Source organism: Leptodactylus fuscus, chromosome 8 (genome assembly GCF_031893055.1).
Source record: "Leptodactylus fuscus isolate aLepFus1 chromosome 8, aLepFus1.hap2, whole genome shotgun sequence".
NCBI classification, from domain to species: domain Eukaryota; kingdom Metazoa; phylum Chordata; class Amphibia; order Anura; family Leptodactylidae; genus Leptodactylus; species Leptodactylus fuscus.
Genome location: NC_134272.1, coordinates 4773217 through 4844303, shown reverse-complemented (window position 1 = coordinate 4844303; position 71087 = coordinate 4773217). Strand labels below are relative to the sequence as shown.

At 44.5% G+C, this 71087-nt stretch overlaps 1 protein-coding gene across 4 annotated transcripts; it reads left to right on the top strand.

Moving 5' to 3' along the window:
• Positions 1 to 20069: 20069 nt before the first annotated feature.
• PDGFA (platelet derived growth factor subunit A) lies at positions 20070 to 48072 on the top strand. Of its 4 annotated transcripts, XR_012717391.1 has the most exons (8): positions 20070 to 20746; positions 23084 to 23180; positions 30349 to 30459; positions 31762 to 31949; positions 42464 to 42587; positions 44040 to 44125; positions 44875 to 44943; positions 47236 to 48072. XR_012717391.1 is itself a non-coding variant. In XM_075285930.1 (7 exons), the coding sequence occupies exons 1-6, from the start codon at positions 20684 to 20686 to the stop codon at positions 44892 to 44894; spliced, it is 603 nt and encodes a 200-aa protein (XP_075142031.1). In that variant the 5' UTR covers positions 20070 to 20683; the 3' UTR covers positions 44895 to 44943; positions 47236 to 48072. The 4 variants fall into 4 exon arrangements, 3 of the variants coding, with proteins under 3 accessions (XP_075142031.1, XP_075142030.1, XP_075142032.1); XM_075285930.1 differs by lacking the exon at positions 44040 to 44125; XM_075285929.1 differs by lacking the exon at positions 44875 to 44943.
• Positions 48073 to 71087: the final 23015 nt, after the last annotated feature.

Genomic DNA, 71087 nt, shown 5'->3' with positions numbered 1-71087 from the left:
ATCTAAAATACAATTGTATCACATCCTGTAATAAAGAGGATTAGATGTGGACCCCAGGGTGTGGAATGAGCCCAAAACGTCCAGCTCTATTCTTACCCATTACATTTACCTTCTACATTCCTAAATTCTAGGCTTCCGCTAATGGTGAGGAAACGGGACATCCTGAAGAGGACAGGTACACTTAGCTAGTTTTTGGATTCTTGCCTTAAGGCCTGTGGATAAGGAGCTAATCTCCCTTATGGTGGTCTACGTCATGAGCAGAAGGACACGAAGGGCACGGGGCATGTACCGACAGGCTTGACACCTCTTTAAGTCATCTTGAGGAGCTCTGCACAGCCTGCACCTGTCACGCGGTGCCTTAGAGAGTGTCTATCATTGTGCTCGGTGATTTGGATGAGACCTGACACTTCGGTACTCTATGGTCTCAGAGAGACGACATAAGTGCTAGCAGAAGTGAAGGTGACATGAAAGATCTGAATCACAGGAATCTCCAACAACCACAGTCCTGACATTCCCTGCTCTCGGCATCTCTCCACCACAATGCTGTATGCTACCAGAAGACTTAAGATTGGAGTTTTCCTTTGGATTTTGTCACCCGATATTTACAAGATTTTTTAGGACTACAGGGCGACATGTTGCATGACACATAGATTGCAGTTTTGCATTGAGAAATCGCATCTAATGATGTCAATGAGGCCATTTTGCACCTTCAAGGGCTGCACCCTGCAGTTTAAGGTCTCATGTCATAGACTGCAATGAAGATAAGTAAAAGGGGCTATGATTGAAAATCCCTTTAAGGGCACGTTTACATCGGTGTCCTTGTGTCTATTCATTGCAGGACCAGAAGAACAACATAAAATGATGGATCAACGGATCTTGACTACAATGCGGTCTGCAGGGTTATTGTCCGGGCATCATTGGATCATAAAGCCAAGTTTGCAGGATTTTTTGCAGACTCTGATGTGAGCATAAGACCGTTTTTATGTTTTTCTATATAAGACCCAATATTGCACCCATTGCAGTCCCTAATTTGTAATATTTTGCAACACTATGAGATCAGATCTGCCATATAACACGCCCACAGTATTCTACATGGCACATGGTCGGTGCAGAGCCCTGTTACGTATTTGGTGTTCAGGAGCTTCTGACGCAGGGGGTGCAAACCCTTTGGGCGCTTCCATCCGGTAATTCTGCCACCCAGCTTTCCAGCACACAGATATCAGTAAGAATCCCCTGGATGTTGTATTTACTGACTCGAGAGGACGATTCTGTATTTACTGATGATTTGCGACCTGTAATTATTTGTTACTATTGAACTCCAAGGTCACAAATGAAAGATGTCTCTGAACTGAAGACTCCTTGAATCCCTTTCTAAGAATTCATATAATAATAATGGAGCTTTCTCTAATTGCCGGTGGATTAGAAGTGCCCCGGGGTCATGTGTTTTGGTTTGGGGAGCAAGCTTCGGCACGCTCGCATGATTCCATTTATTTATTTTTGTAGCTATGTCTGGAGGCGGCTTGTGAAAGTGTTTGAAGTTATGATCTGGCTTAAATCCCCCTTCCCGTTCCTGTATATCGAGCGACCGTCCCAGCGACACGTTACTGAATAAGGGGGAGGGTTTCATGGAATTACCTGTGGAAGATACACCCCGAAATACAATGAGCACAAAAACCTGTAACTATAACTCTCTCTATATATGTATATACATGAGTTACCAGGGGTATGTCCTGATGTATCCAGGCCGTGAGCCCCGCAGTAGCAGAGTTGAGGTCTTCGCCCGTTGGGGCAGATTTACCCAATTATTCATTTACACATTGACAGATTTCGGTTACAGTCACATCATGTTTTCAGCAGATCCATTGATGGTTTTAGTGAAGTTGATCCGGGGTTTATACAGATTTGTAGATGGGAAGGAATATTTTTCCCCTGATATGGTGCAATTGGGATCAGTCTCCTGGATCCGCACTGTAGGGTTATCGGTAGGACTTGATGGACCGGGGTCTACTATGTAACTACGGTATGTAAAAATGGGAGTGAAAATTGGACACAGATTATTTTGTTGTGGACTGTGTGAATGGCCAAAAGATGTGTCCAAGGCACAAAAAGTCACAAATTTTGCACAAATTGTGTTTTCCTAGAAGGGGCTGTGGCCACATTTATGATCACTTAGACCTGTTATTTGGCGTGAATAATCCCTGAAATCTACGTCGGCTACAAATTTGCACAAATGAGTTCAGTGACTGTGAGGCTGGTGCTGAAAACTCCAATCTTTATAACTCTGTCTCAAAGACTCAAGTCTACCAGGAATCTGGAAAAAACGGGGACCCCTGGATAAAAATCTGATGGGGAAAATGGCCTGTGTCATGGCGGATTTTATACAAAGATCACGCTATATTATAATTATACCGTAGGTGCATAGTGACTTATATATATATATACACACATGTGTGGTGGCTGCTATAGTGAAGTTTACTTTGCTTTCTTCTGCAGTGAAGAAACATTGGAAACCTTTCCTGACATATAGGATGAATGTAGGGCTCAGTCGTAATGTGTTAGTTTAGGTTGTGGCGGATTTCCTGTAGGTTTGCAGTAGAAGTCAATGGATTAGAGTGAAGCTCCATGTATTATTAGTCAGGTAATGTAACAGATCTTCATTCCATATACACTATGTGATCAAATGTATCCGGACACCGGGCTGACAATGACTTACAAGTTGGTGGCGCCCTCCATGGGTAATGCTGGATACAATATGGTGTTGGCCCACCCTTAGCCTTGATGACGGCTTCCACTCTCTCACGTTCAATCAGGTGCTGGAAGGTTTCTTGGGGAATGGCGGCCCATTCTTCACGGAGTGCTGCACTGAGGAGAGGTATCCATGTAGGTCGGTGAGGCCGTGCACCAAGTCGGCGTTCCAAAACATCCCAAAGGTGTTGTATAGGATACAAGTCAGGACTGTGTGCAGGCCAGTCCATTCCAGAGATGTTATTGTGGTGTAACCACTCCGCCACAGGCCGCGCAGTATGTACAGGCGCTCCATCGTGTTGTAAGGTGCAATCGCCATCCCCGAATTGCTCTTCAACAGTGGGAAGCAAGAAGGTGTTTAATACATCAATGTAGCCTGTGCTGTCATAGTGCCACGCAAAACAACAAGGGGTGCAAGCCCCCTCCATGAAAAACACCGCCACAGCATAACACCACCGCCTCCGAATTTTACTGTGGGCACTACACATGCTGGCAGATGACGTTCACCGGGCATTCGCCATACCCACACCCTGCCATCGCATCGCCACATTGTGTCCCGTGATTCGTCACTCCACACAACGTTTCTCCACTGTTCAATCATCCAATGTTTTCGCTCCTTACACCAAGCGAGGCGTCGTTTGGCATTGACCTGTGTGATGTGTGGCACCCAATCACCTGACCACGTTCCAAGTCCGTGAGTTCCACGGAGCGCCCCATTCTGCTCTCTCACGATGTCGCTGATATGGAGGACCTGGCAGTAGGGGGCAGCACAATGCACCTAATATGTATGTTTTTGGGGGGTGTCTGGATACTTTTGATGACATAGTGTATCTACATTCCATGTCTTACCATTGGGCTGCCCTCCAGATATTATGCCCTATGCTCCTGCCTATACGCCCCATCCACAACTACATGTCAGGGATGATAACCTTGAGCTGTTAATGGGCAGATATTTGGAGTCTTTGGTAATAGGATACAAGAGATGAGAAGTGAAAGGATTAATGTGCAATGTTGTGAGTTCGGTGCTTGGTAGAAGACGAGACGTTAATGTCATAGGGAAGTGGATAGATAAGAATCTCAGATAGCTCAGAGAGAGACGACTATGGCCATTGTGGCGTCCTCACAACATAACTAATATCTCTTCTTAGTTTCACACTTTACATTATTGCCTTAAAGTTCAGACTTCTGGGAAATGGGACCGGACAAGAAGTAAAGCCCATTGTTTGCCCATTGTTTGCCATTAGGAGTGTAGAATTCTTCGGTTGGGTTCTTGTGAGTCCGGTGTATTCATGAGCTGAGCCGTCTCCTCACTGTCATAGACTGCTATGTATGTAGATACCCCCAAGACAGCTGTCAGTCCCGGCTGAGGTCCACTTATTATTGGGCTGCAGAGGATCCTCCGGTGGGCCCAGGCTCTAATACAATAATGGTCCAGCAGACGACACCCAAATATGACGGGTTCTACGGTCTGCTCTTGTACAGGGGCCTCACATATGAGCCAGGATACAGAGGCCATGCCTTGCTCTGGGGGAGGGGGCCTGGCATCTCAATGCATTATATAGACATTCTGTCAATCTTAATGGAAATGTGTAATACTCCAGTTCCCCTGTGGTGGCGCTGCAGGGAACTGAACACTTACACACAGTATTTGCACCATCCCTGATCCCTGATATCCATTGTAGGTCAGTAATAAGCCGAGCTGTAAGTATTGGGCCTAGTCCAGACCCTTACGATGAAGGTGATCATGATAATGCAATCTGCATCAATTATTTAACTCCTTCACTCCTTCACTGCAGGATTGGGAAAGTGAATATATTTCCTGAGCTGTCGTGCTGGGTGACCAGATAATAACATGATCATTCTGTATTATGGTGCGGAGCAGAGGACAATGGGGGGAATAGAAGATGGACGAATGCATGGACTGGAGAACAACAAATCCCAGCAGATCAGAGCAACATATACCGGACCCTGAGTCTGCTCTATAGGGACAGAAGCTGAGAGATAATGTCTACACAGAGGGAAGGCGCAGTGCGGGGAATGTGGGGTCAGGACTCCCTGTCTATCCTCCACCGATAACAAGTCCATGCCCATGGGCACTAATGCAAAACCTGTAATAGTGCCCACACCTGCCATATACCTGACACAGGGGCACGATGGGAAACTTTTTCAAACCTATAGATAGGTTACTATAACCAGACCCAGCATATCACCCCGGCCCTGCAGATAGATAGGTTACTGTCACCAGAACTAGCATATCACCCCAGCCCTGCAGATAGATAGGTTACTGTCACCAGACCCAGCATATCACCTCATCCCTGCAGGTAGATAGGTTACTGTCACCAGAACTAGCATATCACCCCAGCCCTGCAGATAGATAGGTTACTGTCACCAGAACCAGCATATCACCCCAGCCCTGCAGATAGATAGGTTACTGTCACCAGACCCAGCATATCACCCCAGCCCTGCAGATAGATAGGTTACTGTCACCAGAACCAGCATATCACCCCAGCCCTGCAGATAGATAGGTTACTGTCACCAGAGCCAGCATATCACCCCAGCCCTGCAGATAGATAGGTTACTGTCACCAGACCCAGCATATCACCCCAGCCCTGCAGATAGATAGGTTACTGTCACCAGAACCAGCATATCACCCCAGCCCTGCAGATAGATAGGTTACTGTCACCAGACCCAGCATATCACCCCAGCCCTGCAGATAAATAGGTTACTGTCACCAGTACCAGCATATCACCCCAGCCCTGCAGATAGATAGGTTACTGTCACCAGAGCCAGCATATCACCCCAGCCCTGCAGATAGATAGGTTACTGTCACCAGAACTAGCATATCACCCCAGCCCTGCAGATAGATAGGTTACTGTCACCAGAGCCAGCATATCACCCCAGCCCTGCAGATAGATAGGTTACTGTCACCAGAACCAGCATATCACCCCAGCCCTGCAGATAGATAGGTTACTGTCACCAGACCCAGCATATCACCCCAGCCCTGCAGATAGATAGGTTACTGTCACCAGGACCAGCATATCACCCCAGTCCTGCAGATAGATAGGTTACTGTCACCAGACCCAGCATATCACACCAGCCCTGCAGATAGATAGGTTACTGTCACCAGAACCAGCATATCACCCCAGCCCTGCAGATAGATAGGTTACTGTCACCAGAACCAGCATATCACCCCAGCCCTGCAGATAGATAGGTTACTGTCACCAGAACCAGCATATCACCCCAGCCCTGCAGATAGATAGGTTACTGTCACCAGAACCAGCATATCACCCCAGCCCTGCAGATAGATAGGTTACTGTCACCAGAACCAGCATATCACCCCGGCCCTGCAGATAGATAGGTTACTGTCACCAGACCCAGCATATCACCCCAGCCCTGCAGATAGATAGGTTACTGTCACCAGACTCAGCATATCACCCCAGCCCTGCAGATAGATAGGTTACTGTCACCAGACCCAGCATATCACCCCAGCCCTGCAGATAGATAGGTTACTGTCACCAGAACTAGCATATCACCCCAGCCCTGCAGATAGATAGGTTACTGTCACCAGAGCCAGCATATCACCCCAGCCCTGCAGATAGATAGGTTACTGTCACCAGAACCAGCATATCACCCCAGCCCTGCAGATAGATAGGTTACTGTCACCAGACCCAGCATATCACCCCAGCCCTGCAGATAGATAGGTTACTGTCACCAGGACCAGCATATCACCCCAGTCCTGCAGATAGATAGGTTACTGTCACCAGACCCAGCATATCACCCCAGCCCTGCAGATAGATAGGTTACTGTCACCAGAACCAGCATATCACCCCAGCCCTGCAGATAGATAGGTTACTGTCACCAGAACCAGCATATCACCCCAGCCCTGCAGATAGATAGGTTACTGTCACCAGAACCAGCATATCACCCCAGCCCTGCAGATAGATAGGTTACTGTCACCAGAACCAGCATATCACCCCGGCCCTGCAGATAGATAGGTTACTGTCACCAGACCCAGCATATCACCCCAGCCCTGCAGATAGATAGGTTACTGTCACCAGAACCAGCATATCACCACAGCCCTGCAGATAGATAGGTTACTGTCACCAGAACCAGCATATCACCCCAGCCCTGCAGATAGATAGGTTACTGTCACCAGTACCAGCATATCACCCCAGCCCTGCAGATAGATAGGTTACTGTTACCAGAACCAGTATATCACCCCAGCCCTGCAGATAGATAGGTTACTGTCACCAGAACCAGCATATCACCCCAGCCCTGCAGATAGATAGGTTACTGTCACCAGAACCAGCATATCACCCCAGCCCTGCAGATAGATAGGTTACTGTCACCAGACCCAGCATATCACCCCAGCCCTGCAGATAGATAGGTTACTGTCACCAGAACCAGCATATCACTCCAGTGCAATGTATGGGCTCATCTGTATACCCAGGTAGTGTTAAACCACTACTGATCTGATATTGATTCGGTATACTAAGGATATAATATATTATAAAAATATTTTTCTTATTATCAGGACTTTTATGAGGATTACTATTATTATTATTATTATTATTATTCTCCTCTATAAATGATAAGAATATTAGAGATCATTGAGGAGTTCTCTGACCATGTAAATGCAGCTAGTGACAGTATATAGTATATACCATACATTACACAGAGGACACTACCTGTGACATGTATATTTTTGTATTAGCACACACATTATGATGTGACATTTCCTGTAGGGCCGGGCTCGCACTCACATGAATGGACTTTGATAAATGAGTACAGCTGCTTTTATTTGTTTTCATGGCGCAGACCTGTGAGATATTATTCCCATCTGTTACACTCAGTGTAGGGTTTCTCATTGGATGACAGCGATGTATGTACTGTCACCAGTCTGTATGTAGTACTGGAGAGACTGGTGAGACTGGTGAGGAGGATGAGCAATGCCATAATACTGTATATACTATATGTACGTTACCTGCTAGTAATGCTCTATTTATACCTATACCCATACTTGTTCCCGAATCTGGCATATCTAGAACGTTCTAGGCCCTGGCATCCTTTTTTGAATGACCAAGCATGAGCACTTCAGATCCCGGACCAGATCGCTAAATCAGACCCCAGATAGGACAGGACATATGACCTATTCTTAAGCCATCAAGTAAAGATTTGCAGGGTCCAGTCCGTATTATGAGCTTGTGTGCCAAGCCCTGAAGGGCCCTATGTGGCCACATCACCTATGGGCCCCCGGGGTCTATTGGGCCTGGTTGCAACGGAAAGCAATGAGACCCTTCTAGATATACCACTGCCTAATCCGATTGTTATCAGTGACATTTGTACACCATAAGGGGGCACCCATAGAAGGTCCTGCATAGGACACCATCCAAACCATGGCTCTTGGTGACCCTCGTGCTCCTCCATGTGTCTAACCAGATGTTGCCTAATATTGAGCACCATTACTGAACCTTCGCACCAGGGTAAGTCACTGTTCCCAGTTGTGTTATGGTTTCCGTTTCTAGTAGATCCAATGAAGGACTAGCATGGTCAATGGTCCTGAAGGTGAATATCTCTCCATGGTGGGCAGTGAGGTGTCCCCAGGGACTAAAGCCCTTAGATAATGTCCTTGGTGCCATTACACTCTCATTACCTCTCTCTACAACTTTAACAAACCCTTCAGCTCACTTGGTGTCTGCAGAAAGAATTGTCACCAGATTGGAGTAAATTGCTTTGCTATTTACATTATGCAAATCTACTAATCATTGCACTAATCAGTCTCAGTAAATTACCACTTACATTTACTTACAAGTAATTGCATGCAGCTCAGTAGCAAGAAGCTGAGAAGAAAATGACACTTAACACAGTTGACTGCTCTTAACCCCTTTCCAAAACAGCAACACCCTCAATGGCACAACTGCCCCCCCCCCCCCCAATGACTCCGCAACTGCATAATGGGACTGGTCTGTATCTGCCCCAAATCAATGGTGGACTCAAAATAATCTATCTATCATCTATCTATCTATCTATCTATCTATCTCCTATCTATCTATCTATCTATCTATCTATCTATCTCCTATCTATCTATCTATCTATCTATCTATCTATCTATCTATCTATCTATCTATCTCCTATCTATCTATCTATCTATCTCCTATCTATCTATCTTCTATCTATCTATCTATCTATCTATCTATCTATCTATCTATCTCCTATCTATCTATCTATCTATCTATCTTTCTATCTATCTATCTATCTCCTATCTATCTATCTCCTATCTATCTATCTATCTATCTATCTATCTATCTCCTATCTATCTATCTATCTATCTATCTATCTATCTCCTATCTATCTATCTATCTATCTATCTATCTATCTATCTCCTATCTATCTATCTATCTATCTATCTATCTATCTATCTATCTCCTATCTATCTATCTATCTATCTATCTATCTATCTATCTATCTATCTTCTATCTATCTATCTATCTTCTATCTATCTATCTCCTATCTATCTATCTATCTATCTATCTATCTCCTATCTATCTATCTATCTATCTATCTCCTATCTATCTATCTATCTATCTATCTATCTATCTATCTTTCTATCTCCTATCTATCTATCTATCTATCTATCTATCTATCTCCTATCTATCTATCTATCTATCTATCTATCTATCTCCTATCTATCTATCTATCTATCTATCTATCTATCATCTATCTATCTATCTATCTATCTATCTATCTATCTATCTTCTATCTATCTCCTATCTATCTATCTATCTATCTATCTATCTATCTATCTATCTATCTTCTATCTATCTATCTATCATCTATCTATCTATCTATCTATCTATCTATCTATCTTTCTATCTCCTATCTATCTATCTATCTATCTATCTATCTATCTATCTATCTATCTTCTATCTATCTATCTATCTATCTATCTCCTATCTATCTATCTATCTATCTATCTATCTCCTATCTATCTATCTATCTATCTATCTATCTATCTATCTATCTATCTTCTATCTATCTATCTATCTATCTTCTATCTATCTATCTATCTATCTATCTATCTATCTATCTATCATCTATCTATCTATCTATCTATCTATCTATCTATCTCCTATCTATCTATCTATCTATCTATCTCCTATCTATCTATCTATCTATCTATCTATCTATCTATCTCCTATCTATCTATCTATCTATCTATCTATCTATCTCCTATCTATCTATCTATCTATCTATCTATCTATCTATCTATCTATCTATCTTCTATCTATCTCCTATCTATCTATCTATCTATCTATCTATCTATCTATCTCCTATCTATCTATCTATCTATCTATCTATCTATCTATCTATCTCCTATCTATCTATCTATCTATCTATCTATCTATCTATCTATCTCCTATCTATCTATCTATCTATCTATCTATCTATCTATCTCCTATCTATCTATCTATCTATCTATCTATCTATCTATCTATCTATCTATCTATGGCTTATTGCCTTTTTACCAAGTGTTATAATGTTGCTTTTTCTCTGATGACCTAATTATTATTATTATTATTACTTATTTTTATATATATACAGTCCTATGAAAAAGTTTGGGCACCCCTATTAATCTTAATCATTTTTAGTTCTAAATATTTTGGTGTTTGCAGCAGCCATTTCAGTTTGATATATCTAATAACTGATGGACACAGTAATATTTCAGGATTGAAATGAGGTTTATTGTACTAACAGAAAATTTGCAATATGCATTAAACCAAAATTTGACCGGTGCAAAAGTATGGGCACCTCAACAGAAAAGTGACATTAATATTTAGTAGATCCTCCTTTTGCAAAGATAACAGCCTCTAGTCGCTTCCTGTAGCTTTTAATCAGTTCCTGGATCCTGGATAAAGGTATTTTGGACAAACAATTCAAGTTCAGTTAAGTTAGATGGTCGCCGAGCATGGACAGCCCGCTTCAAATCATCCCACAGATGTTCAATGATATTCAGGTCTGGGGACTGGGATGGCCATTCCAGAACATTGTAATTGTTCCTCTGCATGAATGCCTGAGGATTTGGAGCGGTGTTTTGGATCATTGTCTTGCTGAAATATCCATCCCCGGCGTAACATCAACTTCATCACTGATTCTTGAACATTATTCTCAAGAATCTGCTGATACTGAGTGGAATCCATGCGACTCTCAACTTTAACAAGATTCCCGATGCCGGCATTGGCCACACAGCCCCAAAGCATGATGGAACCTCCACCAAATTTTACAGTGGGTAGCATGTGTTTTTCTTGGAATGCTGTTTCTTTTTGGACGCCATGCATAACGCCTTTTTTTTATAACCAAACAACTCAATTTTTGTTTCCAAAATGAAGCTGCCTTGTCCAAATGTGCTTTTTCATACCTCAGGCAACTCTATTTGTGGCGTACGTGCAGAAACGGCTTCTTTCTCATCACTCTCCCATACAGCTTCTATTTGTGCAAAGTGCGCTGTATAGTTGACCGATGCACAGTGACACCATCTGCAGCAAGATGATGCTGCAGCTCTTTGGAGGTGTCTGTGGATTGTCCTTGACTGTTCTCACCATTCTTCTTCTCTGCCTTTCTGATATTTTTCTTGGCCTGCCACTTCTGGGCTTAACAAGAACTGTCCCTGTGGTCTTCCATTTCCTTACTATGTTCCTCACAGTGGAAACTGACAGGTTAAATCTCTGAGACAACGTTTTGTATCTTTCCCCTGAACAACTATGTTGAACAATCTTTGTTTTCAGATCATTTGAGAGCGGGCTGTCCATGTTCGGCCACCATCAAACTTAACTGAACTTGAATTGTTTTGTAGAAAGAAATGGTCCAAAATACCTTTATCCAGGATCCAGGAACTGATTAAAAGCTACAGGAAGCGACTAGAGGCTGTTATCTTTGCAAAAGGAGGATCTACTAAATATTAATGTCACTTTTCTGTTGAGGTGCCCATATTTTTGCACCGGTCAAATTTTGGTTTAATGCATATTGCGCATTTTCTGTTAGTACAATAAACCTCATTTCAATCCTGAAATATTACTGTGTCCATCAGTTATTAGATATATCAAACTGAAATGGCTGTTGCAAACACCAAAATATTTAGAACTAAAAATGATTAAGATTAATAGGGGTGCCCAAACTTTGTCATAGGACTGTATATATATATATATATATATATATATATATATATAGCACCATTAATTCCATGGTGCTTTACATTTGGGGGTTACAATCTTTACGTCCATTCATTGTGCTGACTGTTTCCAGTCCACCATTGTTCACCTCTTTCAAATCCAAAATGACAGACACCCAACAGACCCTCTTATATACAATGGGATCCACCAGGCTCCATGTATAACCTGTGTTTAAGCGGTCCGCCTCTCCATTATTCAGGTGCTAAGGGGTAAGGAGCAAGTACTAGTGTGAGTCCCACCTTATATATTAAACCACATTGGAATTATTTCACCTTCACTACAAATCCTTACGAACGAGCATTTTCCTTATACAAATCCTTACTTCTAAGTGCAGCGTATAGCGCCATCATCTCTGAATACCTTCTATACAGAAGCCGCTACCTGAGAACAAGCCTTCTGATAAAACATTTTGCTTCCAAGTCTCCTCCACCCGCTCCCACCCTGACCGGCCTTTTATTCCTTTCCAAAATCTTCAGATTCCCCCCCCCCTCCAAGACCACCCTGCAAGTTGCAGTGACATCATGCACAGTTGAAAGGCTATGCCTGTGTTTGTGAGGACTTGTATGCATTAGAGGAGCGCACATTAAAAGCACAGGTTCCTTGGCGAGCATGCCCCAGCCAGCTAGATCTCAGCCCTCCAGGGCTCCCATTCTCTTTTGAAATGCTCCTTCAGAATGAAGGTGGAAGCTTTAGATGAAAGGCCGCTGCGTCTTGGCAATGCATTTATGGCCCATTGTCTACCTGGGTGATAGTTTTGTGTTTAATCCACTTAAATGTTATTGGATTTTGCATGTGAGTTACATTGGTGGATGGGGTGATGGCCGCTCATTGTCCAAGTCTTCACCTTTATAATGGACGACTTTATTTTAAATCACAATGTGGTCAATGACTTGTCAGGTAGCTTGGTCTATAGCCTGGGGTAATCTAAAATCATCAGCCCCCTCCCCTGGGGGAGAATCACTTTGTTTGGGAATGAATACGCCCCTTGTTACAAGTGAATTTGTAGGAGCGTTACCCTGTAATGGGGCCATTGGAGCCCTTGGAGTGATTCCATAGATAAGGGGCTAAAATTCCGGCTGCGGGTTTTGTCTACTGGCTGAGACGGGTTACTGTATAACTGGAGGTGAACTAAAATGGCTGAACGCAGACGGTATAGGATCATATTATAGGGTGCACGGCGCAGACATCACAGAACAACCGACACCGCTGACCAGACCAATATTAGATGTTTGGTCTGCTCTCACCCCATAGTCATGATACTTATAACTGGCAGACCAGGTCCCAAAATCTGCCATTAGGAATACTTGCTATACCATTTTATTGATTGAAGTAAGGAGCGCCAAAGGTGGCCGGCAGCCGCTTATCCTAAATAATTAGGTCTTATGGAAGCAAAGCAGGATGGCTGCTCAACAGGCCACATATTGAAGAAATGCAGCGTATTTGGTCATTGCAGAAATGCAGCGGAAAAAACACGACCCCAGCAAAGTGCACAAGGTTTTATTTCATCTCATTCCCACATTGCAGAAAAATAAATGCAACAATATAAATAATGCATGCTTCATAAAAAACACAGCATGTTAAATCTACCTGCTGCAAATTCTGCATAGTCTAGGTGGGGGCAAAAATGCAAAACATAGTAGAAAAACAGTGAATTTTCTGCTGCGTCTTTGATAACGTATTTCTTTATTTTGCTTACGTATTTAGCGTCGTCATATTCTGCAGCGACTTACAGATATTGTCGTCACAATACCATGCAGGGCTCACAATCTACATTCCCTATCATTATGTCTTCGGAGTGTGGTAGGAAACCCACAGCAACATGGGGAGAACATACCAACTCCTTGCAGGGCTATGTCATACCGTCATATAGAGCCAAGACAATGCCGCCATATTCAGCTCATGTAATACCATTGTAGCGTCCTATTCATACTACAGTTCCCCAATAAGGCTCTGTGCACATGAACATAGTTTTTCTGATATGTTTTCCCCTCCATTCATTTCTATGGCGCCACATACACTACCATATTCTGTACGGATCAGTGTCTGTAAGACAGTGCTGCAAAGTATGGGACAAGTCTTATTTCTGACCATTTTTGTGGCTTGGCTCCATCTATTCTATGGATAGGGTCTGTGAAATCATGGAAAACGCACGGACCCTATTATAGGCTATGGGGTCCGTGTGCTTTCATTGCTCACTGCATTCGGTATTCCTTTGGGGGTGTCCCCAAGCAGACTCCCGAACAGAATACCGAACGTAGATGTGTCACGCAGTCTCAGAAAGGAATGCATAGTATTTTCATTTCATTAAGTATTTAATAAAAGGTGTCAGATCATCCTGGATGTCAGATCTAGCTGACTAAGCAAGAGTGCGAGGAGCAGGGCTGTGTTACTGTAACAAGCCAACATAATATTCAAGAGTTTGGGAAAGTTGGGTGACAGCCTCAGGCTTATGCAATGTGGACTCCCATGGTCCCTGTGAAAAGTCACATCAAGGATTTAGTTCTATTGGGGTGACTGTAATACTTCTCTATAGGTTAATAGTGTCCATGAAAATAGATCTTTAAAAAAATAGAGCATATTGTAATTCTTCATGGATCATGGGAAACAGGGTGGTGTGAACGGGCTCTAATAATTAGAATAAAATGTAACATCTATTTATAAACAGAAAACATAAATATAAAATACAGAAAATCGCATGCGCTTCTAAATCCTCCCAGTAGAGGGCGATCAAGTACATCAAACATCCAGAAATCCGGAGAATTGAATTTTTAGCAAATTTCATTTGTGAAGTTTTTTTTCCCCTATTTAATGCCATAAAAGTTCTGTAAAATCCATGAAGCAGACACTATGAAGTTATAAAATCTTGTCAATGACGGGTTATTGGGAGCTGCAAAGTTATACAACTATGGAGAAGTTTGGGTGAGTTTTGTAGCCTCTCCGTTCCCTTCTTTGAAGGTCTTATTTGACATGGCCCCAGGTACCGATCACATGGAGAGATTATAATCTACCACCGTCTATATAGAGCTTCATAAAGTGACAATTGGGTGTTATATTGCTGCACCAATGCTTGGCCATGACATACCATTACATGGGGCACAAGCATTATACATGACCCCTGATATCTGGGGCCCTGAAGGGGTCTAGGAATTTTAGGTTACCCTTTGACTTCTAGAAGCTCAGTGTATGTCACCGCCATTGCACATTCCGTCATAGGATCAGATGAATGGATTAAACAAGAGCACGGATTTGTCTAATGCTAACAATTGACTATAAAGGGTATCAGGGTCTGCCCCCCATAGCTGCCCCCTGCGGGTCTTGGCTATCACTATATATGCCTGCAGACAGTGTTGGACTGGCTGTAACACAATACTTTCCACCCAAATGTGTTGGGTACCATGGAGTCATTGCAGGCCAGACCCCCCGAATCATCATATGTGATGGGCCCAGGGATCCTCGGTCTGACTCTGCACGCAGGTGAGCGCTGGCGGTCGGCTGTCTCGTTTCTTGCAGCCTGTCTCGGCCTCTGGGCTCTGTAGCGGGTATATGTTTACATGTGTCTAGCTGGAAATAGAATCCCATTCAAAAAATCTGGACTTTAATATCATTTGGAATGAGGCCCATACAGATAAGCGCCGGCTCCCGTTAGCTCTGCTATGTATGACCTAATGGCCTTTCCTGAGACAGGGGGATTGATTTCCCGTGCTATTACCACAATACAATTTTATTTCTCTGTAGACAATACATAGTGCCAGGCTCCGGGCGGCATAGGTTACACTAAGTGGAATGTCTTCTACTGCGACAGAACCGCCTATCGACTGTGGTCATGGAGAGAAATACATACATGACACATGCAAGGCCTGGCCACCATTCCTTGTGCTATATCACCTTGGTATGGTCCATGGGTTGGTGCCACCTCCCTTGTGTGACATCTGTTGGTCCAGGCGAGAGCGGTCACGCTGGGCAACTCTATGCACCACAAGGGGTTAAACAGAGTTTAGTGCGACCCTATAGAAGGTACAGGGGCTGCCTCTATGGTCAATTTAGACTAGTATAAAGGCAGCGACATTAAGGGTCATCCTAAATCAGAAATAAGGACCTGTCCCACCATCGTCTGCGGATGAGGCTCAACTGCACCCAAATGAATGAGACTAAACAAGCTGCAATACCAGGTACAGACCATGGACAAGGGTGGCGCTGACACTGCTGGAAGAGCAGAACCTATGGAGCCCAGGGTTTAGGGGTAGGTATAGGTTTAAGGTTGGAGGACAATTCCCTATCACTTACAGATAGAACTTGATAAATATATAACCTCGCAGTCTTCACATGATCGCCTATACGGTCACAAAGATGGCACCCATGGCTCAAGATAGATCCGCCATCCAATAAATACACATCATGTAACACAGCTGTCTGGAGAGAAGCAACTGCTTATCCTGAAATACCTGGTTCATGAATAAAATGCCAGAGATACAGTGAAGACTGACACAGGCAAGATGATTGAGGAGAGGGATATTTATTGATGACCTAACCTGGGGGCCTGCTATCAATAAGAGAGAAGTGGTGATCCGACACCTGCGACCCTTCCCGATCAGCTGTTGTAAGAGCCGCGACCTCTTCACTATCCTCATTTCTGTTTTATAGCACCCGTGTAATGTAATTACATTCTCACCCCATTCACTTCTGTGGGATAACACTGTGATGACATGGCATGTGATGCAAACAGTGAAGGGGTCACAGCGCTGCAGACAGGTGAGCGGTGGGACTCCCGGGTGTCACACCCACCCTCATCTTGAGGATAAGAACTGGACAACCCCTTTAAGTCTGCACAGCAATGCCTGTTTATGTGTCATTCAGGATCTGTAGAAAGTTTGGTGACAACTCCTAGGGACACTGTAGTAGGATACGCCATCATTGTCTGAGTGCTGTGACCCCTTCCTAGAATTAACGACTACAGAGCCGTGCCGCTTGGTCTTCTGCTTGGTCACTGCTTTCCAGCTATCCTCGGGGTCACAGCGGTCGGATCTGTCACCCGGACATTGGTGGCTTTCCCTAGCAATGCGCCACCGGTTCTATCCTGAGAAAACCCTCTTAGGTAAACACAGGTCTGGCATGGCCGTCCGTCTGCGCCTTCACTAAGTGCTAGACTTTGGAACCGAGTAAAGATTGTTCAGATAGAAATGACATAAATTCATATTAAACATGAAAGAGCTCGTCCAAGATTAGAAAAACATGTCTGCCTTCTCCTAAAACCGCCCTGGGGCCACGGCTTGTGTCTGATAATACAGCTCAGCTCCATTGAATAGAATACAACTAAGCTGCAATACCTGACTCCTCCTGTGGACGGCTGAGGCGCTGTTCTTAGAAGGAATCACATATGGTTTTCTAAGGCTATAGTCACACAAACCTGATCGTTTACATCCAGTTATCGCATATTCTGCCTTCATGGATGAATTTCTTTGTTTTTTTCCTTCCTCCCCCCCCCTGATACGATTATAAGAGGCGTCACCGGGTGCAAATCTGTGGAGCAGCCACTAAAACCAGGCCCACGGGGCACAGCTATGACACCGTCTCCATTGCCTGTAGCAACCAATCACAGAGCAGCTTTCATTTTGTATTCTGCTGTTATAAAATGCAAGCTGTGCTGTGATTGGTTGATAGACAAGATAATAAATCTGCCCCCTGGGGTGTAAAAACAGCCATCGTGTGAATAAGGCCTAAAATCCAGGCACCCCTCCAGTATTAGTGACTGACGGCCACGATTCCCCTAAAAAGTATAAGAGGTGTAAGGGATATAGCAGGCCGAGTGTGCAGGCCGAGAGTGCAGGCCGAGTGTGCAGGCCGAGTGTGCAGGCCGAGAGTGCAGGCCGAGTGTGCAGGCCGAGTGTGCAGGCCGAGAGTGCAGGCCGAGAGTGCAGGCCGAGTGTGCAGGCCGAGAGTGCAGGCCGAGTGTGCAGGCCGAGTGTGCAGGCCGAGTGTGCAGGCCGAGAGTGCAGGCCGAGAGTGCAGGCCGAGAGTGCAGGCCGAGTGTGCAGGCCGAGAGTGCAGGCCGAGTGTGCAGGCCGAGAGAGGACCAATGTCCTAGCGGATGACAACCCAATGGCTTCCGTCCCCTCCTGACTTGCTCTATTATCATCACAATGTAATGGAGCTTCGGACCCCCCATCAGAAGAGCCTCGGCCTGCGTCGGGTTATGAGGCCTTACCTAGAGTTCCAGTGGTGTCACCTGTTGCTGGGGATGTCTGCTGCTAGGCAACCATGTTAGGAAAACAAAGTAGTTTCAGTAAGGACACTTATATACCGGAGAATTGCTGGCGTAGCCATTCCCTAATATATGGCACACACAGAGCCCTCTGGTAAGGGAATATTCACATATGGCCGCCCGCTCCGTTCATCTCAATGACCTTGTTGTAGAAAGTGCATTCAGCTCTTGTGACAGTCGCACAAATTCTGCAGAGTGTGAATTCACACTGAAGGATGTCATCACATGCTGGGGGTTTTAGAGCAGGATCCGTGCAGACTGAGCAGCGGCGATCCCTCACTATTACCGCCATCTTATTGGTGGTCTCTACTTACATGGCTTCTATTACAACGCCCTGAATTCCTCCCGGGCTGCTCCATTGCTGGTCCCATATACTACAGCGAGAATCCCTTGTTATCTGCTCAGGGGCAGTAATAAATACCCCACTGATATAATGCCCTGCAGGACATCCAGCATAGACAAGCCACTTCAGTCTGCTCAGCGGTGTCCAGATACACCTCTGACCCCTCCATTACACTGCACCCCAATCTTCCAATATACCAGTAACATATACTTACACCCACAATATCTTAAGAATTCAGTGATCTGCAATAAATGAACGAGTCCCCCTACAGATCAGTGACAAGCAATGGATAAATGTATTCCTTATCACCCCATAACTGACAGACATGGAAGGTGTAGCTGCACCCCTAATCTCCTATACATCAGTCAGTGACTAGTAATGTATAGCTGCACCCCTAATCTGTCATACATCAGTCAGTGACTAGTAATAGCTGCACCCCTAATCTCCTATAGATCAGTCAGTGACTAGTAATAGCTGCACCCCCTAATCTCCCATACATCAGTCAGTGACTAGTAATAGCTGCACCCCTAATCTCCCATACATCAGTCAGTGACTAGTAATAGCTGCACCCCTAATCTCCTATAGATCAGTCAGTGACTAGTAATAGCTGCACCCCTAATCTCCTATAGATCAGTCAGTGACTAGTAATAGCTGCACCCCTAATCTCCTATAGATCAGTCAGTGACTAGTAATAGCTGCACCCCTAATCTCCCATACATCAGTCAGGCACTAGTAATAGCTGCACCCCTAATCTCCCATACATCAATCAGGCACTAGTAATAGCTGCACCCCTAATCTCCCATACATCAGTCAGGCACTAGTAATAGCTGCACCCCTAATCTCCCATACATCAGTCAGTGACTAGTAATAGCTGCACCCCTAATCTCCCATACATCAGTCAGTGACTAGTAATAGCTGCACCCCTAATCTCCCATACATCAGTCAGGCACTAGTAATAGCTGCACCCCTAATCTCCCATGCATCAGTCAGTGACTAGTAATAGCTGCACCCCTAATCTCCCATGCATCAGTCAGTGACTAGTAATAGCTGCACCCCTAATCTCCCATGCATCAGTCAGTGACTAGTAATAGCTGCACCCCTAATCTCCCATACATCAGTCAGGCACTAGTAATAGCTGCACCCCTAATCTCCCATGCATCAGTCAGTGACTAGTAATAGCTGCACCCCTAATCTCCCATGCATCAGTCAGTGACTAGTAATAGCTGCACCCCTAATCTCCCATGCATCAGTCAGTGACTAGTAATAGCTGCACCCCTAATCTCCCATACATCAGTCAGGCACTAGTAATAGCTGCACCCCTAATCTCCCAGGCATCAGTCAGTGACTAGCAGGCAGGCAGCATTGGCTCAGTGAACCAGCCCACTACTTGGCTGTTTGTGGTTGTGTTGCTTAGTACAGGCAGAGGGGGCGGTGCATGGGAGGTTGGCAATGCTATAATCTCTTGCTCCAGATTATTTCACTCTCCCAACAGCAGAGAGCTGTGAGCAGCTGACATCCCCCAGGAGTTACTCGTTCACACTGCTGCTGCTTCCTCGCCCTGGGATTTAAACCATTTTCCATCCAGGTGGAACTCCAGGGATCTGCTGCCTCATTGACCACTGTGCAGAAGACCTGACAAGATCCCAGTCTTTGGAAACTTGGTTTCTTTTGCTTCTTTCTCTGAGCCAGAGCCAGTGCTTGCTGCCTTTGTGCATTTAATGATTGGGAAGGGAGGGGGTACATAGGAGCTCCATGCAGACAGGTGATGGGCGTTTCAGTGGAAATCTAGAGCTGCCTCCTTGGGCTTTTATGTTGGTCTGATCAGTGCACAACATGCAGACCCTGAGCTTCATTGCCTGGTAAAGATCAACCCATCTGCAAAAAAAAAAAAAAAAAAAAAAAAAAAAAATTAAAGGGAAGGGAGAAAGATCAGGTTGGTCCTGGAGAACCCACCCAACCCCTCAAAACGTCCAGCAGATCCAACACATTTGGTGGGGTGTTGATCCCCCTCTAAGGGATGGTACTGACTCCCCCAGACACAGGAGCAGTTCTGCAGCTCCTACATCAAGACATTGCATTGTCATTCAGTAATAAGTGCAGCAGAACGCAATGACGAGCTGGGCTTGGATTTTGCTTCTAGGCGTCTGCTACCTGTCTTCTTCATTCTGCGAGGTAGGTCTTGGCTTGTCTTCATATTGTCTATATGTTCTGTGTGCATTGAACCTTGTCTAAATGGCATATGTATTCAAATCCTACAATGCCTCCTATACACCAGCAGCCTTCACACTTGCACTAAGGGCAGGGCTGGAAAGACATACAGTGCTAATCCATTTACTCACAGCAGCCTCAGATCCTGAAGAGCTTCTTCATATGACCATGCTGCAAGTCACCTGCACTTGAGCAAGTTGCAGACATACACATTAAAGTGTCGGAAAGTCTATGCAAAGACTGATCGTTCCAAAACCTATTGAATGTGCCCAATGTCGCCATAGGTGCATGAGTGTACGGGTTATACTTTGGACAAATATTCTGCCCCCACCCAAAATGTCCACGTTTTGTCCAGTCTTCTGTCCTTAATGTGCATTGCATTTGGTGCATATTTCAGAATATAGTCTAATTTGTATGGACATCTTCTAAGATGGTGATTGACAGCTCTGTCACCCAGGAGGTTCTGCAGTAGATGCGGATGCTCTGACAATATATGACAGCTGCCTCCCAAGAGGTTCTGCTGCAGGCTTGTCTGCATTGGCCTCCCATGGTGGCTTTAATAATGAAATAGCAGAAGTGCTATATTGATATGTATATTACACACCATTGACTAGTGCAGTGAACCACATTCTGTGTCCATGCCTAGACAAGACTAGGGCATGTTCAAGCACATTGGACTCCTAAATGCTATTTTACTCCCTTCCTTTCTATACGCTACTATGTGGAAGGCCCTACACATGTGCTCTGATGTTATAGATTCTGCTGAGCACATCTGTCTTGGGTATTCTGCCTCCCAGTACAAAAGTTCCTAAGCTATAATTAATGGGATTTGTAGGATTCTTGTGGAAAATCTGAAGCTGCACATAATGGCATTGCAGTTTATTTGTGAAGGGGGAGATGTGGAAATGTTTGCCCTTGCCATGCGTTGGCATTAAGAAGCCCATAGACCTGTGAAGATCAAGTTCAGAGCTGTTACATTTCTGTTTGTTGTTTGTTGTTACATTTGTATCAATGTGTTTTGTGCAGTTGTGATTAGGTGTAACTTCTATGGCATGACGGGTGTCTTCCAGCACAGACGGAGCTGACTGTGAGCTGTGCCCTATAGCATGTGTGAGAACTGGGGCATAGCTGGTAAAGTTTCAGGGCTCTATTGTACCCAGTGTAAGATATATCCTTGGCCTTGTAAAGGGGAAAAGAGCAATCCGGGTGCTTCTTGGTGGCCTGGATTTGTGCCCTTCTTGCTTCCCACCTTGCTACCTTTAAGGGGAGAGCATTTAGATCAGTCTGCAGACAAAGTGCAGGTTGTGGTTACTTGCCTGTGAATGCCCCCCTTCCCCCCCAGTACTTAAAAGGAGAAAAATCTCCTGTTGTTGGCTTTGTGGGTAGATGGAAGCAGTTACCTGCCTGTGGGCTTTTCTGAAAGAGTTTTGTTTTCCGTCCCCGATGCATGTGGTGATCTTCAAAGCCATTAGTAGTTTCTTTCATATAATGCTACTACAGGTTGAAATAACTAAACCATGCAACCACTTCAGAACTGCGGTTAAGGGGGGTAGGGCATGCATGCAAAAGACAGGCTAACCATATAAAGGAATCATCAGAACGTGTCCTTAATAGGGTTAGTAATACTAATATTGCTGGTCTTGACCAAAGAGCTTACAATCCTGTCTGTCTATTCCACCCGAGCGTTAGATCCCAGTTGTCAGTGGTGCGTGACTAGGCCGTGGACTGGAGGCTTGTCTTTTCTGCATGCCCTTTAGCTATAGGGCAGCACACAATGAGCTGATTTTCCATTTCTTGCCTTTATGTCTTGCTTTCCAGACTGCTGACATGCTCCCTTAGAGAAAACACAGACACCTTTTGCAAGTCTAGTTTGCTCCTGTTACATGACTGGCTGAATGACTCCAGTCTCCGGCTAGTAAATTGGGCAGGGAAATGACATTCAGTGACAACTTTGAGAAAGCAAGGTGGGTGCAAAGGTAACTCAGGTCACCGATAAGAAGCAAATAAGGAGTAAGACGCAATTGTGTCAGTGTGACGTTTGTTTTTCATTGCGACTGTGCAGCACTTTCCCCCTTTGACATTGAGACTGGGTAGGCCTGCTCCAGGTACCTGAAATTGGGACAAGCCCTTGGGTACTTTAGTCTCTCTGTGCTGGAGGTTCTCCGTCTTTAGCTCCAGCATGCTCAGTACTAAGGGAGGATCCAGCATGTGAGCAGCACATTATATAGTGGGAGTGGATTATCATTGGGAAGTGTCTATGAACTGTATTTTTAAATGTGTTTCTTCCCTGGCTGCATTAAGGAAGCCGAGTTCCCTCAGGAGCTGATCGAGAGACTGGCTCACAGTGAAATCCGCAGCATCAGTGACCTACAGCGCCTCCTGGAGATTGATTCCGTAGGTAAATTCAATTTCCTTTTTACCTTCTCCTGTTCATCTCTGCTTTATGGATGTTGTTACCCTATGTCCCCATAACCTGGTCCGCAAATGGTTAAACAAGAAGAGAGGTCAGATTCCAGGCCAATAAATAGCAGGCGAGCTATTGATAAACTAACAGGGCTTATAATGAGTGGGTGTGCCCGAACTCTCATGGGGAACGGAGGCCTATGGGGTGGGAGATGCTAGCAGAATAGCTGACCTGTGTTCATGTTCATGGCCTGGTCCCAGAGGAGAAGACCTTGGTGGAAGAGGGGGCGCTGATAATGATTTTGGTGGTAGCTTTGTCGCGGTGTATTTACAGCCCATCTGTTGTTATGGAAGGGAAATGTCAACGTGTAACGGCACAATTGTTGTGTCCACGGAGGTTCCTGAAATATTCTCCGGCTTGGTGGAACGATTGGAAGGGCCACGTGGATCCATGTGTCACAAATGACTAAAATGTCATTAGAGAAATCGCTGCCGGTTGTGCCATATTTATGAATGGATGACTCCATTTTCTGGGATGTTTATCAACAGCTTTGGCATTTTACTACTCGCTTGTCTCGAGTTGGTTACATAGTTACAAACGACACAAGACTTTCATTAAAGAAACTAATCGCTGTCCTTAGGTTGTGTTCATACAGCGCAGTTTTTGTTTTCTATTATGCCTATTAGTTTTAAAAGAAAAAATTGCACCAAAACACATTTATGGTGTGGACCTGTGTCTGTGGTGTAGCTTCAGGTACTCGGCCTTGTCTGGAGGCAGCACGTGTAAAAACTGTGTCACTCCTTCAAGACCCTCTAAGATGCCTGTGATAGCTGACGCGGTTTGGGAAGTCATATCTTTTTCAATGACTGTAGTCGGGGAGCAGGGGGTACCTCTGGTTTGGATGGGATTCTTAGTGGGTCGGACCTTGTTTTACAAGGTAGCCTCCTATAGGTGGCACTAGAGACAGATTTTGTTCTTCTGGTGGAGTTAAAATTTGCATATTTCTCAATGACATTCGCCTTGCTCCAGAATAAGGTTTCCCTACGCCGGGCCAGACTCCATAGTCACTACATACAATGCAGGCAATGACGCTGCCCATTCCTGAATTCCATGTGCACGATGGATAGGTTTCCCCTGGAGTTTATCTCACTTCTTTCTTTCACATTCTGTAACGGAGCGTAGTTGTACGGCAGACGTATATTTGGCCACTTTGTAGAAGTTCTTGACTCCAATGTTCTGAAGTATTGATAGCTTATAGATAACGGCATGTAACCATGTATGTGGTAGGGGGCGCTCTTGCATTCCAGTGTGCCTTGAGTGATTATGTTGCCATATTTTGGATACAGCGCTGAGTCTGTGGTATACGCTCAACCTTGGTGTGTTATACTACATGTTTTCAGACCGCCTTCCATTGGTGCGCATAGAGTAGACGGGAGGCAATGGTGACATTCACAATGGTCCACGTGGTTTAGGGACTGTAAACAATATTTGTTGCCCATTTCAATCCCCTTCGGTGACCCATTAGTTCGTAACTCCTATTAAGAAGAGATGTCAACCAGAATCGTTACTAACTATCCCGGTAGACATTACCCTGCTCCATGCATGGCCTGGAATAACCGTAGTTCTGCTTTTCAGTAACTTTCAAGCACCTGATGTGTTGCAAAATTCTGTTTAGAATGATGAGCTACATTGTGAAGAACATCCAATGCTTTTGTAACATAATTACCAAATATCCCTTATAAAGCCTAAGGGAAGAGATGCCATAATTATTCCAATTATCCGGGATTATGTGGCACCAGATATTTTTGTAGCCTTCTACCTGTTGACAGGAATGGGATCCCCCCCCCCTTGAGAGCTATAAACCAGAGAAGAAGCTTATGCCTGGTGGTGAAAAGATATTTGACAATAGCGGTGTTATGATGGTGTCTCTAATGAATAGGGAAGACTCTTTGATAACGTCGGGGTGGTAGCTTCTGTTGAGTGCATGCCTTTAGCGATTAAGTCTGCGTTGCTTTTGAAGTCGTGTTGGGACCTCCTAACTTTGGCCGTGGTCATAAATAATAAAGAGCAATTATTTGTCGGGTATTAAACAAATGAGTGGTGGCGGATCAGAGAGCCTGTTGTAACAAGACTGCAAGGCTAATTTCCCTTGGATCCAACCCATTGTGTATCGGGGTTGTAGGACACGGCGCTCCTCGCCTCATTCACACATCCTTTACTCGGGGCATAATTGCAGGTCTATTTATATAGGCCAGGTTTTCTGCTTCACAACCTCCCTTTTGCCACTGAGCTTTGAGCAGGTAATGAAGCACCGCGGTCGCAGACAGCTGATTGTGCATCTTTAAGATAAAAGGAGCTTTTATCTTGAAAGGAGGAAAATAACGCTGAACTTCCAATTGAAGATGGCGACGTTTCTCAGTCCATATGGTGAAAGCGTGCGGAGCTGCGTGACCCGCCGTGTGAACGGATGTATGGTCTGAACGCTGGAAGGAGAGGCTACATTCCCTAGGCCTCCTGTACTGTCTGGGGCTTAGGATGGGAGTTAAGTGTTTGGGCCCATAAGCTGCACACTCGGTGGATTCGCACGTGGTGCGTTTATCTGGCCACAGTAAATCCATCAATTCTGCATGTGTTTGCAGTGCAAGCTTTGCTGTGACTAAATGTTTGACAGAAAAATGCGCCATGTGTGAATTGACCCGGACCGCCTATATTAAAGGGAGTCTGTCACCACAACACAGCCCTGCAGATAGAGAAGTTGTCCCCATGTGAGTCGCTGCCTCTGCAAAGGTGTTGCCGGTTTTGACAATAAGCGATGGGTGTTGTCGTTGCAAAATCCTCAAATGTTTTTGAAAATTGCACTGTGCGAACAAGGCCTACGTGAGTTTTGGAGCTGTTTTATTTTTTTTCAGCATTACTAAGCAGGGCCCTGGACTAGACCTCCTAGGATGCTTGGGGTCCCCATCTCCTTGCAGGACCACTGACCCATACTATAATCATGATCTGGGTACAGGACAGCTCTGCGGGGAGGCAGGGACTACGACCATCATAGAGGACTGATGCTTGGAGTTCTGGTCTGTGCTCCATGTAGCGTGCGGGAAATGTGCCTGACCTATAAGCTACTGACTGTGCACGGCTGTCTGGATACTTTGTCTCATTGGGAATCCCCGAGAGTTGGCAGCAACTATAAGTATTGTCCAATGGTGTATTCTGGTATTTTTGGGCATTGGGTCATGATCTGTCGCCTCTTCAAGGAAGTATTAAATGGATATTGCATATTAGTTGAGTGGTTTCCATCATTTAATGCCAAAATGGAGTGTCTAGGCGTGAGATGGATAAAATTAGTCAAGTTTCCTATAGTATATAATTCCCTTCACTTTGCAATCTACTCTTTTACATTGGCATTACAAACTGCATACCAATTTTATCCTGGCACTGTATGGCGGTATTATTTAGGCTAAATCCTAATTATTATTTTTTTTAAATTGAGGTTGTTATTGGAGGAGAGCTGCATTTTCTTTCTCAAATAGTCATTTTCTAGAACCAGGGCCTACAGGAAGGAAGGTTGCACTCGCATGAGGAGTAACAAAGTATCCTAAACTGGTGCAGAAAGGTTCCTCTATATCAGGGGTAGGGAACCTTCGGCTCTCCAGCTGCTGTGAAACTACAACTCCCATCATGCTCCATTCACTTCCATGGGGGTTCCAAGAACAGCAGAGACAGTTTGCATGCTGGGAGTTGTATTTTTGCAACATCTGGAGAGCCGAGGATTCCCTACTCCTGCCCTATATGGCACCCGTTGGTCAGAGCTGTAGCTTGGTTTTCTAATGTTGTATCTAAATACATAAAGGCTTGTTTGGGTCCCCTCCTGACAACCAGCACTGGGGCACACACCCTAGTCGCCCCTTTTCCCCAACAGCTACGCCCCTGCCTTGCCATCTAATATTGCACAAACACTGGCGACAGAGTTACATAGACTTATTTATAAGTGAAGGCGCAGGGAACCTCTGCCATCTTCTTGGGTGCCGTTACTATCTGCAACCTCATGGACTGATTTATTCATAGAGCTGGATCCTGCCGTCAGATAACCTTAATATGTGGGATGGTAATAATGGCGATATAGTCAATAATTCATGCCAACTGCAACCGCCAAAGCTTGTTTGCAGAGTTTAATAAAAATCTGACACTATTGGGGTCACTGAGGCGATCGATTACCACAAGTATACATGATGGATATATATATTTACTGCATTGTTGTGGAGGCCGCCATTTGGCTTGGGCCCTTACAATCAACATTTCCGAATTTTTCTCTCTTCTATTACAAATAGATTGAGCTCTGTGTAATGCAAAATACACCTGGCAGGTGTCGCCCCCTAGTGGAGAAGGTTAGAATGTCATGACTCGCTAATCCTGCAGGGGACTGAATTAGACATGACTGACTCCCTGCATTGCCCAGCCCTGTATACAAACACTCAACCCCACATGGAATAGAAATGAGAATTTTGGTAATGGTTCTGTTTCGGGGCCTGTAGTGTGACCTGGAGTCGCTGTTGTGAGGTTCGACCTTCCAAAGTTTATGTCATATCTTGCAATGTGGTATTAAAACCTTATGCAGCAACTTGAGCCCGAGCCGAGGAAGCGAGTGACATTTTTATCCGCTGCTAAAATAAAAATGACAGCGGGGCAGGAAGAGATTTGGTTGGGACGGGCTATATACAGAACATAATTGCAAAGAGAAGTGAGGACTGCCGAAAATAACTCAGAACTCTGGCAGATACGCAAGTCAATCGACCATTGAAGGTGGCTCTGATGACAAAAATGCAAAAGTACAGCCGGTCCGGGCATCTAGGCAGGTGTTACTGGAGTCAGCCCGGGACACATTGCAGGCCCAGACGGAGGATTCTCTAATCTACATGTAAACCGTCTCCAGTCCTAGCACTTTGTCCCACATTAAGTCGAGTATATATCCAGATCTTTGATTCTTGAATAGAATGCCAGATTTCATTGAAGACTGGCACACAAAAAGGCTTAAAGGGGCGGGGCATGACTCTTCTGCTGGTGTCAGGCACCGCCCCCTCGGGGCCCATGAGCGGTACAATCCTGTACCATTGCTTTTAATATTACCTTATAGTTAAGGTTGCGATGCTGACGGTAATAGTCTTACAAGTTTTGGTTTGTCCCTCGCAATTAGATTAACATGCAAAGTAACCTGTGTAATATTTTTTTCTTCGCTGTTGGTCTCCGTGAGTTCTTGTGAATTCAATCCTGTTTTGTCTACCTAGTCTCATAGATCAACGCGCGGCGACTCCATTCCGGGCTCCTGAAAACGTAATTGCCTTTTTTGGCAGATGTTAAAACGAATGGCGATCCCGAGTCATTCCACGTAGGAGCACCTTCATTTTTTTTCTTCTCGTACGTTTACTTGGCGCGCCTCCATTTTGCCATTTTGTTGGTAATGATCAAGTTGCATTTTCAGATACATTACGGAACAAGACAGAACTAATTGTCGTCTATTGTATCCATTCTCTAAACATTGTCAGGACATCAGGGCATAAAAAATTTAAGTGAAACTATTTGGGTCCTTGCCACGAAACCATTCTAAATTAACTGCTGGCGATGTCTCCCGCCCCATCCCCCGCCCGCACCTCCCAGAAAGTCTCGGATAGAATAAGATATGTAGGATATGGAAACAATGAACGCACGATCAAAGCCTTTCATGTCAGGGGAATGGCTGAGACTTACGTTGCCTGCGGTAATGGCAGGTTAGAAGCGGCAAAGAATGCAAAATGGCGAACTAGAATGTTACTACTGAAAGGGTCATAAACCAGTCAAAATACTGAAATGAAAATATCTGTTTACGCATTTCGGGATCTGACTCGTGTTACATATATGAGACTCTCCAGTCATTGCAAAAACCAAACCTTACGCTGGGAGCTGCTGGGAGTTGTAGTGTTGCAATGGCTGGAGAGTCTGCTGTTTAGGATATATGGTGTCATGGATGTTTAGGATGACGGCCGTTCTTGGATCTGTATCCGTTATTAAAGTCTCAACGTGTGTGTGAGCAGGTTTTATATAGAAGTTGTCCAACATCCGTCTTCGGATCTCCTGTGCTGGTGGAGCATGTCCCCTTATAGACAAGGCGCACCCTGCACAGGGCTCTGTTCCTGCACTGCAGTCTCCACCATCTTGTAGCTTGGCATAGACTTCATGCGTTACACACTCCAGTAAAGTGGTAGAAGTGATCATCATTCTAGTGGGACTGGTGGAAAGTGGTGAGGATGGCAAAAGGAAAGGAATTGTGCAAAAACCTAACTTGCGCCAAAAAATTTGCAACTTTGTCACGCTTTGTAGACCAGAAAATCTAGTGCAAACCCCAGAATTCCTCCCATGGAAGTGCAATTGTTGAAAAATTTGCAACCATGCCCTCATCCACGTGGGGCCTTGGCCTGCTCCAGCGCCCACCAGTCTTGTCTAGGGTCTGTATCTGCTATTGTAGTTGTGGAAGAGTCGGAGACTGAGATGAAAACTTTAGGGAAAAGGACAGATCTAACTTGTTTTAGTGAAAGGTGTCTTGTATATAATGGTTATATATTTATTTTTTTTATTTTTTTGTTATATAGAGGTTGCAGGGTCCACTACTTTTTGCTTTTTCATTGTTCTCCTATCAGTATGTCTTTGAAGTATGGGAGGAAATACAGACTCCTTGCAGAATTTGTTTCTGGCAGGATTTGCACCCAGGACTCCAGCGCTGCAGTGCTAACCACTGAGCCAGCGTGGTGTTATTTGTGTCTGATTCTAGTGACTATCAGGCCAGTTATTGGAAATAATCCCCCTAGGAATACTAGTTGTGCTCCAGTCCAGCTGATCGTTCCTCCCCGTGTGCAATAGACTGAAGCAGTATAATGGGACCTTTAATTGTTTCCCTTAATCATTACTTGTGGGGTTAGAATAACATGGCTGCCTGTATCCCGCTCCTGACACATATCTGCTGCTCCGTCCTTCAGCATGTGGGTGCGTTGCCCAAACATTACAAACGTTTTACAGTCCTTTTACTAACTTTCATGTGGGAATATGAGACCCGCCATCATACTGTAAACTGTCTGATTTGTCTTCATTATTATTTCTTAATGTTTTTTTTTTTCTTTTCTTTTCCTCTCCTTTATAGGGCCTGATGATTTATCAGGAGGAAACCTAAAATCGCAGACGCACAACTTCCATCGCAATAAACATGTTCAAGAGAAGAGGTCTGTGCCTATTCGCAGGAAGCGAAGCATTGGTGAGATTTTATTTTTTCTCGTTTTCCCCCTACGGCAGGGGTAGGGAACGTACGGCTCTCCAGCTGTTGCAAAACTACAACTCCCAGCATGCATACTTGCTCTTCTGTACTTGGAACTCCCATGGAAGTGAATGGAGCATGCTGGGAGTTGTAGTGTCACAGCAGCTGGAGAGCCCAAGGTTCCCTACCCCTGTCCTTTGGTATTCAGGATAGCCAGCCATTGTAACACAACTATAGAAGTACGATAGTGCGCTCAGTGCTCACACCTGCGCCATTGTTCTGTCAGACTTGCAAAATTGTAATTTTCATTGGTCACTACGTGGTGGAAGACCCTGAGTATTGTATCTGGGGCAGCGCCATATTCTGCTGCAGAGTTTAGATGTTGTGTTATTGCTGTCGTAGGTAGGGATGGCTCTTCTGGTCCGTGCAGGTGCGGCTTTATAATACATTTATTACGACCCTTTAGCTCCTGGAATGAATATTGTAGAATAGAAAGTGCAGATATTGCAAATGTATCCTCTGCACAGGGGACAGGTGGCCATTGTCCTCAGAAAATATCTTGATGTATCTGTGCCACCAATATGTTAGAAGGCTGAGCTGTGGTTCCAATCTCCATTCTGATCATGGGTACAGCTATAGGGGCAGCAGTTACCTCCCTGGACGCTGAGGGTCCACAAATATCCCCCCGCCACATAAAGTATATCCCTATTTTATATGACACTTTGCAGACAGGGTGCACCATTACTGGTTTTACACTGGGGCCCAGGGGCTTCATGTTACTTGTCTGATTCCGATCATTTTTGATATACAGCGTCTTTTTGGGTGAATTTGTTCTGTTAAAAGCTTCTTTAATAACTTGCTAGTCTTGCTATAGTTCTGGCTGCCATGACTGCCCATGGGTGACCATCCCCTAGCTTTGCCCTTCACAAGGATTTTTTACTGGCTTGAATTGTCTTAGTCTCTACGAGCTCCACTTCATTGCGGAGGGTGTCTGGAGAGTTGGCCTTGGATGATTCACAAAGAATGATTATCACACAGCACATAGACTCAACTTTCACACTTGCAGAGAGTATATATTTAGCAAGACATAGGTGACAGATTGTATGACTGGGATTGCAGCAGGTGTTTTGCTGACTCATAACTTTGTGCGGTGCTTTAGTTGTAGGACGGGTGTTAAAAGTGCAAATAAACAATATGGCCGACTCCTACTGCAAGGAAACGTTGTTTTGCTGCTAAAAATGAATCTATATGCATAAAATCAAAAACTTTGTTTAGTGACGATTTTCTATTTTTGTTGAACAGAGGAAGCTATCCCTGCAGCCTGTAAAACAAGGACTGTTATTTACGAGATACCTCGTAGCCAAATTGACCCAACATCTGCAAACTTTCTGATATGGCCGCCTTGTGTGGAGGTGAAACGTTGCACAGGCTGCTGTAATACCAGCAGTGTTAAATGCCAACCGTCAAGAATACACCACCGGAGTGTCAAGGTAAGCACGTTGGGTCAGACTTTAACATGGAGCATGGATAAGTTTTGGTTTGTGGCACAGATTCCGCCATGTCCTGCTGTTGGCTTCACGTTCTTGTTGGTAATCTATAAAAATCCATTATGGAAAAAGGAAATTTTGCATACCTTTGCTACAATACTGGTTCCCATGATGGACTAATGTCAGCAACTCAACTCTGCTGGCCAAGGGTAGTCCTAAGATATCCATGCTGAGATTGCTTCTTCTACTTCTATCCTTCCTGACTACTTCACTATTGGTTTGGTATTGGTGATACTTTATGTATCGAATGAGTGTGTATTTCCTTATAATGCAGTATGAACGCTCCTGGGTTAACTGTTTTCTCATCAGATTGGTTGAATAGTGTGAGTTCTTAGTCCTATGGGGTCTAGGACCGGTGTGAGCTGGGAAGTGTATTGGAGCAATAGGCTACAAGTAGATTTTTCCAAAAATTTCATGACCAATTCCTGACAAAATTTACGTTGCGAATCCTCTCTTCCGCCTTAACATACTGACCTACCGTGCTCTTCTAGACATGGCCACCTTGGCTCTGAGTTTTGCCAATATCGTAAAGTTTATTTGGGGATTGAATGACATTTGAAACTAACTCAATCGTGTTTGTAAAACTTCAATATTGGTCTCCGTACAAACCCCAAATAAATAACTATCCAGATAATATCCTTCTATGCCTGCGCGGTACGGCGGAAATGTAAAATTGGAACAAACGACAGCTAATTTATCCGACTGAAGTTAAAGGACAGAAGGTCAAAGAGCATGTTAGGAGAAAGGGTGTTTAATCCTTGAAACTGGAAGCTCACCCCTTCACCTCCCAACGTAGACAATGGAGCGCAGTGTACACCGCAACACCCGCCTCTTTCTCCGGACTGTGTGCAGTTGACTAGCAGAGGTTTTTTTTAATTCTAATTCTGGACTCTGGACTTCAATAGCTTTGTGTGGCGTCACTTAGTAAATTGTACAGGAGAGTGGCTCAGGATGTGGTGGAAAGTGTTACTCGCTACTGGACTGCTCCGTGTTCCTGGAATGTTTTTTAACTTTTTTTTTTTTTTTTTTTTCGACTGTTTGCACAACGTCTAGTTTTCTAGAGGCCTTTATAATGACAAGGTACTAGGATGGTAGGACTGAATGCTGGCTGAGCACACAGGCACATCCACAGATCGATACACGAGAACGCCGCCGCTTCTGACAAGGGCATCTGGCTGCATCCTTCACAACAATTGGCAACCTTTCCCTTCGGATTGTAACGATACAGTAGCTCAGTAACTTTAAATAACTTCTATTGTCCTTGGAAAGTGATCGATGCTAAGGTCTACTTGTTAGACCAGATGTGATCTGTTGGCTAGAAATTCTGCTTTGAGGTCCCTTGAACATGAGCAACTCGTTTTGGGAACCAAGATTGAGTTCATTGTAAAAATGTTCTATGAATTGACTTTTATTCCGGCAATTGTTACAGTGAGTGAGACATTGTATTCTCATTGGAGCCACCATATTGTGTTACACACGGATTGTACATGCAAGTACAGTATGAGATTGACATGCAGGAGTAAGGATACAGAAATGTCAGCTGGGTTGGTGTTTTAAGGGTCTTTCCTGTAACTTGGGGAAATTGAACAACTTTGGAAGACCATGAAAACCCATAATAGAGATGTTGCTTACTGCTCTTCTTCAGCCACATGGCCAGTGCTAGGGTAGTCTCCCTTTACCTTGCACAGGGTACCTGGTGGTCTCATGGAGTTGGTTTTCATGTGGTGGCTCTGCTGTCTCTTCATTGGGAAACGAGGCCCTGTTGTTCCTGGCTTGGTGCTTGGCCACTTTTTGGTCCGTTCTCAAACTGATGAGAACTTTCTGCTCCAGAATGAACTGCATGCCAACCTCTTGGTGCAGGCCCATAGTTTTTTTTTTTTTTTTTTTTTTTATCCTTCCAATGCTCAGTCTTTGGATTTAGTGGGGTGGTTGCAGCAGTAAGATCATTGCCCCCTAGTGCATTGAGGGTTACAAGTTCACTTCTTTGGAATCCATGTCCTATAGTCATGTGAGTGAGACCTATGTTTCGTGCTCTTATATGTTGGTATCCTAGTCTGGTTTTCTGTAGCATCTAATATTCTGCTTTATTAAAAGTGGTTTTGTGCTTCCTAATCCACTTCCACAAATAGTCTACATGCCACCCGAACTTAGCTGGTTGACCTTTCCCGACTCTTGTGTCTCCTGAATGTTTCTCTCATTCTCCTTGTACTGGCGCAGCCCACCACCTCACATAGCAATGATTCATTCTATAAATGCCCTGTCTGTGACTCCCCGCATCTAATGAAAAGACATGATGCCAAGCTTTGCTCTTTTGATGCAGATTTTGCTGTGGATGTTTGCTGGAGATGATTAATGTCTGAGATGTTATGAATTATATTTATGGTACTGCATCATTTCCACATCAGTTGGGTCTAATAGAGTCTGAATACCACATCATATTGTGCATTCATGACTTGTAAAGCATGGGGTATGATTAACTTCACAGAGGCATTTTTGGTTTCTGAAATAGTTCCCTTGTTCTTGGAACTTGGACCTCTGATGGTTGCTGGCTTGTAGATGTGGGTTCCAGAACCCAACATGAGTTCAGGGCTTGAATCGCTGTTTAAAGATAACCCATATTTATAGGGTTGGCAAGTGAAAATCTTCTATATGTACAATGTTCTAGCACGGTTCTGAGCCCTGTCTGATGTATTGTCATACTTTTATGTTGCATTTATGTATCTCCTCTTTGTTGCAGTTTCACAGATTTATTTTTGTCCATTATTGGACTCTTTTACATATGGAAACCTTGGATGTATATGTTTGATGCATGATGTGATAGACTTGGCTGTATCTCCTGGACTGAACTCTGTACAGTATTCTAGGTATTTATGATGCTCGGAGTCCTTGTCTCACCACGGGATTAGTATTCTGTACCGTAGTCCCTTGGTGACGTAGAGCATAATGGATAACTATCATATTGTGGGACTGGATCTCCGAACAAAATGCAGTTTAAGTCTATGGATATATAAAAGCCAGGGTGCAATGGGCCTTATAGTTGCAATATCTAGAATTCATGGTTCCAGTGCTCTTTGGGTTAGCGATGTTACATGGTAGAGGCTTTGGATGTTGACCCTGGATCTGTATAGGTCCCTATGATAAGCTTCTACACAGAGATCTCCTGAAAAGCCCCTTCTACCTGTATTATACACCAGTGATGGGACCACCATCTCCTAGATTGTCGATGATCACCATGAGTTTCTCGGGAGATGTCCTCTCAAACGAGGTCAGACGTCTTGAGTTGGTCACTACGTCCATGATCTTGTTGGTCATTTGCCAACGTTGAGGTTTTAGGAATTCTGTAATCTGTTACAATTTTATTTATTTAAGCCACCGAATGTCACCATAGAACCTTGACAGATACTAGAGATGAGCGAATAGTAATCGAAATACCTCGCTCCATAGTAATGAATGGAAGTGGCCCTTTGTTGTTTGCCCGCTCCCATTCATTCCTATGGGAGCGAGGTATTCCGAATACTATTCAAATCAACTCTAGTCGCTGCAATGTGAATTTTGAAACCAGACCTAAAAAATGGACTTGTAGTAGTAAAGCTTCCAGTAGACGAGTAACGTGTCGATGTGTAAAGATCTAATTATTCTACCCCCCTAAAGAACTGTCCTAATTCTTCTTGGAGTGAACATTAACTATTCATTCCTTGGGTTTGTGCAAAAATAGAGGAGGGGAAAAAAGGGTTTCTTAAGGCTAAGTAATGGATGTCGTTCTTAGGTATTCGATACTATAAGGGTTAAATAGTTTCCTAAGTTCGGAAGCTCGAAGGAGATCAACCACATCTGGAATCCGAATAGGTGGCCCTAGAGGAACAAGAAGGTGTATTGTGATCCAGGGTAGAATTCTAGTCAAATCAGTTCATGTAAGGACCTCGCCGAGTCGGAATATGTTTGGAATGAGTCTGGAATATGTTTCAGCAAGACCTAAAAACTGTGCAGGATCCATCATGTAGTCATCTGTGATGAATTTTCCTTATTGATCATGATGGCAGCTGAAACGTTAGATAATGTAAGTTAATCGATTGGACGTTCGTAAAACTATTCAGAATTGATAGAATGTGATGGTGACTTATTTGCTGTGGCTTTGTGATGGGGCCGCGCAGCTCTAATTCGGGGTAAGCTGCATGTCCGTCCTAAACTGCGACTCTGGAGGACAAGTCTGGTTAATGGGAAGTGCCCGGGAAACTCTGAATGAAAGGGGTCGGAGTCTGGATCAGGAGAACAAGGCAAAATCTGAGGGTTACAGTCACATGTTAGAATGCTGCCTTGTTATGGTCCTCTGATCCTTGACTTGTCAGCATTCCCTACTGAACTATACGCCTAGTCACATGGCCATGCCAATAAAATATTCGCTTTTTCCTGATCTGGTAATGAGCTGTTGGGTACATTAAGGGCGTCTCCATTGCTATCCTCTCACCAAAGAGCGGCCTCCTTGCTATGGTGGACTGGGCCAGGTAGTGGACATGGTAGTCCTAGGAAGGAGGGAGGGATTGGGTGCTGGAAAGTCTAGATCTAGGGAACCTTTGCTCTCCAGCCGTTGCAAAACTACAACTCCCAGCATGCATACTGTCTCTGCTGTTCTTGGAAGTGAATGGAGCATGTTGGGAGTTGTAGTCTCACAGCCAAAGTTCCCTACCCCTGGTCTAGATCTTTGTTATAATGAGAGTAATGGTGATGCTCTTGTTGTACCAAATTGCTCATTAGCATATTGGTAGTGGTGGTGGTGGGGGGTAATATCTTGGTTAAGGAGGCCCCATTTGGGAAGCAGAAAAAATATTTTATATAGGTGAACCCCAGTTATCAGACTGTACTTTATAGTTCAATAGAGACCGTTCTGGTGACGACTAACCCTGCTGCTCTCCTGCGCCCCCCCCCCCCATTATAACCTTCCTGGTCCCCGCCATCCTATTGCGTTAGTCTTATTGATACAGACCCGAAACATGTCAACCCCGCTGAGGTCACCGATTCAGCAGTCCTGTCCATGTTCATATGTTATTACAGAGACCGGCAGGGGGTTGGGGTAATGTTGGGAGTGTCGCGAGATCTGTAAGGTGAGTATTGCGTTTTATAATACCGTATAGCGTTCTTAGCCGTACTAATAAGTTTGTGGCTGGAAACCTCCCAACCAATGGACGGAGCCAGCCTAGTCCTCAATATGGAGCAATAGTTTGGGATTCAGCTTCTGCCCTAAATCAGGGTTAATGTTGGAAGAAGCCTGGCGTGTTACTAATACCATCCACAGTGATCATTATGCCATAAGTAGCTTGTTTCCCTTGTAATAACTGCAGATTATCGAGCTCCCCATACTAATCTCTGCGCTTTATTGGCCACTGTCCTGTGTAATTTTAAGCAATTGGTTGCTGCCAGCAAAACCTCAGTCACTAAGCTGGTTGTGCAGCCATGTTTGTAATGGAGAGAGTCCTGAGTGAAGTCACGAGACCTCGAGCCGCTCCATCATTATGGCTTTCTCAATTCAACGTAGTCATTGTAAACCGAGTGCCGTATCATTTCTGCAGACTGAGGTCTTAAAAGGAATGTATGCCATATATAATATCTGTTATTTCTTCTCGTATATGGTTATGGGGGCGGCCATCTTGCCTGAACTTCCTCTAACAGCATTTAGTGATTTGCTTTACAGCATAGTCCTGGCCAAATGCAGCAATGGCCAAGTCATTGAGGTCTATGGGAGAATTTTCTAGGACAGGGGTAGGGAACCTACGGCTCTCCAGCTGTTGCAAAACTACAACTCCCAGCATGCATACTGTCTCTGCTGTTCTTGGAACTCCCATGGAAGTGAATGGAGCATGCTGGGAGTTGTAGTTTCCCAGCAGCTGGAGAATCGACGGTTCCCTACCCCAGGTCTTGGAGAAGATAAGCAGCGACCATTGTCAGTAGTAGATGTCACGATAGGTCAGTGGTGTTATCTATAAGGTGGGATTTTGTGACTGCTGCAAAGAAAACATTGGCAAGGTTCAAACTATTAGTAGGCTTGGTGGTCAGAGTAACTACGTTTTTATTTTCTGGCGAGCGATTCCCTTTAAGTCACATAACAGCTGTTTACCAGGAGAATCCGATAAATGTCATATATAACGTTCCTTCTAATCTGTAACGAAACCTTCTTATCTCTTTGTTGATCCCGGATGGTTCATGGATACCCCAGCAACAGCTGATGTCCAGGGGACGGTGTAAGGAGACCGTGGTCAAGACTTTGTGAATTCTCTGTCCTTAGCTAAACAAAAAAGAGAAGAAAAACTTCTTAAAGAAAGTGGAACTGTCAAAAGAAGTTGCACAAAGCCGCTGTCCCAGCTCCTGTGTTGATATTGTTGTGCCCAACCTGTTACCCTTCGGAGTTACCAACACAAGACTAACTTTCTACAAAGGGGCTTTATCTGTTGGTATTTGGAGGGGGTTAGAGGGTACAGCCGAGGGCACGCTGGGTTAGCAGCTGTATTTATCAGCAAGACCTGGAGCTTTCTTCGTCTTTCCTCCCCTTGACAAATACTCGAGGCCGAGTGCACATATTTGTGTTTCCAGATTTTTTTCTTTTTTAGCTTAGAGGGTAAAAGAATGCAGAGAGATAAAAGATAAATTGATTTCAGAAGGCTCCGAAAAAAAAAAAAAGAAAATCAGCCCTATCGTCTTCTAAATCTAACAACATTGAGTTATTAGAAGCCTCCAAGAACGCACCTTTTATGGTGATCGGTTGAACTTGGCCGGTAAGTCAGAAGATGAGTCATAGGCCTGTCTTGAAGTGCGTTGGAGAATAACGGTCCATAGAGAGATGAAGGGCTTGTAAGACTAAGCTACTGCTAAATGCTGATAATTGGGAGGTTTTTGTAACCGTACATCGATTTCCCAGGCAAAGAGACCAGGTCGGGGACTCTCTAAGAGCTGCTCTTAATTCCGACTCGTCCGGGCGGGATAATGAGAGATTTGCTCCGACGGCCGCCTCTCTCTTCCCTCTTAGGTCTTAATCATCATTTGATCTTCCAGAGTTCTGCAGATTAGCCGCTCCTTCGTGCCGGATGAGTCAAATTTGCCCAGCGCCTTGAAAAGCGTTAACAGAGGGAGCTCTCCATAAAAGAAACTAAAACATATTGCTTCGACCCAAAGTTGACCTTCTTGCAAAGCATTCATACTTGTCACATACAGCTTTGACTTGTTCAATGGAAATCTGACAGCCCTGGAAAATGCCTTTAAGTTTTTTTTTTTTTTCTTCTCTGCTACTGTCTGACTATAAGACTTTTGTTTGCTGGGCTAATGAAAGCCGGCTCCATGTCCTGTTGACAAAAAGGGCAGTGACTGAAAGCTGAGTTTCAGATACTTCCAGACCGACTACTGTAGGAACCTTGTTGTGCGCGTTTTGTGTTTTTTTGTGCGTGACAAATGTGCAGGTTTTGTAAAGTCAGTCGATCACTTATGTTGGTGAAAGTAACAAAATACTAATTTTTGCACCGGAATAACAAGGTGTTGATAGTAATTCAGTTCCAATCTTTGTTTTATGCCTTTATTTTTTTCACATTGTATTTGTAATGTCGGGCTCCCCTATTTATCGGATTCCATAGAGAGCTATCCTAGGATACACACTGGATCCCGGACAAGTCCTCAGGAAGGGGGTGTCTGGTTCATGGTGGGGGAAACGTCTGTGCAAACAAGGTCACTTTATAGGTGTCTATAAGACCTATGGAGACAAGTGACAGAGCAGAGCAGTAGGAAGCACCAACGATGAGACTGGAGATCTGTCTCCGACTACCTGAGATTCTCCATAGACTCTGTAGCTATCCTGTGGTTACAGGTCAAATCTTGGAGCAAGTCAGGATCAAGAGCTTGGGAAGATAAATAGAAGGTCTTATAAGTATTAATATGACCAGTGTTGGACTTGGCCCATCAGAGTACCAGAAGATCCTCTGGTGGGCCTAGGCTCTGATACAACAATGGTCCAGCAGAAGGCTCCATATTTAAAGGGTACCATGGTCTGTTTCCTAGGGATGTTGCCCGGTGGGTCCTCTTATCTGGTGGACCCAAGGAACGTTAGTCTGACACTGGATTTGCGTGTAATCTTTGAGCTTCGATTGGAGAGTCTGACTGCATATCTAGATCACTTTTTCCCCCAGAGATTGGGTCTACTTACCCCATCTTCTGCATTGATCTGGTATGGAGTAAATGTGTAATTCTCTGTAGTTGTTGTATCAGGTTGACCCCATGTTAGACTCTCTCTACTCATGGAGAACGTCAGTTCATCTGTACAATGTTTGGCATTAAGGGTGGTCTAAGCTACGCGGATGGAGAGTTGGGTCAGTTACTAAAGTGGTGGTTGAACCCCAAAGCCTGCACGGGAATTTAGAAGATTGGGGCTCTTCCATTGGTAGGTGGTCTGTCCAATCCATGTAGAATCTCCCACCAGGCGCAGGTGTTCTTCAGAAGAGCTATACTTTAGTGTATGGGCATCGGCAGTCGTGAGGAGGTTAGAAGCCATTTCTAGACCCTGCCGAAGTTTCCGCATGTATTCTTATGGTTTTGTATGTTGAGGACTGGACTTATTTTGCCCAGAAGTCCTGTCTATGCCGAGTACATGCACCTAATATTTGTCACCCTCTCCACAATACCGCGCTCTTTGTAAATGGTTTCTTGCTCTTCTTGGTGTGGTCATGGCCGTGTAGGAAAATGTTTCTTCCGATAATATGTTTATCTACAGATTACAAGCTGATTCTGGCATAACACACGGTCAATATTATTCTACAACCAGCGTTTGAACAACAACAATGGGGGGATATCAATGCTCTTACATTTGCTTTATCCTTGCTGCCAATTTTCTTATCATGAAATGATGTCATTGGTTTTTAAGAAGAAAAAAAAAAAGTTAAAAAAACAAAAGCGTTTTAATCATTGAGCTTAAAGAATAGGCCAAGTGAGTTCACATTAACACTGAGGGTTTGTTTCGTCGGTGGCCTCCGCCCACGCTGGATATTGGGTGTAGATGGGTTGTTAATGACTGTGATTGTAGAATTTTGCTAGGATACTTTGTATCCTTCCTAAGCAGCATTACTTTAGTATGTGGATATTTTTGTTCTCGTCATTTTGGGTTCACATCTACATCAGGGAGTCCATGTTGGGTTCACATCTACACCAGCGAGTCCATGTTGGGTTCACATCTACATCAGGGAGTCCATGTTGGGTTCACATCTACACCAGCGAGTCCATGTTGGGTTCACATCTACATCAGAGAGTCCATGTTGGGTTCGCATCTACATCAGAGAGTCCATGTTGGGTTCACATCTACATCAGGGAGTCCATGTTGGGTTCACATCTACATCAGGGAGTCCATGTTGGGTTCACATCTACATCAGGGAGTCCATGTTGGGTTCGCATCTACACCAGGGAGTCCATGTTGGGTTCACATCTACATCAGGGAGTCCATGTTGGGTTCACATCTACATCAGAGAGTCCATGTTGGGTTCACATCTACATCAGAGAGTCCATTCTGAGACTCCGTCAAAAAAAAACCCAGACACTTGTGGTTAAATATTTGACTCCAGATGAACCCCACTATAGTTGATGAGGTCCATCAGGATCTGTTCGTGTCTACTATTTTAGTATGTTTGTCTATTGTTCTGGCTATGCAATGGACCAGAACAATGGACACCCCAACACTAGTGTGAACCTAGCATCACCTGTTTTGACCTCATGGAGCAAGAAGTAGGGTGTGAATACTGGATTATCACTGTGACATCTGTTGGCATCCTATGGAGTGTACACTTTTTGAAGACCTACAGTCTGAATGTTCCTTTCATGTTTTGATTGGTACGTGTATATTGTGTGTTTATGTAAGATTGGGCTGGCCTGTCGGGGTACCGGAGGACCCTTTGGTGGGCTCTAATACAATATTGGGCCAACGCTCAAATATGAAGGGCACTGTGGTCTATTTTCTAGGGGTGCTTGGAGGATGGGCACTCAAAAATATCTTATCTGGTGGGTCCAATGAACCTCAGTCCAACATAATGTGAGACTATGTCATTGCAGCTTCGGTGCTGGAGCACCCCGGGTCATCACCATGGGAAAAATCGCGGCAGTTCACAGTAATTAGAGTGGATGAGATTCATGCGAATCCCATGCCCGCTTGCGGTAAAAACGTCAGCGTAGACTCTCTGCAATTTCCAAAAATTCTGGTTTTGGAAACGGCAGCATGTCAGTTATATCTATGCAAACGCCGGTAGCTCCCCCGCAGATACAATGTTTCCCATTATAGAGGTTATCATGGTGTGTTTTGTGCAGTTATTACAATGATGAATTTTTTGGGATCTGTTACCACTGAATTTCCATCTTCCTGGTCTTGTATCTGGAGATCTGCATTTCATAAAATGCCTAAAATTATTATTTTATTTTTTTTTTATTTATTTTTTTTTTTTCAGGTGGCAAAAGTAGAATATGTAAGAAAAAAAACAAAATTAAAAGAAGTTCTGGTGAGATTAGAGGAGCACCTGGAATGCACTTGTACAGCAAATTCTAATTCAGATTATCGAGAAGAAGAAACTGGTAAGTTAAACTTTCTTCCAACTTCTTAAGTATTCCGTAGATCCGTCCTAAATACCCCGCAACTGCTATTGTCGTGAATTCGCATCCCCCGATTGGCGCACCATTGCGGCTCCCTCTGTACTTCTATTTACTACTCCAGAAGTATTTCTAGTTACTGTTTTCTACGTAGCCTTTGTCTCTCTGAGGTCGTTGGTTCCAGTAAGTGATTTGGCTTTTATATTCGGTTGTGTTGAAGATTTACTGTATATTCAGTTGCGCACAAGATGGCCATTGGCCAAAGCCTACTCCTCCTGCTTTCTCCATACACTCACCATAGGCCGAGCCAAGCGTTTCACATTTTCAATACGTGTAGGGCAGAGGTAGGGAACGTACGGCTCTCCAGCTGTTGCAAAACTACAACTCCCAGCATGCATACTGTCTCTGCTGTTCTTGGAAGTGAATGGAGCATGCTGGGAGTTGTAGTTTCACAGCAGCTGGAGAGCCGAAGGTTCCCTATCCCTGGTGTATAGATCGGCCTATTGCAATCTGTCATGTCTGATCTCTCTAGTCCCCAATATCTGCTGCTGCCCCCATACCTATGACCTTTCACCTTGTGTGTATGGGCGGTTTTAGTGCGTATAAGGTTACTGGAGCACTGCACTAGATTGCTGGTTTACTGATGGATGTAGATCAAGAAAATCAAATAAGACTGGCCCTAAAACTTGAATGTCATTACAGGTTCTAAGTTTTGCAAACAATTTGATGGCTTCAAAAATAAACCCTACAGTCTACGCTGAGCTATAGTTTTCCCCCTCCCCCCCCCCCCCCCTGACATTTAGTAGAGAAGTCCTGGGATTAAATCTTTCTTGTACTAATATTTTAGTTTCTATGTTTCTTTCTACAGTCAGATGTTTGATTTGTAACATTCTGGAACACAATAGTCCGTCTCTCGGTACCTGTTTTCTACGGCGTCAAGGTCATTCCTTTAAGCAGCGCTGATGGCTATCGCGTTTTAGCACGCAGCTGTGGAAAAGTTGCTCAGTCATGTTAATATCTGTATCCTGACAGCTGTCACTTCAGCCTGTCCTAGATTGTTTCTTGGAAGCAGAATATCTGCAGACACCTTCATTTGTAACAAAATATCTTCAGATTGAAATCTAAGCAAATCCCCCACGTAATGGCGTCTCCAGTCCATGGGCTGTATCTGGCATTGCCGTTCTGGGGACAAAAAAAAACGGTCCCCATAACCTGTATCATCCTATACGACCCCTTTATCTCATTTGTATCCATTAAGAATAAAAAAAAAACACAAAAATTTGCCGATCTCAGCAATGCTAGCCGTACACGCGGTAGCTAACACGTTTCTCTTTCAGGAATGCACTTCTAAAAAACAAAAATGTATCTGCTTGTCTCACTACTTGCTAAAATACGTTTCCTTAGGCCTTTTCACCATCCCTGCCCTTGTATTAACAGGAAGGCCTAAGGAAACAGGTAAAAAACGGAAGCGAAAAAAACTAAAGCCTGCCTAATACCCAGCTGGAAATAATTTTCCTCGGCAGGTAGGAACCCCAAGCTGAAAATAACAGCACCAGCAATGACCAGAATTTCCCAACCTTTTAATCACGTCAACACAATCACTTGTTCCAATCTTGACACTGTTACCTTAAGGCTGCAAAGAGATTCTAGATGATTGGCTTTGATAATTCTACGCTACACGTCACCGTAAACCTCTCGCATTCCTTAGCTGTCTTCCTTTCTCACCTCTTTGTGTGTTTTATTTTTGCATTTCATTGCTTAAGCTTGGATGTCATTATCTGTGATTTTTGGAATCATCGTTGCATGAAAGAATTGTATCAATATGTTGCAGAACGTAAATGCCCCATTGGGTGGAAAAAAAACCTAAAAAATCTTGTTGATCAGTCCACAAAATATAAGTTATGAAACTCACCTTTACGGTTTAAAAATTTTTTTTTTTTTTTGGGATGTTTTTGAAAAATCTTTGGTGTCGGAGAATACAAAATGACTTGTCAAATGGCCGAGAAGATTCGTCCGTTGTGAGCTGATATTGTGCTCATGACCCACGCTAACCGCCTGCCATTGGGTCGTTACGTTTTTAGGCTGAGAGGCAACGGAGGTTTAGGTCAAAAATCGCACTTGACCTTCCCTCCACCATGCGCTTCCACAGGATATGGTCTGTTCATGGCCAGTATGGGTTTCATTTATGGCGAGGACGCTTTACATTGAGTTATTTTTGAATGTTAGGTTTAAAAAACCCTCTTTAAAAAAAACTTTATTTTTTTTGTATCAGGGTGTGGGATATTACCGTGACCAGCTCCATTAAGCTACATCTTCCCTTCAGCTGAGGGAAAGTGAAGAGGTATGTGCCTGGAGAGCCTGCGCCCCCACAGCTCTGTTTTTGATGTACTCGCTCCCAATTTGTAAGGGGGCATTCACACGGAGGAAGATGGCGCCGATTCTGACGCCCTAACTCTCGTCGGAATCCACTTGGAAATAAAGCCACCCATCGACTTCAGTGGATTCTGTTTTCCACGCAGAACACACTGAAATCAATGGGTTCCACATGGAAAATGGAACCCATCCAAGTCAATGGGAGGCTTTATTTCTGCGCGGATTCTCCCACGTGTTATCGCGCCAGAATCAGCGCCAACTTCCTCCGTGTGAATGCCCCCTTAACGTTTTGTGAGCGGAACTCAAATTCTCTATATTTTCATTGCATAGTTTGTGAACCTCAGCGGCTTACGATTGGAAACCACAAAATGGTCACATCTGATGACCGAAAGAATTTTAACACATTTTTGCTTTGTGGTGGTTTTTTTGTTAAAACTTCTACAAATTCCATTCCCTTTGGTAACGCTCGTCACGAGGGAGTCTTGTTAAGGGTTACATCCACTCATTCCAATACAGTTCTTATGGGAATGGGCCTTTTGGTCGAGAATGTTCCATTACTAAAGGATTTTTGTTTAGAGGAAGTTTACTGAAGAGTTGTTGTTTGGGAATTTTTTGAGAAATTTTAGACGTAAAGCAGTGAAGATAGTAGTATATATATTTTTTGAGATCTCCATGTGTTGGGTCACTTCCCTCTATGAATGGAATTGTACATATCCGTTTGTACTAGGAACAAAGACGTTTCGTTGTGTGCTGCTTAGGAAGCATTGGGCTTTTCACGTCTTGGGTCTTTGAATGGGTTTGGCTTTACAAATGACCAAATATTTGCTTAAATGTAAAAAAAAGTTCCCGAAATGAGAGGTCGGGCGTAGCATTGCCTCCATCCCTTTTTATTTGAAACCCTTGAACTTGATGCTAACGAAGCCTGAAATAATTCCAAAGCCTGAATAAAATATGGATTTGCTGGAAGTCTCGTGATGATCAACGTGAGAATCTGGCAATGAGCTCTAAAAAGATTTGTAAGGATAGGCGGCACTTGGGCCGGGTCAGGGGAAGTTCAGGTTAAGTTTCAGCCTATTAGTACCTAAGATTTTTGTAAATTTGATAATTTTCTTCAGTAGACTTAAAGGGATCCTATTATTCAAAAGTATTTTTATTTTTGTTATTTTTTGTCCCTAACACATAATAGCCTTAAGAAAGCCTACCTTTAGATGTCTTCTCTGCGCCACTGTTCTGTAGAAATCCCAGTTTTTTACAATATGCAAATGAGTTCTCTCGCAGCACTGGGGGCGTCCCCAATGCTGCCAGAGAACTCTCCAGCACCGCCTCCATCTTCTTCAGGAACGTCCTCTTCCTGTGTCTTCTTCTGGCACTGGCTTTGAAACTTGTAGGCCTCGGGCAGAGCCGACTGCGCATCCCTACAGGCCACAAGAAGTGGCTGCTTACTTACTGTGTAAGCGGCCATTTTTCTTATGGTTGCAGGCATGCGCAGTAGGCTCTGCCCGAGGCCTACAAGTATCAAAGCCAGTGCCAGAAGAAGACACAGGAAGAGGACGTTCCTGAAGAAGATGGAGGCGTCGCTGGAGAGTTCTCTGGCAGCATTGGGGACACCCCCAGTGCTGCGAGACAACTCATTTGCATACCAGCAAAAACCGGGATTTCTACAGAACGGCGGCGCGGAGAAGACATCTAAAGGTAGGAGAAGAATAGCCTTTCTTAAGGCTATCCTACGTGTTAGGGACAAAAAATTACTTCTGAATGATAGGATCCCTTTAAAGTTCTAAAGTTTTTACCTGCTCTTCCCTGCATGGCTTTTACCATGACCGCGTTTTCCACATGGGCCATGTAATTGAAGATCAATTTACACAATTGTTTGCTTGAGCCCACTAACCCAACACGATGTCGAGAGAATCCCAAACTGTATAGAACTGATCAAAGCAAATCTCTGAATGTCCTTACTGGGCCAGGTTTAAAAAAAAAAATAAAAAAAAAATAAAATAAAATAAAATAAAAATATATATATTTTTTTAAATTAAAATGGGAATTTCAAATTTATTTTTTTTTAATTAAAAAAAGCTTTTAGCTCATGTCTTTGGTTACACATGGAATAAAATATAATGTAAAGGTGAAACTATATGTATATTTTGTGGACAAGCTGTTGCAGTTTTCAGTTTCCCAAACTGTTGTGTCCCTTTATCTATTCCATTGTAAACTAATTACATTTTTTTTCTGTTTTTTTTTTTTTGTTTTCTTTTCTTTGCAGATGTGAGGTGAAATAAGCTAGAAACTTTCATCTGGGACTTGGATGTACACACTTTGTTACATTCCTGAATCTTCTACGTATGGTGCTTTTATAGACTTTTTTTTTTTTTTTTTTGGTTCAGTTTTTTTGTTTTCCTTTTTTGTTCTCTTGTGTGGAAAGACAGGATTAAAACAAAAACATAAGGAAAAACAAAAAAAGTTCAAAGGACACTCTGAGAACAAAGGGACAATGTAAATTTGTTTTAATGTGACATCAAAGCAAGTATTGTAGCACTCTTACCGAGAAGAGACGCTTCCCCTGTCAGAAAACTGCAACAACACAAGATGGCGGGATGGATAATGGAAGGATAGGTTTAAAAAAAAAAAAAAAATTAATTTTGGAGAACGTGGCAAGTGAATGGGGACTTTGTAGCAAAGCGGTGGTACTTTATGTCAAGTGATGTGCCTGTTATTATTGATGAAGATGGACGGTGACGGACAGACCACTGGCCAGGAATGTATCAAACGAACAAGTGTCTACGCAGAAGCTTTCGATACAATGAATCCTTGCTCCATGATGTTAAAGTCTTCACAAAAAAAAAAAACCTGGGAAGCCTTAAGAGGACTTTTTTCTTTATGTTTACTCTATAGAGTAATTCTTATACCACGGGGGTAATTTAATTCTGGCAGCACAGTCCTACCACTAGGAACTCACCTGCTCTTATATTGGTCAGTTAATGATTCTAATATCTATTTGTGTCATTTTGCAGCAGTTGATCTTCAAAGTGTTGAATTTTGTGTGTTTGCGTATTTGCTCTTGCTTGCCAGGAAAAAAAAAAAAAAAGACAAAAAAAAATAATACGGAATAATCACTCACTTTGCCAACCAAATAGGATCTGGAAAAAAGCAACATAAGTGTCTCGTAGCTCCTGACCCCATAGCCTGCCTCTGGTGACCAAGCATCTACAATGGAAGTTGCCATTTTGTGGACTAAACTAGTACAAGCCGCCAATGTACTACGAACTTTAGGCGCCAACGGAGACTCTTTGTGCCCATTGTTTCGGAAATACCACTTTTCATGTATTCCCAAGATCGTTTGATCCACAAAATGGCATTGAATATATTTTTGAATATATATATTTTTTTCCATCAAGGTAACTTTTTTTTCTTCTATTTATATTTTTTTATTTTGATAAAAATTTATAATTTTTTGGAATTTTTTTTTCCCCATGGGGGGGTGGGGGGTGGGTAGTAATCTGTTCATCAAGGTAACTTTTTTTTTTTTTTTTTTTTTTTAATAAACTATTTTCAATTTTGATTAAAATAAAAAATTTTTGGAATTATTTTTCTTTTGTTCTACCTTTTCCATTGGTCAACTCATGATGTTCACGTTAAGGAATAGTGTGTTTTTTTTTTTTTTTGTTTCCCCCCCCCCCCCCCCGCTGAAAAATGTCCAGTATTTATTTTAACTAATATTTTTTTTTTTTTTTTTTTTTTGAATTTTTTTTTTTTTTGTTCTACCTTTTTATTGGTCAATTCATATTTTTCACTGTTCAAATTTTTGACTCCTTTATTTTTATCCCAGTAGTGAAAATCTTAAAGCGAATGCAAAGGAAGATAAGAGGAGGAGACCATAGTAAGGAAAATTTTTGTTTTAGCTTAATTTTTTTAAAAAATTTTTTCCATAGAAAAATGTCCAGGAATTTTTTTTTGCAAAGTGGAAAGGCTAAAGCAGGATACCCCTTTGATGCGGCCTTAGAATGAACATATCCTATGTAAATGAGGCGGAGTGGGCGGGGTTTATCTATGGGCCCACCTAAGACCAATCCGATCTGTTGCAGGAGCAAACACACTGATAACGGCCGACTCCATTTTCCATGCATGCCTTTGTATGACTGTATCCCTACTTTTGACATAAAATTTTGGTACATTGTAGATGTAGTTACAAACACTTTAAAGTATCTGCCGAAGTATGGTGATCTATATAGAATTTTTAATTTTTTTTGCCCGTTCCAGTCGATCGATTTGTTGCCATTTTAATGTATTCAAGTGGAAATCGACTGAAGTCAGCGATGGCTTTGTAGTATTTCTTACCCCAGGATTCAAGCTAACGAACTGTATTAAATTACCAATTTATCCAGTCCATGCCTCATCGAAAAAAAAAATATGCTTTCCATTGTGTCTGCATTTAATTTAAATTTTAAATAAAAAAATATTGTATATGAATAAATCATGGGATATCTGTGCAACATTAGATTTGTGCTAATGCTAATATTTTATTTTTATTCTATTTTATTTTATTTTTTTGCAATTTTTTATTTTCTCATACACAACATTTTCACATTTGTCGAAGTGTGAAATGGACATTTTATTCTTGTAACTGCATTGTACAGTGTCACGGTAGCAAGAGAGAGATATTTGCTACGTGTATTTGAACAAATCCTAAATTCTTTATTTTTGGTAAAAAAAAAAAAAAAAATCTATGTATGCTTATGTGTATTCAACAGAAATGTGTTTCTTTTTTTTGTAAAGTTGAAGTTTGTATTTTTATCTAAAATTAACATTTTTATATGAGTACGAAAAGCCTACTATGTTTTCTTGAACCAAAAAAAGAAAAAAAAAATTGCATTGTGTGGTCATATTTTTGTAGCGCCATATCATACGAATAAGTCGCTCTATCTGTTGCATAGAAGTGTTTATAGCACTTGGTTTACGATTTTTTTTTTTCCTATATTCTACTGCTGCTGATAAAGTCGGTCTATCTAGTGAGAGTCCATTTCCCAATGTCAATCCGTTGAGTGGCTGATAGAAAAAAAAAACAAAAAAAAAAACGCACTTCTCGAGGGGGCTTTGCAAAAATTTCAAAAACATTTTCAATAATCCAATTCCTCATTCTCCATATTTTGAATTTTTTTTGTTTTTTTTGTTTCTCATAGATTTCATTAATTTCCCCTAGTTTGGGGAATCTATCCGTACACTATAGAGATAAAAGTTGCCCGTGATGTCCTAGGCCTGGACCTATAATATTGCATTTGATGAATTATCAAGGTGTAAGATAATTTGGCTGCCGATATTGAGTCCTGTTGTAGCTGGAGTGTACATGTAGGTGTTTCAAAAATTCACAATGTTCTGCTAAAGCAGGGGTAGGGAACGTACGGCTCTCCAGCTGTGGCAAAACTACAACTCCCAGCATGCATACTTGCTCTGTTGTTCCAGGAACTCCCATGGAAGTGAATGGAGCATGCTGGGAGTTGTAGTTTCACAGCAGCTGGAGAGCCGACGGTTCCCTACCCCTGTGCTAAAGTATTAAAGTGTTGTCTGCTTGCCATGTTCTGTTGTATTAAATGGGAAAATCTGCTCATAGTTGAATATAGAGCATAAAGAGGACCTTAAGCTCCACTGATTCCGGAACAGTTGGAATTTTTTTTTCTCTAGCACTCGCCATTCCTGAGCAAGGAGGTGTGAAGAGTCCTCTGATGCTACTCAGTCCTGTTACTGCTGGAGACCTTCTACTTGTCTGTATAAAGCCTAATTGGCATATCAGGAAACCAAACTTACAGCATTGATTGCTCATGAATGGCGGGGACTAGAGAAGAAAAATTCCAATGGTGCCCGTATTTGTGCCTAATAAAGGAAGGCGACCTGGACTTGTAGGAGATGGGGTCCTCTTTCATATACTAATCCGTCATAGACCTGTACTCTGTTTATTAGCCTTAGTGCCCAGGCACCAAACCTATTCTGGCTCCCTAAAACCTTGTTGTGTGATGCTTTACTAGAGGACTCATGAAGTCTATGGAGTCTTGGTATTTTTCTTTCATGGTGATCTGTTCCAGCATGTGCTGTATTACAATGGTATTGTCCCCTTTAAGCATTGTTTGTAGGGGGTAATATTTTGGTAATGTGGCACCACGTAGTGCCTAGGGCTCAGGAGTACAGAACCACAGTGCCTCCATATAGGCGTGATGCCTTATCCAGTCTGGAAGGGAGTCTGTCACTAGAACCCAAGTCAGCCCCATAGATCGGACGGGGACTCCTGAATCACTGTCTGTTCCCATGACCTCCATTACTGAGATATTGCCGTCTTGCCAATATGGAAATGAGCTATTTGGAGCAACGCCCTTGTTACCCCAAAGACCTCTCTACATATTGGGCAATGGAGCCACCAATTCTCCAGGGGAAAACCCCCTTGTATTCAGGTGACCCTAAACATTGGCAGTCTGGGGGGGATACGACGGGTCTGGGGACAGATTCTCTTTAATCCGTGTGCATTTATGGATATTCCCATTTTTGATACTTTGTAGCCCTTTCATGCCTTACAATGAACAATCAGTAAACTTCTGAAGGAGACTTTCTTTTGGGTTTTTTCCCCTTCTATGACACAATCTTGTATTTTCAGGTACATTTTATGGCTCCGTAGCCTTTATCCCAATGAGGGACACTTGGAAACCTATTCTCCTCTTATCCCAACCCCCCCTTGTATAAGTGACCTCTCTTGCCATTGCGATCATCCAGGATAACTGCCGGCATCGATAGAGGCTTCATTCTATAGAAAAGTCTATTGTATCACATAGGAAGTCGGCTTTAAGACTAATATGGTCTCGATTCAAGATGGTTCCCGTGTCCTCTGCCCCTAATCCCAAAACCCTTTCCAGATTGACCATTTCCTATCCTTAATATAATTGGGGAATCCTTAGACTAATCCACATCGTTCAATACATTCCCATTGAATCACGGCATGTTACATTTTCCTATCCAAAAAGTCACATTTTATTTTGTTATTGTTTTTTTTCACCGCACCTTGTGGCCATTTTACCCACAGAGATGCATTCAAGCGCCAAAACTGGAAATCCATGTATTAAAAAATTGTGTTTGCTCCTTTGCAAATAATTGTACAATTCCTAATGTAATGCACATGAATGTCTGTGTCTGCGTAAAACCGAAAAAAAAAAAATGGAAACCCTGTATAAAAGTGTAATTTATCTATTTATGTTTTGGTGGGATGCCAATAATAATAATTATAATAATAATGCTCATTTTGTTTTATTGCCTAAAAAGTATCTAATGAAACCAAGGCTTTGTATATCCATTAAACTGATGTAGATGGAATGTATGGTTGTAGCATTTTGGACACCTCTTATGCGATATTCCGATTTCTGCATAATGTGCGTACAATGTGCGGTCGACATTGCACAGGTTTTAAACAGCGAAAATAAAATATCCTATAAGTGAAATTTTTTTTCTACTGGCTCCAATATATTAGGGTACATGAGTTACCGGTTGCATCCGGGGTCTGAGGACGCGTTAAGGTTCCCCGACACATGAGACACCGTTATATTCTATGGTAGGTAAAAAAAATTGTGATCGTCTTAAAGGGGTCTGGGAAAATCCATTATACAGACGCTTTTATTGACTTCCGCGTTATTACAAGGGCATTCTCTAGTTAGGACCCTCATGTATTACTCTTAGGACTTGGTTCTAGGACCGTAAGAAATGGCCATGTCCTATGTTCAGCCATCTTGACAGTAAGAGGAGATGTGGACTTTTAGGGTGCAGATTTTGGTGCCGATTCTGCATGTGATTAGTGTGGAATCTGCATTAGCTTCCGTGCGGGGCAAAAAAAAAAAAACACCCCAAAGAGTTCTAACACTGATTCCGTGCAGATTCGTGCCAGAATCCGCGCCATTTTCCTCCGTGTGAATGCACCCTTAGGGATTTAAAACGGACGTGTGATGGCTGTTCAAGAAAAGCATAGGCCGCGCCTGTAGCTGGGTTTGTCAGTGTCATGTGAATATGAACAAATAAAGGACCAATACGCCCATTTTTCATATACCAGAAGTGAATAAGGCCTCGCTGCTGAGGAGGGGCCTGAGATGATTGATTTTCGTGAGAATTATACAAGCGTCACGCCCTTTGATGGGAGATAAACACCTAATGGGTTCCTCAATGGACAATGCATTATTTCTGGGACTCCCAACAGTTATTGCTGGGACCGCCGCCTTTAAAAACAGAACAAACTACCTCCCCCCCTCCCCTCCCGTTTTCTGATGACTGGGTTTCCAATGATCTTTACTTGTTAACCCTTGATACACCCGAAATGCCTGCTCAGCCCATCACTGGCCGCAGAGGGGACCCATCTCAATCAGTGATTGGCTGAGGGGCGACTTCCTGTGTGTTGAGAGATGGCAGGAAGTAAAGGCCGGTGAGAACCTCGGCAACAACACCATCAGATAGTGGTGATGGATTTAGTCAATGGCGACCTATAATTTTTACTACGTAGCAGCTAAGCTTTGTAGTGTTAGTGTGAATAAGGCTTATACGGTTTTCATGCACTGCCTTGTGCCGGGTCCCTACAGATCTGAGTTATGGTGTCCTAAATGGGCACCTTTAGCCCTTCTGGTGGGATTCTGGAGGTACAGAACCCTACTCTTGTGCGGATGATGGACTTCCCAGGCTTGATGGACCTCTATGTACTTCAGAGCTCTACGTTCCCTTTAAGTAATGAGTGTCTGAGCTCAGATGATTGTCCCTTGTATCACACAACCGTAATAATGTGTCCTATTATAAATCTCCTCTGTCACCTTCTACAAGCCCACCATGATGTATGCTGAATAGGCTCAGCAAGCCATCGGCACAATTGGACAAATACAGTCGTTACTAGCAATTACCTTGTTCAACCAACCATGAAATGACTATCTATAGGCCATTACTTTACTGACATGAGGAACTGTGGTCACAATCACTTCTCCGAAACGGAGGCTAAAGTTGTCCATTTATCCCGTCTTCTAGAAAGACCAATCATGAGAAGCTCGTTCCAAAGAGACGGCCAATATGGTTGCATTGCTTGTTGTCACTTTAATGGCTGTTGCAATGAAATTACAAGGTGAACAAACAAACCGGTAACTCTTCCAGTTTCTATGCCAATTTTTACATTGGGTTAGCCATAATAATCAATATGAATTTGCGTTGTGACTATTTCTCCTTTCTACAGTAAGAAATAGCTGCGACCTCCTGATTGACTTAGCTGGATATGACTTGTACGAGGTGGGATTGACTCCGTCTTCTGCAGCCGCCAACTTCTCAGCCTCTAAGGTCACGTAGGGCGACATTGCCCCCCTTTCTCTGAGTTACTTGTTTAATAGGCAAAGAGTTTCCCGCTAACGCCCCATATGGATTCAATGTCTCGAATGGAAAGGTCTATGAAGAGCCGCGTTGATGGCTTTGGCTTGACTGGTTGTGTTTCAGACGCAGACACACAAGCCATAGCTTAGGGATTTGGTGTGTCTACGTGTGCCAAGAATAAGTCAAGTCCAGGGAGAAGATTAAGTTATTTCCCCTCCCTTTGGACATCCCATTAGAGATCTTATGACCAAAAAAATGCATTTTTTCCCCTCATATTTTGGACGGAGATGTGACAAGGAGGCGTAAGATGGGGCATCTTCTGGGATCACAACCTTCCTTCAGAAATCTTATGTTCTTTCTCAAAGGCTGATTTTCTGCTCGAGTCGTATTTAATCCCTAAACTCTTTTCCCTTGGATTCTGGGTCACACCATGTTGTAGACCACTTTAGCTTTGATGGGATTAAATGAAGCAGAACGTGAGACAATGAGCCTATAGATCCGATCCCATCTCATTTGTGGTAGGTGTGCGGAAATATCTCTAATGCAAAAAGTGTATTTGGTGCAGACGGCTGCGTGATCAAAGGGAGGAAATATTTCATAAATATCCGGGGCTGGTGACAAGGTCATTGGTGGATACACTTCACATCTGGTGCACATTTAACGTTGTAGCGCCAATGATTAGCTTCCCTTTGTGGATTGGTTGACAACACGATGCAGAATGGATGGCCCCCAACTTCTTGTGTGTAAAACATATCTCCTTACTCCGTCGGTTTCCCAGACGCGCGTGCTTTTGGGCGGTCATGCTTGAATACCTTAATAATTTTTAAATGGTTTAGAAAATTTAATCTTCAGATAAAACATCTGTGTAATATCAGGGGTCACCTGTCTCGGGCTCGAAAATCGCTTATGGTTACCAAGCATGAAAGAGGGCATTTTCCCATGAGAATGGAGCCGGGATCGCACAGGTCAGGACGGGTTTATTGACACATTCCATCTTGGCAGATCGTACAAAGTGTCAATTTCTTTCATCAAGGTTCTATCGTAAACCTCCAATGATTATAATGTGCAAATTTTAGAATTTTCGTTTGCGGGATAAAAGCAGATGGCAGTCGTTGGGGGAAAATGGAAAAATACAAGACTGAGCAGTACAATAGGACACACGGGTCAATAAATCACCGCTCAGGCTTGCTTACGGTATCTGAAGTGCTTAGAGATCATCTTAAGCCACTGCCAAAGTGCTCGCGATCTATTGAAGGTCAAGTAAATAAGTCCATTAAAGGGAATCTTTCATCAAAAAGTATTTAAAAAATAAACGATTATAGAGGACGGGACTGGTTTTAATCCAAATCTTGTGGTTTGGATAATATTTTGTGCGTTGCGTGTTGTGTTGCTGTGGAGAACGGCTCCTCTCCACATCACTTCTGACAACCTGTTATGACCTGAAATGTGCGAGTTGTGTAAGAGCGACCGAACCAGGAGAGAAACACAAAGTCAAAAGGGGAATGTTCAGAAACTTCTGTTTTCTTCCATAAGATACAATGTATACTGGTGTAGAGGCCACGGGATGCAGCTATAGGGGGGCAGAGGTAGTCATGGGTCCTGGCGCTTCAGGGGCCCATTATACAATATAACAATAAATACCAGTATTCTAGATGGCCTATTGGATATTTTGCAGTGGGGCCTAATAATTGTAGGGTACACCACAGAATTCCTCTTTACTATCCCTTGGCTTCCATTCAAGTTATTAGGAGCTGAGCTGCAGACCCCTGGCACGGATACTAAAAGTGCACAAATCTGCAGCCCCCTCTGCACACTGCTAGACCTTGCAGCTCCCAATAGATGATCACGGGGGGTTCTGGACCCCACTGATATCTATGACCCATCTCAGGATTAGCCATCAATATCTAAATGCCACAAAACCAGTTATCCTATGAAAGTCCTACATTACCATTCTTCCACTTTTATCATTGGTCATCCACGTAGGATCTTTGGGGGCTGCACAGCATGAAACCCAACCAAAAACTTGAGTGGGGGCTGAAGCCCTCGTTTCAGGGGAGTTTTGGTCACGTGTATACATCCACTACATGGGAAGTCCACGGGACTGACCAAGATCGCCAAGTGGCATGCTCAAATGACTTTGTCAGCCCCATAGACTGCAGTACACATGGGGTCACCATTTTAGTGTTTCGTTTCTAATGATCATAGTTGATAAATGTTTTTTCATGGGATAACCCCGATAACTCATCTCTGAAAACTGTGATCTTCATTGTGACCGTGGGAGGCTGACACACACACAAAGAAAGAAGTGAACACCTAGGGACGTATTAACCAAGGTCCTAAGTTCTCCATTTCATTTGAAGGAATATGGCACCTAAGAGGATGCAGTATTACCCCTCGTTCACTTCTGCATTTGGCAATCCGTTCGTGGAGTCCACATGGGGACACCCCCCTGAATGGACTTCCGAATGCATTTGCAAGTGGCGTGCAGTGGAAGCACATGGACCCTATAGACTATAATGGGGTCTGTGTGCTTGCCGCGAGATCTCTGCACGGAACATGCAGGCAGGAAAGTAGGTTGTGAAGTACTTGTTTCCTGCGGAGATCTCGCGGCTAGCAGACAGACCGCATTATAGTCTATGGAGTCCATGTATTTTCACTGCACACTGCTTGCAAATGTGTTCGGTAGTCCATTCGGGGGGGTGTTCCCATGCGGACTTCCCAAACGGTATATGGAAGTACCATATGGCGTCATGCAAGGTACCAATAGCTCCATAGTACTCTTGCCTCTGCCACTTTAACCCTTCAGTCCTATCATGGTGTCTATCCTGCACCACTATCATACACATACCATTATGATAGACACCATGATAGTACTTTAAGGGTTAAGGCTGCGTGCATGCAGCTCTGCAGTACTCTGCTCTGTGAATGCAGCTGGTGTTACTGAGTGATACAATTGGGAACCAGCACTAAGAAAAATAACACTTTCCTCAATGATTATGAATCTGCATGTTAGATTTGCATTTATATATACTGTATATATGGAATCCTGAACAGCCGCACACAGGTTTAGCAGCGCCCTAGTATGAAGTCATACGTCCTCCATGTGCTGCCGCAAAGGCTCCGTTGGGTGCTGTTTCTACATTTGGCTTCCGATAAAGTGTGCCACCTTTTTTTTTAAAATAAGGAATCCACCGGAAAATCTGCCCATAAAATATCAGCCTTATGCGTCGGTCTAGTAAACGCCCCGTACACCGGGGGCTCCACCGTACGGAGCCACAATACAGCTGCATACATATGGCTTAAGATAATTCGACTCCATCCTCGGGGAAATCTCTGGTCATTCAAGAACAGAAATATCTGCTCATAAAACGAAGCCTTAGGCCAATATTTTAGTAAAATCTATTTGTAATTGCTGCTGTGGAAAGATTTGGCCGCACAACTTTCTTTAAAAATAGGAGCGCAGCTCAGCCATTTTCTCAAGACGTTCTGTTCTCCTTGCGTGAAATTGCCTGACTACGTGCCTGCCGATCTGAGCTGCTATTAAATGGCTTTATTCTTCTCTAAAGCGAAATCTGCTTAACTATAGGCTTGGATAATGAATATTATTGTTGGTGATTCATCCATAATAGCCTATAATATGATGTTATGAAAATCAAGCGGCCGATGCGAAAATGTGGTTTTCTCGTAAGGATGAAAAAAAAAAATAGATCCCTTCCTTGCCAAAACCTCCAAGACGCTTTTTTTGGTCGCTGGACAGAAGTCTTGTATTGTAAGCGCCTTTCTGGTGCGGCCGCTCCACGAGGGACGGGCTGCTACTATTCTAGGACTGGTAAGAAGAGAATGGGGGTTGTAGTTCGGCAACCTACACCTTGGATATTTTAGGTGGTAGATGGTGTCCAATATATCCCAATTCTCTTGGGGCACATTCTAGATCTCTGGGCAGATGCTATAGAATTTTTTTTGGAATATGGTGGCCCATAGAAATTGTGTGCATAGGGGGTTTAGGTTTGGGTGTTCTCAGCCTATAAGCTAAAAGTTAGTGATGTGAACAGACCCTGAGTTGTGATCAAGGTCTATGTAGGAGGTCTCCTCTGGAAGATTTACATACTACTGCACCTATGTACTTATGTGCACGGTCTAAATGGGTCCATAGATGTCTGTGGACCCAAGCGATACTATAGGAGCGTGCTTCTGCTAGCCAACTGGTGGTGCTTGGTCATCTAGAAGAGTTGAGCTCCAAATGTAGACTGGTGGTAGAGGTTTCTGTAATTTGGTGACCCATGGATAACGTATGCATAGGGGTAGCAGGTGAATATCTTGAAGAGTTGAGCTGCTAAATGGGCCCATAGATCTCCTTGGACCTGACGGATGCCTTGAAGATTGTGCTTTTGGTGGCACAAGGTTTATTTTGAAAAATGTAGGGATTGGAGGTTGAGGTTTGGGGCATACATTCAGCCTATAAGCTAAAACTTTAATGTGGAGAGACCGCCCTTTGCCATAGAGATCTGTGCCAGGTCTTCATCTTGTAGACTTGAGCTCCAAATGTAGACTGGTGGTAGAGGTTTCTGTAATTTGGTGACCCATGGATAATGTATGCATAGGGGTAGCAGATGAATATCTTGAAGAGTTGAGCTGCTAAATGGGCCCATAGATCTCCTTGGACCTGACAGATACCTAGAAGATTGTGCTTTTGGTGGCACATGTAGGCATGGGAGGTTTAGGTTTGGTGCATACATTCAGCCTATAAGCTAAAACTTTAATGTGAAGAGACCGCCCTTTGCCATAGAGATCTGTGCCAGGTCTTCATCTTGTAGACTTGAGCTCCAATTTCTCCAAATTTGCACACTGCTGTACTTTAGGCTCTTTTTTTTTGATAGTCGTCTCCCGATTCTGTTTCTGTCCTCCAACCTGCTTAGAAGCCCATCAAGTCCAATAGGCACAATCTGGTGACTTGAGTCCACCACCAGCACTGGGTGAGGAACCATCGTGTTTGGTAATGGGTTCACTATATAACTGCAGTGTCCTTGTATTTCCTTGTATCTTGAAAGCCTAAATATTCTTGTCTTCTGAACTATCCCTCTCACTAACAGTCTTCCCAGTAGTCTAGTTTACCTATCTGGTCCACCATGTGTCCAAAACAGTCAAAGCTACAATACTGATCAGGGACCAAGCTCCATCCTTGGTGAATCCAAACAGAGAATTTTTGAAGATTTTTGTAATCTTGCAGATTTGATTGAATACGTTTTTCCTGTATCTGTCATTGCATAGGGATTTTTCTCTGTGGGGATTATCAAAACAAGACCTTCTGGGGTTCTGTGAAGAAGGTTCTTTGAAGGTCTGGAGATGACTTATGGAGGACGTCAAGTCAAGTTTATATTCTTTTGAAGAAACATTTTTCAAATCCATGCAAAGACAATGGAAGGAGTGAGGAATGGAGAGTATTTAGTGCCAGAGGCAAGGGCTCAAGTTATGATAAGTATATGAAGCCTACTCACATACATCAGTGTCCTCAGACCCAAGTAGACCTTTCCTTGCCTCAGGTGACATTTCAGGTGAAGCCTCAGATATCACAGCAGGTAAAGGTCACTGTGAAGGTCTTACTGCTGTCCAGTGATGATGTACATAGCGAGGAAAACCAACCCATGTAGTTGGGGGTGGATGGAAAAAGAGCAAAATAACTTACATCATATCTTTGTTAGATCATCCAATGGCACACACTGGGTATTTTTGCATGCACAGAGGTGTATATACTGTATAATGCATGGAAAATATACTATACAGTATGTGTGTGTGTAATCTATATCTAGAGAGATCGATCGATCTGTTCAGGATCCTGACTCCAGAGACAGATTGAAGAATAGTTGCCAAGATTGTCTCTCTCTTTGGAGGACCTTCCCAACAATGTGCAGGGGCACGGTGTAATACTTAGTTTATCCTGTGGGAGTGCTGCAGAGTAATGGAACACTTACTGCCTGATTTCTCGACTGGTCCCTGAAGATCCCGGCACTTTGTGATCAGTGTATTGTGATAAGAACCTTTCTCAATAGGGATTTTGATAAAAACAGGCAACCCCTTTAAGGATCTGAGAATTTTTTAATGCATAATAGCTTTTAGGTATCATTAGAGGCCGTCCCTGCTAGGGTATGTCCAGAGAAGTGGTTCTCAAACTGGGGGGCAGGTGTCACCGGTGAGGGGCTGGTCAGGGGCAGGTTCAGGACAAAGCAAGGACTCTGAAGCAGATACTGTACTGTATGCAAGGCTGGTATTATCAGTGCAGTCTCCATGGCTATGAAGGCTGAAGGACCTGTGATGATATAACCACAGAGAGTCCATAGGTCGTTCACCTGGGAGCAGGTCAGCTGTAATCTGGAGTCAGAGGCATCATAGACTTGTCATGGAAATAGGAAGCTCATTGTTCGTCTCCACTACCTGTGGTGCAGGTTCTCCTGACAGTTTGGAGGGGTCGGACTGGGGAAAGATTTGTAGCAATTTTGGAAGTTTCATTTGGAGAGTTATCCATGGGCTAGAAAGTGGAAAGAGGGAGATTGCAGCAGTCATTAGGAGAGGGGGCAGAGCTCGGGGCAATGCTTCTATGAGTGATGTTGTATTGTATGATGTATTGTTGTGCTTGACCCCTCTGCAGCGGTATTTTGTCCTGCATGGTGATATTAGTTTGGCACGGCTGCGGTGAGATGTTGTGCTGAGCTGTGGTGTTCGGCACATTCGGAGGAGTAGGTTGTGTTGTTTGGAGGCTGGGGGTGTATTTGTGCTACAATGTAATATTTGCTGTTGCTCTGATATTTTGGTCGCCCTTGGTTGGGGTAGTCTATGTGCACCGCAGTGCCTTTAGTACTTATTTGCTGGTGAAAATGACTGGTGGGGCCCAAGTCGAAAAAGTTTGAGAAGCCCCAGACTAGAGGAATGGTAGGTGGGAGGATTTGGTCCAGTCCCTCTTCCTCTTTGGTCATGTGAACCTGCTTATGGTTCTCGTCTCTAAAGGTAGCGAAGAAAGGACCGCACAGAGACTATGACCTCACGGGGTTTGGATTAAAATTGATGTATTTTTGCAATTTGTTTTTCGCCATTGTAAAAATGTAAAAAAAAATCTGAGCATGTTATTTGTCTTTTTTTTTGCAACTTTCTTTCCCTTAGGAAGATGCAACATCTGGATACCTGGGTGTCGCCACAATGCCCTAGACTCAGTAATAACGGAGGGTAAAGCGGCCAATGGAGCAGAACTGACTTTGACTTTCGCCATAGGTCTTCCTATATTTCCTGACAGCAGTTTGACAATAGCTCGCTCCGAGACAGTAAAACGAGAATCTCCTCTTGTTAGACACAGGCTGTAATTTTCTTTTCAGCTCATAGTAATGCTGAATATATTATTAGGAACACTAACACTATATATTAGGCTTGTCAAACAAATGGGGAGTTTCAGTGCAAGTAAGAAAATATACCACTAATCATATGGCAAGGCTGGCGACGGACAAAGGGTTAACGTCACCGCATCTAATTATAGTATTATCAAACAGCCCTATTATATTTAATGCTTGGAAATGTTGTGAAAAATAACTACTAGTGGTCAGTCGTCCTCCGAGCCAGCGGCCGGGTCCGTTTTGAAGTGGCAGGAAAGCCATAGACGTGCATCTGTTATGGGTAAGCAAACAGATCCTTAAAGGGGTTGTCCAAGAGTTCATATGGATGGGCTACCTTTAAGATTGGTCATTGTTATCAGATTGGCGGTGGCCCCGCCGATCTGTTGCTGTGGCCACCAAATTTGTATAGCGTATGGAGCCAGAAGTGCACAGCTCCATACACTGTGTAGGTGATTTATTATAGCTGTGTTCTCGTAGCATGGCAGTACCCCAACATGGCCACTACACAGTGCATGGCGCTGTCTGGCTCTGTATACTGTGCACATCTGGGACTGCAACAGCTGATCGGTGGGGGTGTTATGCGTGTTAGGCCCCCACCCATATATTTGTTGATGACCTATCCTAAAGATAAGCCATCGATTTCAACTTTTGGAGAACGTATTGAAATAGTTTATCAGTATAAGAATAGATGGCTGCAGAGGATGAGACCGTAGCCTTCTCTATAACCGAGGCAAAGAACGTCAGCAGAGGAGAGGTCAGGATTTGAGAGGTCAGAGGACAAGAAGAGAGTGTACTCGGGAATGGAGACAAGTGAGAGAGGACAAGATGGGAACGGAGGCAGGAACAGAGTCAAGGGTCATAACTAGAGATGAGCGAACACTAAAATGTTCGAGGTTCGAAATTCGATTCGAACAGCCGCTCAATGTTTGTGTGTTCGAACGGGTTTCGAACCCCATTATAGTCTATGGGGAACAGATACTCGTTAAGGGGGAAACCCAAATCCGTGTCTGGAGGGTCACCAAGTCCACTATGACACCCCAGGAAATGATGCCAACACCTCTGGAATGACACTGGGACAGCAGGGGAAGCATGTCTGGGGGCATCTAACACACCAAAGACCCTCTATTACCCCAACATCACAGCCTAACAACTACACACTTTACACACTCAATACCACCTCTCTGACAGTAGGAAAACACCTTGAAACATGTGTATTTGGCACTTGCAGTGAGGAGAGCTTGTCACCAGCAGTGAATTTGGCCCTTGTAGTAAGTTGAGGTTGGCACCAACATTTGTTTTGAAAATCAGGGTGGATTGAGCCTCTAACCAGCAGAGTTTGGGCAAATTCATGGTGGAGGGAGCCTCTAAAAACCCCAGTTTGGACCAATTCATGGTGGAGGGAGACTCTAAAAACCCCAGTTTGGACCAATTCATGGTGGAGGGAGACTCTAAAAACCCCAGTTTGGACCAATTCATGGTGGAGGGAGCCTCTAAAAACCCCAGTTTGGACCAATTCATGGTGGAGGGAGCCTCTAACCAGCCCAGTTTGGACCAATTAATGGTGGAGGGAGCCTCTAAACAGCCAAGTTTTGGGAAATTCATGGTGGAGGGAGCCTCTAACCAGCCCAGTTTGGACCAATTCATGGTGGAGGGAGCCTCTAACCAGCCCAGTTTGGACCAATTCATGGTGGAGGGAGCCTCTAAACAGCCCAGTTTGGGCAAATTCATGGTGGAGGGAGCCTCTAAAAAACCCAGTTTGGACCAATTCATGGTGGAGGGAGCCTCTAATTAGCCCAGTTTGGACCAATTAATGGTGGAGGGAGCCTCTAACCAGCCCAGTTTGGACCAATTAATGGTGGAGGGAGCCTCTAACCACCCCAGTTTGGGCAAATTCATGGTGGAGGGAGCCTCTAACCAGCCCAGTTTGGACCAATTAATGGTGGAGGGAGCCTCTAAACAGCCAAGTTTTGGGAAATTCATGGTGGAGGGAGCCTCTAACCAGCCCAGTTTGGACCAATTCATGGTGGAGGGAGCCTCTAAACAGCCCAGTTTGGGCAAATTCATGGTGGAGGGAGCCTCTAAACAGCCCAGTTTGGGCAAATTCATGGTGGAGGGAGCCTCTAACCAGCCCAGTTTGGACCAATTAATGGTGGAGGGAGCCTCTAAACAGCCAAGTTTTGGGAAATTCAAGGTGGAGGGAGCCTCTAACCAGCCCAGTTTGGACCAATTAATGGTGAAGGGAGCCTCTAACCACCCCAGTTTGGACCAATTCATGGTGGAGGGAGCCTCTAACCACCCCAGTTTGGACCAATTCATGGTGGAGGGAGCCTCTAAACAGCCCAGTTTGGGCAAATTCATGGTGGAGGGAGCCTCTAACCAGCCCAGTTTGGACCAATTAATGGTGGAGGGAGCCTCTAAACAGCCCAGTTTGGGCAAATTCATGGTGGAGGGAGCCTCTAACCAGCCCAGTTTGGACCAATTAATGGTGGAGGGAGCCTCTAAACAGCCAAGTTTTGGGAAATTCATGGTGGAGGGAGCCTCTAACCAGCCCAGTTTGGACCAATTAATGGTGGAGGGAGCCTCTAACCACCCCAGTTTGGGCAAATTCATGGTGGAGGGAGCCTCTAACCAGCCCAGTTTGGACCAATTAATGGTGGAGGGAGCCTCTAAACAGCCCAGTTTCGGCAAATTCATGGTGGAGGGAGCCTCTAAACAGCCAAGTTTTGGGAAATTCATGGTGGAGGGAGCCTCTAACCAGCCCAGTTTGGACCAATTCATGGTGGAGGGAGCCTCTAAACAGCCCAGTTTGGGCAAATTCATGGTGGAGGGAGCCTCTAAAAAACCCAGTTTGGACCAATTCATGGTGGAGGGAGCCTCTAATTAGCCCAGTTTGGACCAATTAATTGTGGAGGGAGCCTCTAACCAGCCCAGTTTGGACCAATTAATGGTGGAGGGAGCCTCTAACCACCCCAGTTTGGGCAAATTCATGGTGGAGGGAGCCTCTAACCAGCCCAGTTTGGACCAATTAATGGTGGAGGGAGCCTCTAACCAGCCCAGTTTGGACCAATTAATGGTGGAGGGAGCCTCTAACCACCCCAGTTTGGACCAATTCATGGTGGAGGGAGCCTCTAACCAGCCCAGTTTGGACCAATTCATGGTGGAGGGAGCCTCTAAACAGCCCAGTTTGGGCAAATTCATGGTGGAGGGAGCCTCTAAAAAACCCAGTTTGGACCAATTCATGGTGGAGGGAGCCTCTAATTAGCCCAGTTTGGACCAATTAATTGTGGAGGGAGCCTCTAACCAGCCCAGTTTGGACCAATTAATGGTGGAGGGAGCCTCTAAAAAACCCAGTTTGGACCAATTCATGGTGGAGGGAGCCTCTAAACAGCCCAGTTTGGGCAAATTCATGGTGGAGGGAGCCTCTAACCAGCCCAGTTTGGACCAATTAATGGTGGAGGGAGCCTCTAAACAGCCAAGTTTTGGGAAATTCATGGTGGAGGGAGCCTCTAACCAGCCCAGTTTGGACCAATTAATGGTGGAGGGAGCCTCTAACCAGCCCAGTTTGGACCAATTAATGGTGGAGGGAGCCTCTAACCAGCCCAGTTTGGACCAATTAATGGTGGAGGGAGCCTCTAAACAGCCAAGTTTTGGGAAATTCATGGTGGAGGGAGCCTCTAACCAGCCCAGTTTGGACCAATTCATGGTGGAGGGAGCCTCTAAACAGCCCAGTTTGGGCAAATTCATGGTGGAGGGAGCCTCTAAAAAACCCAGTTTGGACCAATTCATGGTGGAGGGAGCCTCTAATTAGCCCAGTTTGGACCAATTAATTGTGGAGGGAGCCTCTAACCAGCCCAGTTTGGACCAATTAATGGTGGAGGGAGCCTCTAACCACCCCAGTTTGGGCAAATTCATGGTGGAGGGAGCCTCTAACCAGCCCAGTTTGGACCAATTCATGGTGGAGGGAGCCTCTAACCAGCCCAGTTTGGACCAATTCATGGTGGAGGGAGCCTCTAAACAGCCCAGTTTGGGCAAATTCATGGTGGAGGGAGCCTCTAAAAAACCCAGTTTGGACCAATTCATGGTGGAGGGAGCCTCTAATTAGCCCAGTTTGGACCAATTAATTGTGGAGGGAGCCTCTAACCAGCCCAGTTTGGACCAATTAATGGTGGAGGGAGCCTCTAACCACCCCAGTTTGGGCAAATTCATGGTGGAGGGAGCCTCTAACCAGCCCAGTTTGGACCAATTAATGGTGGAGGGAGCCTCTAACCAGCCCAGTTTGGACCAATTAATGGTGGAGGGAGCCTCTAACCACCCCAGTTTGGACCAATTCATGGTGGAGGGAGCCTCTAACCACCCCAGTTTGGACCAATTCATGGTGGAGGGAGCCTCTAAACAGCCCAGTTTGGGCAAATTCATGGTGGAGGGAGCCTCTAACCAGCCCAGTTTGGACCAATTAATGGTGGAGGGAGCCTCTAAACAGCCCAGTTTGGGCAAATTCATGGTGGAGGGAGCCTCTAACCAGCCCAGTTTGGACCAATTAATGGTGGAGGGAGCCTCTAACCACCCCAGTTTGGACCAATTCATGGTGGAGGGAGCCTCTAACCACCCCAGTTTGGACCAATTCATGGTGGAGGGAGCCTCTAAACAGCCCAGTTTGGGCAAATTCATAGTGGAGGGAGCCTCTAACCAGCCCAGTTTGGACCAATTAATGGTGGAGGGAGCCTCTAAACAGCCCAGTTTGGGCAAATTCATGGTGGAGGGAGCCTCTAACCAGCCCAGTTTGGACCAATTAATGGTGGAGGGAGCCTCTAAACAGCCAAGTTTTGGGAAATTCATGGTGGAGGGAGCCTCTAACCAGCCCAGTTTGGACCAATTAATGGTGGAGGGAGCCTCTAACCACCCCAGTTTGGGCAAATTCATGGTGGAGGGAGCCTCTAACCAGCCCAGTTTGGACCAATTAATGGTGGAGGGAGCCTCTAAACAGCCCAGTTTGGGCAAATTCATGGTGGAGGGAGCCTCTAAACAGCCAAGTTTTGGGAAATTCATGGTGGAGGGAGCCTCTAACCAGCCCAGTTTGGACCAATTCATGGTGGAGGGAGCCTCTAAACAGCCCAGTTTGGGCAAATTCATGGTGGAGGGAGCCTCTAAAAAACCCAGTTTGGACCAATTCATGGTGGAGGGAGCCTCTAAACAGCCCAGTTTGGGCAAATTCATGGTGGAGGGAGCCTCTAACCAGCAGAGTTGGGGGAAATCAGGGTGGAGGGAGCCTAGTATTAGCAGAATTGTGCAACGCTTATGGTGGATGAGTATGAGGATGCGGAGGAATTGGAGAGGTTGAGTACAGACATGGAGTTTCATGTTGGGGTGCTTTACACAGGTGGGCACAAAAATGACGGCTCTACCCAGTGGTGGTTCATTTTTATCAAAGTGAGCCGGTCGGCACTCTCAGCTGACAGACGGGTGCGCTTGTCAGTGATGATGCCACCGGCTGCACTGAACACCCTCTCAGATAGGACGCTGGCGGCAGGACAGGACAGCACCTCCAAGGCATATAGGGCAAGTTCAAGCCACAGGTCCAACTTCGACACCCAATACGTGTAGGGCGCAGAGGGGTCGGAGAGGACAGGGCTGTGGTCGGAAAGGTATTCCCGCAACATGCGCCTATACTTCTCACGCCTGGTGACACTAGGACCCTCCGTGGCGGCACTTTGGCGAGGGGGTGCCATCAAGGTGTCCCAGACCTTAGACAGTGTGCCCCTCGTTTGTGTGGACCGGTGAGAACTTGGTTGCCTACTGGAGGAACTGCCCTCCCTGCCGCCAACGTCACATGCTGGAAACATCTCCATCATATTCTGCACCAATTGCCTGTGGCAAGCATTGATGCGATTGGCCCTCCCCTCTACCGGAATAAAAGACGAGATGTTGTTTTTATACCGGGGGTCAAGGATAGCAAAGATCCAGTACTGGTTGTCCTCCATGATTTTGACAATACGCTTGTCGGTTGTAAAGCACCCCAACATGAACTCAGCCATGTCTGCCACAGTGTTAGTTGGCATGACTCCTCTGGCCCCACCGGAAAGTTCAATCTCCATTTCCTCCTCATCCTCCATGTCTACCCATCCGCGCTGCAACAATGGGACGATTCGAAGTTGCCCGGAAGCCTCCTGTATCACCATCACATCATCGGACAACTCTTCTTCCTCCTCCTCCTCCTCCTCCTCCTCCATTAAACGCAGTGAAGCGGACAGATGTGTGGACCTACTCTCCAGCTGTGACGGATCGGATGCTATCCCTGACTCCTCTGTGTGATCTGAGTTATCCCTGATGTCAATCAGGGATTCTCTCAGAACACACAAGAGCGGGATTGTAAGGCTCACCATCGCATCCTCAGAGCTCACCCTCCTTGTGGACTCCTCAAAGACCCGTAGGATGTCACAAAGGTCTCTCATCCATGGCCACTCATGGATGTGAAACTGAGGCAGCTGACTTTGTGGCACCCTAGGGTTTTGTAGCTGGTATTCCATCAAAGGTCTCTGCTGCTCAACCACTCTATTCAACATCTGAAACGTTGAGTTCCAGCGTGTGGGGACGTCGCACAAAAGCCGGTGTTGTGGCACATGCAGGCGTTGCTGGAGAGATTTTAAGCTAGCAGCGGCTACTGTCGACTTGCGAAAGTGGGCGCACATGCGCCGCACTTTCACCAGTAGCTCTGGAACATTGGGGTAGCTCTTTAGGAAACGTTGCACCACTAGGTTGAAGACGTGGGCCAGGCATGGAACATGTTGGAGTCCGGCAAGCTCCAGAGCTGCTACCAGGTTCCGGCCGTTATCACAAACGACCATGCCTGGGCCCAGGTGCAGCGGCTCAAACCATATTGCCGTCTCATCGAGGAGGGCATCCCTCACCTCGGAGGCAGTGTGCTGTCTGTCCCCCAAGCTGATCAGCTTCAGCACAGCCTGCTGACGTCTACCAACGCCAGTGCTGCAACGTTTCCAACTCGTAGCTGGGGTCAATCTAACAGCGGAGGAGGAGGCGGTGGCGGAGGAGGAGGCGGTGGCGGAGGAGGAGGCGGTAGAGGAGGAGGAGGAGGAGGGGGGTGTTCTTCTCGTGTCCCTGCCAGGAATGTTAGGCGGGGAGACGAGGTACACCGGGCCAGTTTGGGAAGCAGTCCCAGCCTCAACTACATTCACCCAGTGTGCCGTCAGTGAAATGTAGCGTCCCTGTCCGCATGCACTTGTCCACGCGTCGGTGGTCAAGTGGACCTTTGTGCAAAGCGCGGAACTAAGGGCCCGCCTGATGTTGAGTGACACGTGCTGGTGCAAGGCGGGGACGGCACACCGGGAGAAGTAGTGACGGCTAGGGACGGCATAGCGAGGTGCCGCAGTTGCCATCAGGTCCAGGAAGGCGGGAGTTTCAACAAGCCGGAACGCCAACATCTCCTGGGCCAGCAGTTTAGCGATGTTGGCGTTCAAGGCTTGCGCGTGTGGGTGGTTAGCAGTGTATTTCTGCCGCCGCTCCAATGTCTGAGAGATGGTGGGTTGTTGTAAAGAAACGCCTGATGGTGCCTTTGATGGTGCAGGAGAAGGAGATAAGACAGGACCAGGGGAGGATGAGGTAGAAGTCAACAAAGTGGCGGAGGCAGATGAAGTGGTGTCCTGGCTCGTCCTCTGGAGTGCATCGCCAGCACAGTCAGCAGTGGCAGTGGCAGAGGCAGAGGCAGAGGCAGTGGCAGTGGCGTGAACGGCAGTCGGCCTTTGTCCTGCCGTTGCTGCCTGCCACTGATTCCAGTGCTTGGATTCCAAATGACGGCGCATTGAAGTGGTGGACAGGTTGCTCTTCTCAGAGCCCCTAATCAATTTCGAGAGGCAAATTGTGCAGACAACACTATATCTGTCCTCGGCGCATTCCTTGAAAAAACTCCACACCTTCGAGAAACGTGCCCTCGAGGTGGGAGTTTTTCGGGGCTGGGTACGAACTGGAACATCTTGGGAGATTCCGGGTGTGGCCTGGCTTCGCCTAAGCTGCTGACCTCTGCCTCTGCCTCTAGCTACCCTTTTTGGTGCTGCACCTGCCTCAACATCCACACTACTTTCCCCGCTTGACATCCCCCCTGTCCAGGTCGGGTCAGTGTCCTCATCATCCACCACTTCCTCTTCCAACTCCTGTCTCATCTCCTCCTCCCGCACAATGCGCCGGTCAACTGGATGCCCTGACGGCAACTGCGTCACATCATCGTCGATGAGGGTGGGTTGCTGGTCATCCACCACCAAATCGAACGGAGATGGAGGAGACTCTAGTGTTTGAGCATCTGGATACAGATGCTCCTCTGTTAGGTTCGTGGAATCGTGACGTGGAGAGGCAGGTTGAGGGACAATGAAAGGAGCGGAGAACAGCTCTGGGGAGCAGGGACAGTTTGGGTTATTGTTCTGTAAAGCTTCGGAATTTTGGGAGGAAGGAAGACAAGACTGTTGGGTAATAGGAGGAGAGGAGGCAGAGTCTGACTGGCTGCTGGACAATGTGCTGTAAGCGTTCTCTGACAGCCATTGCAAGACCTGTTCCTGGTTCTCGGGCCTACTAAGGTTTGTACCCTGCAGTTTAGTTAATGTGGCAAGCAACCCTGGCACTGTGGAGTGGCGCAATGCTTGCTGCCCCACAGGAGTAGGCACGGGACGCCCTGTGGCTTCACTGCTACCTTGCTCCCCAGAACCATTCCCCCGACCTCGCCCACGGCCTCGTCCACGTCCCTTTCCGGGAGCCTTGCGCATTTTGAATTCCTAGTTAGAAATTGGCACTGTATACCAGTAGTAAAAATTGTGGGTGCACGTAACCCCAATATATTCTTTGAATTCCCAGTCAGACACTGGCACTATATGGCAGTAGCAAGAAATGAGGGTATTTGTATTCCCAATATACTCTTTGAATTCCCAGTCAGACAATGGCACTGTATACCAGTAGTAAAAATTGTGGGTGCACGTAACCCCAATATATTCTTTGAATTCCCAGTCAGAAACTGGCACTATATGGCAGTAGCAAGAAATGAGGGTATTTGTATTCCCAATATACTCTTTGAATTCCCAGTCAGACAATGGCACTGTATACCAGTAGTAAAAATTGTGGGTGCACGTAACCCCAATATATTCTTTGAATTCCCAGTCAGACACTGGCACTATATGGCAGTAGCAAGAAATGAGGGTATTTGTATTCCCAATATACTCTTTGAATTCCCAGTCAGACAATGGCACTGTATACCAGTAGTAAAAATTGTGGGTGCACGTAACCCCAATATATTCTTTGAATTCCCAGTCAGAAACTGGCACTATATGGCAGTAGCAAGAAATGAGGGTATTTGTATTCCCAATATACTCTTTGAATTCCCAGT

Bases quoted from the DNA above. Each gene is read 5' to 3' on its own strand.
- PDGFA (XM_075285929.1), top strand. From the start codon at position 20,684: ATGACGAGCTGGGCTTGGATTTTGCTTCTAGGCGTCTGCTACCTGTCT. The intron at 20,747-23,083 runs GTAGGTCTTGGC...GGCTGCATTAAG, and splicing joins TGTCTTCTTCATTCTGCGAG to GAAGCCGAGTTCCCTCAGGA. The intron at 42,588-44,039 runs GTAAGTTAAACT...TTGTATTAACAG, and splicing joins TTATCGAGAAGAAGAAACTG to GAAGGCCTAAGGAAACAGGT.